Source organism: Sebastes umbrosus, chromosome 7, assembly GCF_015220745.1.
Source record: "Sebastes umbrosus isolate fSebUmb1 chromosome 7, fSebUmb1.pri, whole genome shotgun sequence".
NCBI classification, from domain to species: domain Eukaryota; kingdom Metazoa; phylum Chordata; class Actinopteri; order Perciformes; family Sebastidae; genus Sebastes; species Sebastes umbrosus.
In genome coordinates this window covers 7,421,311-7,480,902 of record NC_051275.1, presented here as the reverse complement: position 1 = coordinate 7,480,902, position 59,592 = coordinate 7,421,311, and the positions used below count along the sequence as shown (strand labels likewise).

Below are 59,592 nucleotides of genomic sequence, written 5' to 3'. Positions count from 1 at the left end.
GCAGCGCAGCGCTCCTATGATCTATGAATAATAAACAGCACTAATGAAGGTCCGATCGTCTGGCTCTCCTCTCCTGAGCTGTTGTGACAGATCTGGAATAACACCAGACTGATTTCCAACACAAAGGGTGTTTGGAAAAGCAAAGCAGCTAATTGCCATCACTGATCTCGCTGACAGACCTTGACTCATGCAGTATACGTTCAGACTCTCTGCACTGCCAGTTTCTATCGTGAGGTCAGGTTGCATTAAGTCTCACCAAGTAATAAAAAAAGAAGAAAAACATGCAGCAGCTTGTAGGCGATGAGCTCATGCATGCAGTTTCTGGCCTGGCTGATGGCGTGCTTCTATCAGCCAGCAGCTATGGGCGCTCTGGGCTTTGAAACACCATAGTTGCATAAGAGAGCGAGAGAGAGAGAGAGAGTGAAATGATGATTTATATGGCATGTTGCAAACCAACATTTAAGTCGGATCGTAAACCGATGATGTGTCATTGCATAGCTATGCAGCGAGCGCCGTGAAAATGTTCGAAGAAAATAGATGGATCTGTTCACAGGGGAATTTCTTGGTCGTGCCTGTGGGAAACTGTTGCCAAAAAGGATTGTGCATGTGCTATCGCAAGCACAAAGCAATTCCATTTATGTGGTGACATTGTAGAAATGAGCACTGGGATGTGGGATGTGAATGAGGAGGAATTATTTTCCTTCCTATTGACACTAATGACTCTAAGAGTATTTTTAACTTTTATTTCTCCCTCTGTTTGTGTTTACATGGAAACTGAAGGGGGGATGACTGTAAATGATAGTGGCCCTCTGAGACTGAAGTGTGTGTGTGTGTGTGTGTGTGACCAGCCCAGTCGCACAGCGTGTGAAATAGTCACAAAATTGAATCTATTGATTTGTGTACATAGACATGAATTTCCCATTTTTTTCATGATAGTCAACACGAAATCAAACACACAAGTCAATTGAATTATTTGTCATGTAACTTCCGTAATCAAGTAACGTCACTTCCGGTGTTATTTTAACCCAAACCGCGATCTTTTCCTAAATAGTTTTGTTGACTAAACCTAACCAAGTCAATATTTCCTAAACCTAAGTAGTTTGTTGCCTAAGCCTAACCAAGTCGATCTTTTCCTAAACCTAAGTAGTTTATTGCCTAAGCCTATCCAAGTCGATCTTTTCCTAAACCTAACTAAGTATTTTTGTTGCCTAAGCCTAACCAAGTCGATCTATTCCTAAACCTAACTAAGTAGTTTTATTTTGAAAAGACTGGAGTGGAAATTGACACGTGTCATGTGTTGCTGGACATTTGTTGGAAAATGCACGAAAAATACATTGTTGAAAGTCGTGCTGAGAATCATGAAAAAAAAGGGAAATTCCTGTCCATGTACACCAGGGGTGCCCAATACGTCGATCGCGATCTACCGGTCGATCGCAAAGGTAGTGTGAGTAGATCGCATGGCATTAAAAAAAAAAAAAAAAAAAAAAAAAATTTTTTTTTTTTTTAAATAGACGTCAGCCAACAAATTGCAACACTGTTTCACCTGAACTCATCTGGAGTGGAGGATGAGATTTTGACACTACAAGCTGACATTCAGCTTAAGTCCAGGGCTCATGGACAGTTCTGGAACTTACTCACAGAGGAAAAGTACCTCAACATGAGGAAATGTGCTACCTCCTTGACTGCATTATTCAGCTCCACTTATTTATGCGAGTCAGCCTTTTCCCACATGAAGATTATTAAGTCCAAATACCGTTCCACCTTGACTGATGATCATTTGGAAGTGTGCTTGAGGCTGGCTATCAGCAGCTACTGTCCGGACTATGCATCCCTGGCTGATTCCATTCAGTGCAAGACATCAGAGTAAGGTAATGACAAAAAATGTACAGAGTTATATTGTACAATATGGGTTCATGCAGTTATGCAAGGTACACCAACATATATTGTACATATAAAGAATACTCAATATATTTATAAATAAATATATGTTTTGCATTTTTATAGTAGGTAGATCATTTTGACTTGGTCATTTTATAAGTAGCTCGCATGCTGAAAAAGTGTGTGCACTCCTGATGTACACGAATCAAATAGATTAAATTTCATCACTATTTCACAAACTACCGTGAGAGTGTTTTGGTGTGACAGTGTGTTAGCCTGTTAACAATGTCTAGCTGCCCCTGGTATATGCTTCTCTGTGGAGTTTTGAATGTCCTCATTCTGTGTCATACCTTCGAAATGGTTGCTTCCAGCTGGAGGTTTGAGTGGGTGTTAATGACATTCACACACACACACTTGCAGGGCACACAGTGTAAACACTCTCAGGGTTTCAATGTGTCGTCGAGAGAAGCTGGCGTCCATGAAGCGGATCCATGGCTACCGCGCTTTGCTTTGTAAAGTGTTGTGTTTGTTGATGGCAACGCAGTAGCAGGTTGGTCCTCATGGTGGTCATTTGAATTCTGAGCTGGCTCTCAACATAGCTCTTACGCTCTGAGGAGAAATGAGATCTTTTGATGTCAAGTGGAAATGAATAACATTTGCATGCACATGGTTTGGTGTTCCAATATACCCCAATTCCAAATATGAGCTTAATATTCACTCTCTTTTAGCTCTGTTTTTGATGCAGCTCTTTCTGTTATTTTCTTTCAATCTCTCTTTCTTCGTCTTCTTGTTGTCTCTTTAAGTTAACGAATTGAAGTCATAAAACCTTGAGATAAGCAAGTTTTTGCCAAAGTTAATGCATTGTCAACTAGCAAAGACTGCTTGCATATTTGCATTGACTTTATATTCAGTCATTGTTCTGTCTGAACACACCCTCTTACAGTGCCATGCCATTGGTCTTACCGCCTATTATTCCAAAACCCCAATAGTCCAAAAAAATTTACCTTTGGACCGAAAGCCCATTTGTCCGACAGACCGTTATCCCAAAATCAAATGCCCATTTTTCCCAAGTGGGCACGTCTGTAAAGGGTAGACTCGTGGGTACCCATAGAACCCATTTTCATTCACATATCTTAAGGTCAGAGGTCAAGGGACCCCTTTGAAAATGGCCATGCTAGTTTTTCCTCGCCATAATTTAGCGGAAGTTTGGAATGTTATTTAGCCTCCACACATGGTTGGTATCAATGGATTCCTTAGGTTTTCTTGTTCCATTATCTTCAATCAATTAATGGCTTTAAAAGGGATTGGCGTTAACGCGTTATTATAGCATTAACTTTGACAGCCCTAACATAAACTATATGTCTGGATGAAGGAATGCAAACCCTATAGTTGTTGATGTCTCCCTGAGTTATTCAACAGTTTCCATAAGTACCAGCTCTTCCAGCTCAGTAATACCAAATGAGGTCTGTCTCCTATCCAACTATATCTCAGGCTTCTTCTAATTATGGACGAAAAGACTTCGTCACTTATCCGAGGATACGTCCTCTATCTGTATGAGAATAGTTGAGCTCTGACATAAGATATCCACAGTATACATTTTCCAAGACTCCCTAACTCCAACCCGCCTAATACAACTTTTCTCTGATTAAATTATCAAAGAAGCCTCGTCAGCAGGAAGACTGATGCCCAAAAAAAAAAAGATGAGGTTGAAACATGGTCTTCTCTTTTCCAAGTAGCATCTCTCCACATGTTGTACACTATAATTTAAAAGCAGACGTCCAAATGCTACTTACGTCCATTGCTGATTTTATGAGTAGGTGGTATTCAGGATGGATCCATAGGGTGATTTAAATAACTGAAGGTTCAGAGCAGAAAAAAAGATGTTGTGGTGATACAGTGTGTATGTACCAACCACACTGTAAATCCTGCTGACACCAGGATTAGGCTCAGTTCTAATTTGTAATGAGGAGGCCAGATGTGTGTGTGTGTGGTTGGATGTCACGGTCAGAGCAGTGAACTAACAACGTAACACGGGAAAGGTCAGCAAGACACATTCCCAGACTGTTAAACAGCAAGAAAGGACGTTCAGGGAACTACAATCATTATGTCCGTCTCTCTTGGTGTGTCTCTGTTTCACACTCACACACTCTCTCACACACACGCACACACACACACACACACACACACACACACACGCGCACATGAATGCATGGTGAAAAGACAACACACTCCTGAGTTATTGGCTCTCCAGGGCCCTGATAAAACTCATTCTGAATGACCTCATTTGTACTGCTAGAAGATGGAACGGACAGGCACCGACTGTGTGTGTGTGTGTGTGTGTGTGTGAGAGTTTTCTCTTGCAACACTTGTGTTTTGGTTAATTAGAAATGACACAACTCATTGTCATGACACATGTTTTCTACCACTGATATGTTTGTCTCCTCTTCCACTCATGACTGTTTTTTCCGGTTCACCCCTCTCTGGTTAGTGTGGTTTCCATTTGTCAAAATGGCAATAGACATGTTTTTTTGCTTTAACTTATCATTATGAAGTGGCTATAGAATAATTACACCATCAGCATTTAGATTGGTTACTTATCAGCCTCGCTTTCACTATGCAATTGTGTCAGGCTCCATTTAAAGCACAAAGAAAGTGTGTCAACTATCGCGCAACCAAAACAGGAAGAGGATAGCGCTTTGGTTTTCGGTAGCCATCCCCAGGTACCAATCAATCAATTTAAGTTCTTTGCGGTCACTATCCCCAGAAGTGAAAATGGCTAAAGGCTGGCCCACACTAGAATATTTTCAAATATTAACAGATTTTGAAAATGTTAGAGAGCCCAAACATAACGACATGTTATGTTAAATTTAACAGTTTAGTTCCTATAGTGTGTGGAGAGCAACGATTTGGCAAAAGCAGCACATCACACACTAACAGATTCCATTCATGAACGACAAGAGTCCCAACTAAAAAAACGGAAATATCGCAAAATCTCTCGCGATCAAACGTGACTTTAGTGTAAACAAACATGGCGGACGACGGGCAGGAAGAGTTGGCGGTGAGTTTTGCACTATTTTGTACTGAAAATTCACGAAGGATGGATGGATGATGTCATGGAGACACGTTCACACGTTTTGCATTAGCTCATGCATTAGCCGTGGCCGCCATGACGCCGGTGGTTGTCCTTCCGCTTCAGCTTAGTTCTCAATTGGCTATCGTTCTTTCCCACGTGACTGCGTCATCGGCTGTCCTCGGGGTTCCCCACACACAACAGGATATCCCATCGTAAATATTGAACAAGATTAATATTTACAATATGAAATCAGTGCGGCCAGGATGGACTTCCGAGCCATTTGTACTGTGAAAACGTGACTTGATGTTGTGACCATGGGACATGAACGATCAGCTGATTGTAAATTGACAGTGAAACATAATGCATGGGACGTGAACAGCGGTCTCCTGGATGAAAGCCCCATCCACCCGCCCTGTGTGTTTCTTTCGCCCTTTAAACTACGTCACCACGCTGCCGGCACACTTTTCCTTTGCGTTAACTATTGCTATGGATGGGTTTGTAATGTAGTTAATGGAAAGCCCAGTGCATCGCAAACCGGTGCTAAAGGGTGCCTTGTGCGACGATATCGAACACGGCACGACAGCTGTGACAAAGAGTTGGTATTTCATGCTATCTGCTGAAATGGGTATCGTTTTCACACTTAAATTTCACAAATGACATGGGATGGTAATAGCTACTAATGATTTACAGTCAGTCCTTATACCCACAGTACATTTCACAACAGCCCTTTATGATAATTGTCTGATCTGTCACAGCTATGGTTAAGGTTTGGCTAATTTTAGGCAACTAAAACTGTTTTGTTGAGATTACAGAAAGGTTAAAAGAAACCAAAAAAAAAACATGAACCAGGCTCATTTCTCATCATCTGGCAAGATGCTGCATTGGCCAATCAAATGCATGCAAGTACACATTAATGGTTCGTGGAACACAAACGCCAAACTTCTACTGTTAACCTTGCGATTCTCATGACGAAAGAGTTGTAAAATCCTGTCTGTGGCATCTGTTAAGCCTTTAAACACATAAATCTGTTACTCCAACTCCAGCGCAGCCCCCTGGTTTTGCTTTAACTCAGGGCTGTTTTCAGTCTGTATCCCCACTTAAACCAGGAGCAGGGTAATAGAGCCCAGCTGGGTAAAACAGGTTTAGCCATGTTACTTTGTTTATCTCAAATATCTGTTTGTGACAAAATATCAAGTTCAGCCATTTTCAAAATGCTACTACTGTACCAGCCCATTGTGGTAATAGCTATGTAATTTACAATACAGTATGTCCTCATACCTAAAGTACACAGTACAGCAGCAGGACAGCATGCAAACTGTGATTACACACTTTGTACCCCCCTCCATCCACCCTGATGTCCTCTGTAAGAATATTTAACAATAACCCTGTGTTCAAACATTAGCATTGCATGTAGTGGCTAAATGAGACTACAAAACATCATCATCCTGATTTATCCGCCTTTACAGTCTTGTTGTGTATACTCGCGTTTAAGAGACTGTGGTGTAATTATTCTATAGCCTAACGTTAGCTTTTTACTTTTACGATTGATGTCTGAACAAAACGCGTACGTATCATAAACCTTTGTTTGCCACAGATCTTATTTTCTGCAGTAATCCAAAACCCCATTGGCTTTTTGTTGAGGGAACCCGGGGTGATGCTAACTTCCTTGTTGGCTTACTAAATTATGTCATCCCTGCAGCCCAGCTCCCTCTATTGCTCCCAGCAAGGTGCTGCCAGTCAAATGACCAACCGCTGTGCAATGTTTGGCTATTACTGGAATTTGATCTCCTTGTCTTATTTCATCACCCACATCCCCCAACACGTTGTCATCCCAACTCGTCAAATACTGCCGCTTTGTCACACCCCTTGGCGTTACTTTAGTTTTAGGCAACAAAACCACTTAGTTAGGTTTAGGAAAAAACTACATGGTTGGGCTTAAAACTACTACATTTGTAAAGTGAAAATAAAACTGAACGTTGTGAACACGAGACACGAATGAACAGCTGATTGTAACGTGAAAGTAAATGTGTTGTCATTTTAATGACAACACATATATCAAACAAAAATCAAAACCTGTAACCCAACCCAAAAGTTCACGTACCTGCACTCGCACACTCATACACACACCCGCAAACATTTACACCTGGGGAGGAGTGATACAAATAACTAAGAGAATTATCTAAACGGCATGTCAAGGACAAAACATACATATCGTTACAGTAAACAGTATCATCCACGTGATAGTTAAATGCAAGCCGTCCATAATGGGAATATTCAACAACAGAACAGAGAAAAGGAAAAACAAAACAATGAATATACGAATAGAAATATTGTCAAACTGAGTCCAAATAATGAGAAAGGGGCCCCAAGATTCTTCCCATTTATGTTGACATTTTAAAATATTGGCTCGCAATTTCTCCATGTGGATAACTGAGACCAGTTCATGCAACCAGTTTCTGAAGCACGGTGGAGTTGGTGTCTTCCAGTCTTTGAGAATCATTTTTTTTTGCTAATACCATGCCCATCAATACAGCTGTTTGAATAAGTAAAGGGAGAGTTGAGGAGTCCGCTGAGGATCCAAAAAGAGCCAAATCTCTGTCAGGAGAGAGAGTCCTTTGGTAAACCGCAGAAAAAAAGAAAAAAATTCTTGACCAAAACTGATAAATGAATGGACAGTCCCAAAATAGATGCAGCAATGTACCATCATTTGATTTACATTTAGCACAAATAGGAGACACAGGGGGGGGGGTAAAATTTAGACTTTACACTTTAGAATAATGAAAATGGTGAATCACTAACCTATGTCTGCTATTTATTGAACAACTATGAATACGGGAGAGTGCAGTCTTCCATAGTTTATCAGGCAACACAGCATTGATTTCCATTTCCCAAGCCTTCTTTATACAGTTAGCAGATTCAGAATCTTTAGAGAAATAATTCACAATTTTGGAGATAAGCTTCTTACTCTCTGGTGGAAGAGAAAGCAATTCTAAAAAAGCGTGTCTCTCGCAAGCCTTGTGTTTGTTGGACCCACTCAACTCCCCTCCCGCCCGCCCTTAGTGTGTCTTTTCATACGTCACCACACTCCCAGCGCTCTTTCCCTGAGTGTTTACTGTTCCTGCAATGGGTTTACATTGTAGTTAATGGCAAGCCCGGTGCATCTCATACCAGCACTAAAGGGTACTTCATGCCGACAGCCGTGACAAAGCATCGGTATTTGACGCCCTTGGAATGAGAATGGGCTGTCTTACCGCTATGTTAACGGTACACGCCTCTAACAACTTACATTTAAAAAAAAAAAAAACAGGACTGTTTTTGCACCTGGAAACATTGATCTCTATAAGTGGATGATTATTATAACTGAACTTTTGTTGTTGTGCATCATTTCCCAAGCAAATTACCATCTAATTGACATTTGTATATTTCTTACATCAATACAGAGTAATGAAACGGACCGCTTTGCTGTTTACTGGCTCGCCGTCAATCATTCTGCCTTTTCCCTCACCAATGGTGAGGCGTTGCACTTTTTGGCCGGCTCTGCAGCACGAGTGTGCATGCAGAATGGTCGTTTTTCATTCAGAGAAAATTACTTTATTTTTTTCCGTTATGATATCAATGTGCACGCAGCGCCGGCCACAGGTATCCAGCCGGAGAGCAGATGGTCCACGAAAGTAAAGTAAAAAAACAAAACAACAAGGCAAAAGTGAGCATGGCTCACATACCCCCGCTCACTGCTTGACCCCTGCTAAAGTAGGGCCAAAGGCTTTGCCCTTTCGGAAAAATGTCAACAATTTCAGGCACCCTGGATTACGTTGTCGCGGGGGTAAAAAAATTCAACTAACGTTAATCTAATGTAGTTTTAAAATGTTTTTCCATATGTTGGCATGTATGAAAAGACCCAAAATGAACACTGTAAGCGGACTACTTGATTACTATAGGTGAATAATTTAAACAGCGTTTGTATAGGAATGATTCTGTCCCAAGCTTTTTGATCCATATACGCGGTTGATCACTGTATTGTGTTTTTTTAACAAAATTACACTGAGCAGCCCAAGAGGAGCAAAGCAATTACAGGTCTGAATTTGAATAGTTTCCACTCCTAAAGTTGGGCTGACCCATTTTGGATGTGCAGTGTTTTTTAGCAACTTTGTATAATGAATTGATGCGAGGCCAAAAAGCACTAAGACAGTGCCAAATGGCCCCACAAAATAATTTCTACAACATAACATAGATTCTGACCTTTTTCACATTTATATGTTTCCACTTATATAACTCCCCCCCACCCCCTTCCTCTCCTCTTTCCCATTACATTAAGATATAAATCAGAGAGCAGCAGCAGCCTGCAGAGGACGAAGGGTCAGTGAAGGGTTGATCCAGAAGTATTCCAACCTTCGGTGTTTGCAGATCCCACCATGAGTCACTGGATTACATGACTCCTCACAGAGATATACAAAGTGATGTGACGCAACGTTACTTATCGTCTTGTCTGAGCGAGTGTGGGATTCAGCTGGATTTACAAGCTCATGAAAACACATACAAAGTTTTACGTTCAAGCCTGACACAACATTTAGATGAACTGTAAGAGTCTGAATAAATATATTTTGTGATGCCGTGTGCTGCAGAGGAATTGTGGCGTGGTTGTACATGTGTATCTATATGTTAGTTTAAGATGCTACCATGGCAACTGTCATGAAATATATATTAAAATAGATATACTGCAGAAAACAAGTGTTACACATCAGTTACTTGCAGGTGTGTACCTCACATGTTCAGCCTCTCAACTGGGGAAGATATATTCTGTTTGAGTGAAATGAAGGTAATAAGCAGGTAGTGGACAGCGGAGGGGCGTTTCTGAGAGACACTGTGTTTTACAGCTTGAGACTCAGGAGTTTATGTGAGGATGTAAATAAAATGTACAGATAGAGAGAGAGATAAAGAGCAGCAGCAGCTAAACATCAGACTGTTCAGAGATGAGGTGATCTGTGTTCCTTAGTGGCTCTACACATGGGCGGAGAATAATTTGATTAAATACAAGTGAATGTGTAATACATAATACATATAATCAACAAAGATAATGAGAGGTCTTCAAGACACGGCCTCAGGATCAGGTAATAAAGCTGTGGTTTTATTGCTATTATTATACTTGGGCTATGCATGTTCTATAGTAGGCCTATAATAGTCCAATAATATGCCAACTAGAACATTATAGGGTTAAGGTGGTGTGTTTAGTGTTAATAGTTAAAGGGGTTTCCTAGGTAATTTGTAGCTCCACATAGTTTTTATGTTCATACGGCTTATGAGGGTCGGCGCAAAAACACCGGCGCTGTGTCGTTTTGAATCACCATTGTCAATCTCCCAGATAACCTGATATGAGAGTAAAAGAGTACCGGCAGATTGTGAGTGCTGTACGGTGCCGTACCGTGAGTACCGGTCCACTTTGAGCACTGCTTATTATGTCAGCTGATATTGTGTTTTATGGGTGCATAATCCCAAACAACATTTTCAAATAAATTTACCTCCATAACAAGCCTGGAGCTTCTGGGGCTCCCGGACTTCTGTAAATAAGAGATAGTAAGCATATGAAAAGTCTTGATTGAGCTTTCACCGAGCTTCAGTTAAAGTTGAGTTAATGTGTTAAAGAGATTAGTGGCGTTAAAACAAATTTGTGTTGACGCATTATTATCGCATTAACTTTGACAGCCCTAATTTTCAGTCAATAAAAGACAAACGTGAGTTTCCACTTTACTGTTTCAGAAGCCATTTAATTCTGAAAAAAAAAAATATTTTGGATTGTATTGGCATTATAAAAACCCTGAATAGTGGCATGAAAATGTCACATGCTGAAATCTACATTTTAGTCCATAACACATACTTTTTGGACACGTGTTGTTTTTCATATGAGAGCTTTTTTTCACGTGTATGTTTTAGTTTCACCTGTTTTCATTACATGAAGCTATTCATTATTCTCTTTTCATATTCCCATATTATGAGGACCAATGTCCTCAGCTCTGTTCTAAAACATCGGCCTCGGTTCTTACTGCAGCATGAGTGGCGCTGCAGTGTTTGACGTCATTTGAAATCAGCAGCTTTGACAAATCTCCTCCTGTGTTTTCAGAAGTGCACACAGATTACATGTTTCTCTGCTGCTGGCCGCACCTAATGATGTTGTCTTTGCAAACTTTAGCTCTGAGGAAAAATGGCTCGGCGTGATGGATGTTCTCTAACAACCCTTCTAATTGCTCTTTTTCATGCGTCAAGTGTGTGTGGTTGATTGTGTTCGGCTCCAGGGTCTGGACGAGGAAAGGGTGACGTAATGCTGAATCAGGGCCTCGCTGATCTGGTAACGGGGGTTTTGATACAGCAGAGCAACGTACGTGTGTGTACGTGTGTGTGTGTGTGTGAGTGTGCAGATAGCAGAGAAAGAACAATTGATGGATATGACTGAGATGTATTTTGGCTCAGTGTGCGTGAATGACATCATCTTACATTTACACATTCACACACACTTGTTTAAGAATTAGTCATCGTTTATCAGTAAAGTTGTTCACCGGGTCCTGGGAAAACGTTAAAGGCATTCTCACACTGTGTGTAATGTGTGTTTGTGTGTGTGTTCCTATTATTCTTACATTAGTCAGTAACTATATGTTAGCAGCTATATATATATATATATATATATATATATATATATATACGTAGATGCCGCATTGGCCTTTTGAATGTACGTCAACGTCGACGCCATATTGGACAGGGCAAGACTGGCCTGTAAACACACACAAGTGAACGGGGGAGCTGCCGTTTTACCAGATAAAAAGCACTGTAACGTTTACATTTCCTAACCGATTTCAGTGAGTCATTTTTATATTCAAGTATTTATAATCTACATGGAGTGAAAACGGTCCAGTAACGTTACATTACTGCTTCTGGTTCATGGATCACCGGTCAGTCTGTCTGCTGATATGGTATTAAAAGACGTCGTACTCATTACACATTTTTTTCCTTTAGGAATTTTTCCCATCATCAACATTACAGTTTAAGATACATCTTTACAAAACGTTTACTTCTGTAAGTCATCAGATAAGAGCTAGCTAGTGTTTGTTATTGTTAGCTAATCTTCGACCAAGGCAAATGTTAGCTTATCTTTATGTCTAACACAATGTGTTTAAAACTTGAAATTTACAATAAAGCTGATGTCATGTCTTGGGTTTTGGAACAGTAATGTTAACTCTCAGCAAAATGAATTATTTTCCACCACGTAAGTAATTCAGTTCATGTAACGTTAAGCTTAGTTAACATTGATAGACACTCTTTTGAGCGTCTAGCAGTGATTAGTCTAGTTAGATTTTAAGTAACTGGAGACAAAAGTTTATTTTCTACTCCTCGTAGATCAGAAATCCTTGAATATAAAAATGATTCATTGAAAGCGGTTGAGAAATGTAAAAGTTATAGTGCTTTTAATCCAGAAAAGTGGCAGCTCCCCCGTTCTTTGTATGTGTTTACAGGCCAGTCCTGACCTCCCCAATATGGCAGCGACGCTGAAGTTGTCTATGCGGTATCTATGTACAGTATATACGTTTATGATAGCAGCTATGTGAGAAAAACTTTTTTGGTTTTCCCATGTAAGGCTGTCACATACTAGCAAAAAATGTTGGCAGTGACAATCCAAAGAAATACTGCTAAAATATCCAACCTGAGTGTGTGTTTTAGCGTCGCTCCTTGTTTATCCACATGCACTTTACTTCCCGAAGTCCATCCAGTTCTTGAGGTCACATCCTCACAGCGGTCTCCAGTATCCTCTGTACTGTTGACATTAGGGGCCTGTCCACTTCCACACCTATCTAATCCTGATGCCGTCCCACAGAGGACACCCAGTCCACATTCATTCACTGTGTGTCTCCCTCAGTCTGCTCACTGTCTCACTGATATCGCTCTCCTCTCTGCAGAGTGCATCAGCCGGCCGGTGTGAGCAGTCTGGGTTGAAAGGTTAGCTTTCATGATTTAGACTCGATTCCACTAAATGAAAGTCAGCTGCACTTTATCCATTCATACTTTAAACGTTGCACACTGGTTCCTCCATATGCTCGTGCTTTACATGATTAACTACAGAGGATAATCTTGGTATATCTTTCTTCTGTTGCTATGAAAATAGCAGCTGTCTTCAGAATTCTTGGCCTGTGGTGTTGCCGCTTGCAGCTTTCTCAAGAACCGCTCATACAAACAACTTCAACACTCAACACTGCGCTTCCTTTGGTCTTGAGCAATACACCTGCCATGACATAGTTGCGTCACACACCCAAATCGCAGCAATTCACATTAGAAACACATGTGAAATACACTCTGGTTCACGGGGAAAAACACCATTAGGCAAAGTAGGTAACTGCCTGGGGCCCCAACTTAAAAAGGGCCCCTAACAGCTATACATTTATTATGATGTTTAGATATGAAAAATGTTAAATTACGTTACTATTCTAACTCACTGTACCCCAAAATGACTTACCAAATGCCCACAAAGCACTTTTGAATCAGAGTTCAGAATTATGCAACTTAACTGTATACTACTTACTATGTACTTCTACTTCAGAGGAAAACATTGTAGTACTACATTTACCTGACAGAGAAATGTTACTGGTTAGTTGCAAATTTGGATTTCACTCACAAAATATGAAAATTAAAATAAGATGCCTTATTCTTCATTAAACTATCCAGCATCATATTGTAATTGAAAGCTCCAGCTTGAACAGTACATTTAAGTATATTGTGCTGATAATACCTCTCTTTCACACTTCACTTGAAGTAAAAATATGAATGCAGGACTTTTACTGTGCGGTATTAATAGTTTTACTATAAATAGTTAATTTTACTTCAGAAAAAAAGTTTGGCGTTGAACTGCAACATTCTTGACTTGCAAAATGATGTTTTAAATTGACAAAACATCATATGTGTGATTAAAATGTCTCTCACCGTTGACCGCATATACTCATGTTTCTAGTTATTGAAAATAAAGCTCATCAGGAGCATAGGAAAATTATTAATTATTATATTATTATTATTTATTTATTTACCTCACTTATTATTGCAAGTGTTGGTATTATTATTGTTATTGATATTATTATCATGACCTCATCATCATCATCTTTATTATTATTCATATTATTAATATATATGTGTATGTTTATATACTGTATTATATATATATATATATATAACTCATTTTTTTTTGTTTTGTTTTGTTCCCCCTATGCTCTACACATAAAAGGAAGGATATCTGTATGTGTGTGTGTAGATACTGTATGTGTGCATGTGTACAGTATATGTGTTTAAGAGTAGATATATGTCATATTTGACCATCTAGCCTCATTCAATGCCAAACACACACCCATTATCCACACACACACACACACACACACACACGCACGCACGCACACACACACACACACACACACACACACACACACATTCTTCAACCTGCTTTTATCCCCTTGTGTTGTTTTTGTTTTGTTTTGTTTTGTTTTAGTACTTTGTTATTTGTCTTTTTCTCTGTATAATATATTTTGGTCTTTTTTATATATGTCCCTGCACATGTCTTCACTTGTTTTGTAATCACTTTATAACACAATAAAAAAAATAATAAAAAGGAGAACAGGAAAGTGTATGTGTTCGTGTGTACAGTATGTGTTGGATGTGTTGGAGGGCAGCAGACAGCGTGGGTTGTAATTATGTGAAGCTAGTGATCTCAGGAGGTTTTCCTGAGTTTGCAGAATGTGGACCCCTTTTCTGTCCATCTCTCCCCCCTCACCTCTTCACACCATCACTCCCCCCTTGTCTTCCCCATTACATTTTGTACACTAGTAATACTCAAAGTCTGGCTCAGGGACCACTTGCAATCTGATAAGAAAAAAACCCCAAGGTCCTTGGAAGCATTTGTAGCATAAAACATGTTATTGCTGGCTTCAGTTATACATTTACAGTATGATCCATACAGTGGAGATGGAAAAACTACATAGCTCATGTTCAGCAATTTCAACAAACATTTCGTATTAAGATAATAAATGAACAGCATGCTGATTAATGTTTGCAGACATTAGCAGAGAGCAGAGACTTCTTTGTCCTTCTGAAGGCAACGATGAACGATGATGATGTGAAAGTAAACACAGAAAGTGATCCCGCGTGACCGTTTGATATTCCTCTTGCTGTCTTTAACCCTCCCAAAAATGTATATTAGACACACCTTCTCATCCCCTGCTCTCTGCCTGGATCAGTTCAAATCTCAAGTGTCATCACTCCACCTCCTCCCTTCGTCTGCGCTACGTCAACCATCCTCCTCCTTTCCCGAAGTTTACCAGAGACTCTCACAGTACATCACTCGTCTTTCTTCACATTATCCTCCTCCATCTACCTATTCACCTGTCATTTAATTATGGAACCTTTATTTATCCATGGGAAGAGTCAGTTGACCTGTCGCTAAGCCCTGCACCCTTATGTTTTTCATTCTTGCACATATGCAGTTTACAATGACGGTGGCAGATTCATTGCGAGGATGAGGAAGACAACCACGGACTTTGTTGGCTCCAATGACAACCGTCGCTATGACATTTTAGCAGCTGTAGCTGCTTAGCCTGATCTCACAAACATATGTGAAATGGCCACGACCTCTTAAGTTAAAAGCGTATTACGTGGTGGTGGTGGTACGTAATGTGTTAAAATGACGTGCTGGCACCACGGAATCCATGCCATTTGAAAGTTAATAGGATCCTTTGTTGTGGTGGACACACAAATAAAAAAAAAACTAACAATGTACACGATACACATGATGGTTATGCCGAAAAAAACTGAGGCTGAAGCTGCATGTTCCAAGCTAAAATTCTGATTTTTTGCAATTTTTTGCAGATTTAGCCCAGTATTTTAACTAAAAACGTTTCGTTTGAACATAATCCTGGCATGGTTTGAAAGTTTACTTAAAAAAAAATGTACTTTAACTAGCAACACAGTTATATTTATGCTTTAATGCACTTTTCCAAGGGATTTAAGGAGGAGGAGTGACCAAAGAGTTTGGTAAATGTTAATGCAAGTTTGGCTAGAGATGACTTGAAAACCAAATAAAGAGCACTCTAAAGTCTGATATAATACTTTGGCTATTTGTCTAACCTAACCTGTAATCCCACATAATAATATGGTTAGCTAATGACAGGTCCTTTGCGTTTGGACACAATGCCAGTAAGATAGTTAGCCAGGCGTGCTAACGTTTGCAGCTTACGTCAGATAAACACTTAAACTTGTGCTGATGTGTTTTTTTATTTTCGGAAAGGTGATTAAAAGAAGATACTTCTCTTCAGACTCTTTAGATACCAAAAGAGACACTCTCACCACAACCCCGTGCACACTGATTTGTGAATTTGGAGAAAATTACGGTTTCGAACAATTTCTGTTCGAGAGCGGGGTTTAGCGAATGAGCACTCTCGCAGCAGTGTCCCTTTAAAATCTAAATTTATTGAGACTTATTAATGATATTATCTTCCTCTTTATGGGTGGCCTTATTGACACTGAGTCTACTTTGTCAAAACACTTGTGGAACTTGATAAGATTCAGTGTAAACATGACACAATAATAGCAAATGTGTACTAATTGCACTCAATGGATTTCTTTCTCTTTCGCTCTCCCTCTCTCAGCTCCATGTGCAGTTCATTAAAGTCATTCTTTGAAGTGTCAATGACATCATGACTTGGCTGCCATCCCCATTGCCCTGTTTAGGCCTGACAGGTTCCCATGGAAACTCTGATGTCATGCGGGGGGGTCGAGGCGAGGCGAGTTGCAGAGGATGATTTTTTTTTTAGGCCTGTTTTCGGGTGAAATGTGATGTCTGTTAACACACGGACTGGTGGGAACAGCACTGTGTGTCAGACTGGGATCAAAGCCAGCAGGTAGCCTGTCTGTCAGTCTGGAGACTCATAGAACGGGCTGTCTGGCACGATCTGATATGTGTTATTGTGTCTCACTGTTGGTTTCCAGGCAGAGATGTCAGAGCCAAGCTGTCCTGAATTGTGAATGTGAGTTTAAGACTGATGTAAAGAGCTGGATTCCTCGAGACTCGTGGGTACCCATAGAACCCATTTTCATTCATATATCTAGAGGTCAGAGGTCAAGGAACCCCTTTTGAAAATGGCCATGCCAGCTTTTCCTCACCAAAATTTAGCCTAAGTTTGGAGCGTTATTCAGCCACCTTCTTGACAAGTTGGTATGACATGGTTGGTACCAATGGATTCCTTAGGTTTTTCTAGTTTCATATGATGCCAGTATCTTCGCTCTAGCTTACTGAGCTCACTACAACCTTGAAGTTGCGTTAATGCGTTAAAGAAATTAGTGGCATTAAAACAAATTTGCATTAATGCGTTATTATCGTGTTAACTTTGACAGCCCTAAAATAAATAGATAATAGCCTACGACTTTATGTGATCTCTCCCACGCTGCAACCGACACAACCATGTAATGTGGAGAAGAGTTATAAAGTACAATAAAATTGAAATACTCAAGTAGTACCTAAAACATATTTAAGTACAATCCTTGAGTAATTGAGCATTCAGAAATTCCATCAAAACTTTGAAATCATCTGTAATGTATAAAGCATGATCAAGTTCGCTAGTCTGATCAACTGAATGGACAGGCCATGTCTAAGAATGAAACTACTTAAAGCTGAGATAGGCGAGATTGGAGCAAATATGATTTTAAAAAGTTATTTTTATAAAACGGTAACTATATCCTGATAGGAGTGCATGAAACAGGTAACCTGAAAAAAATCATGTGCCTCTGTGTCCTCCGGTGCTCCTGACGGCATCTGCAAGATTTCACAGACCGGAGGAAAACAAGCAGTCAGAGCTGATCTGCTATCCAACTGCTGTCTATGAGAGCCGGCTGTCAATCACTCGTGAACTCCGACCAAACGGTCAAACTAGGCAGCGATGATCAAATATGAATCAATATTCTGTTACTGTAATGCCTATTTCTCGTCTCAAAGGTTTTCAGAATCATCTTGTAGTGTACTGTTTAGCTGTAAAATGAGAAAGATTGTGACCCGACATGTTGAGATCAGGTTGAGATGGCTTGAAGGAACGCCAAGTACCGCTCACATGACTGGAGCACAGCCAATAGGAACGCTCTCTCTCTCTCTGAAATGACCTGTGATTGGTCAAAGTCTCTCGTCACAGGCTAGATTTTTTAAAGCCTGCATGAAAACAGAGCCCTGAGGAGGTGCAGAAGTTTAGTTTTCTTGCAGAACACTTGAATTACAATATGCTGAAAGGTTATTATGGAATTTTTGCCCAATGACGCCAAAAATATACTGCCTACTACCACTTTAATGTGTGTTGATTATTAGTAGCAGTATTGTTTCAGGTTAACATGAAGCCTGACTCATTTTCATGTTTGGATCAGTTTGGCAGTTTGCTCTCAAACAGTTCTGCTTTCTCCAGGCAATGTTTGCATCTGCGTGTGTGTGTGTGTGTGTGTGTGTGTGTGTGTGTGCGTGTTTATGGGAGTTTGAGGGAGCGTGGACATGTTTGTGTTCTGTTTAAAGTGGCGGTGACGTACACTGTTCTCTGTGGGCGAACTCATGGCCCTCTTGTTAATGTTTACAGTCTGTAACCGGCAGTCAGAATGTGTGTGTGTTTGTGTGTGTGTGTGTGTGTGTGTGTGTGTGTGTGTGTGCGTGCGTGCGTGCGTGCGTGCGTGCGTGTGTGCGTGCGTGTGTGTGTGTGTGTGTGTGTGTGTGTGTGTGTGTGTGTGTGTGTGTGTGTGTGTGTGTGTGTGTGTGCGTGCGTGCGTGCGTGCGTGCGTGCGTGTGTGTGTGTGTGTGTGTGTGTGTGCATGCGTGCGTGCGTGCGTGCGTGCGTGTGTGTGGCTGTGTGAATTAGATGGATTTTGGTGATATGAGGATATCGCTGACGCAGAAAGGGTATTGTAAGTGTTTGAATATGTGTGTGTGTTTTATGTGTGTACCCTAACCCCCTTTAAGAGATTCTGTATAAGGGGGATGTGGATAATGACGTAGGGGAAATTAGAGAGGATCGAGGCAGAATGTGGTTGAGTTTGGCTTCTTTAGCTGTACAGTTTCCCTATGATATACCTATAATTAACAACTTAATTATAAACAACTAATTCCCCCATTGACCCTCTATCAAACACTATTCACTTAAATACAGTGCTGAACCCTGCTTTCATGTTGCCAGCTGTGAACTGATGCCAAAAGATGTGTTGAAATAAAACCATTGGTGACACTGAAGAAACAGAGTCCAGAAGAGACAGAGGGAATAGTTCGTCCTTCTGGCTAAAAAAACTGATTTGAATAAGATTTACATCTGGCATTTCCATGCTTCCTGACAGGATGTAAATTTTAAAATCTAATATGACACCCAAAGCAGCCAGTTCAGTTCAATGACAACTCAAAATGTACCAAATGTACACACTACTGTTGACACAAGAATATGGATGTTTTTTTAAATACAAGACAATAGTTCTTTAACTTGATCAGAGGATAGTTTGTGTTCATGTTGAATCATAAATAGATTTATTACACGGCTGTGTTGAATACTCGATTCTGATTGGTTAATCACAACGTACTGCGGTCTGTAATTTCTCTATGACAGACTGTTGCTATGTATAGCAGACCGTTGCTATGGGCAGCTCTGATGTTGGACTCTGATGGACCGTTTTTGTGTCAAAATATTGATTTCTTCAGTAAGTAGCCGTGTAATAAGGGAGATAATGTACAGCTAGCGGGTCAATGACTGGCTTGCTGTACATTATCCCTTACGTATATTCTATAATACCATTTCCTGTGAATACAAATAGGTGCATTGGGTTTGTTTTGTCTTCATATGTTGACATTTTCTGAACTGCATCGTGCTGTCATCATGTTTCCTGTAAAAGCCACAGAGAGAACAGTGTGAGAACCTTCATTACATCAGAATGTGTCATCCATCCAACCCGTGTTCGCCCGTTCTTGTTTTGACTTGTTGTGCAACATTTCGTGCACCTGAATGCATCAGGGATCCGTGTTTGGACTGATTAGATCTGAGTTCAGTTTTGTTTCACTCTTGTAATCAGATGTAATCAGAGCAGATGAAATGTCTCTCATGACGAGTGTGGCATGATTTTTAGATCACACCTCCAAACACTGTCCAGAAAGCCTGCACACTGAAGGCTTATAGACATTCTGTGGCACAAACTTTCAAATACTACAATTACAAATGTCCTAAGGCTGGTTTTGGTCTTTAAATATTTTGTGTCTTGACTCTTTGTATGCTAATAAACACATGAATCATGACTAAACTTTCTAAAAATCACAAAGGTTACAGCTTTCAATAACAAACGCTGTAGCTACTTGATGCCAGTTTGTTTTGGAAAGTAACACGCTTCATATTTTCAAAATGCATAAGTACGTTCACCACAGAGCTTATTTTCTGCAATAATCCAAAACCCAATGGAAAAATCCCATTGGGTTTTTGTCGAGGGAACCCAGGACGATGCTAACTCCCTGGTTGGCCTACAAAAATACATCATCCCTGCAGCACTCTATAGGCGTGTAGGTTTATTCCTCTCATTCTGCCTATTATTGACAAAAACCTTGACGATGAATGTTTTGCAATATTTGGGAAATGTTGTCATAATCTGCCGCCTCTGTTCCACATTTCTGATTCACAGAACAAAACTTGTAAACTATAATCGTTTGTTTACCACAGAGTTTATTTTCTACAATAATCCAAAACCCAATGGAAAAATCACATTGGCTGTTTGTTGTGGGAACCCAGGGAAATTCTAACTTCCGGGTTGGCCTACAAAAATACGTCATCCCTGCACTACTCTATGGTGGGTTCATGGACTTTTTTTCTCACTGTAAACAGCTGCCTACTGCTGCTGAAACGAGGTTTGTGAGAGCGGTGAAACTGAACTTAAAAGGTAAAGTTGAAGGCCGCAAAACCAAAACAAAGAGCTGAAAGATGTAAAACGCTCTGTTTAAGCTGAGGGCATTTGCAGAGTTGGGTGATAGTTCTTTGTGGCTTTGTTGCTACAAGCAGCCTCTTTCATGTTTCACATTTATTCCATTGTTAATATACAATATATTGATTAGTGCAGCTTTAAACTTAAAGCTGATTAGGGAGTTTTATCATTTTTACTTTCCCATGAAAGCAAGACAAGAGTCAATAAAACTGAGCCAGTACTAGAGCACAGTACTTTTTAAGGCATGGCAGAGCATCCTTTCTTTACTTGTGTATTCACATTTCCCCTGCTGGTTTTGGGATTGGGATTTTCTGCTCACAGTCTGCTTAGAGTTTTCCCCAGATCTGTTAGGATGTTATATAAAGGCACAAGTGAGGAAACAACAATTGGCTTTCTTTACGTTTTGCAGATATTTGGCTCTTGACAACTGTGATATATCTTTGTCCAAAAGTGTGAACCCTAGATGTCTTCCAGCCTGTACTATACGTGACCTAATCCACACTTAATCACCCAACACAGAGGAAGAAGTGTGTTTGCAAATGTCTGTGCAATATCAACAAAAAGTATTACTGGTTGAAGACCAGATGAGAAGACAAAGTATGTGACCTCTCCTCCTCAATAATCGCACTGGACGTTTACAACGTCGGCCCTGCACAGAGGGAGCCAGCGTCACAGAAGTAAAACATATCCAGTCATTATGAAAACAATGAAAACTGAAAAAGGATTGTGGGAGGCCGTTCAGGGAAAGAGCAAGAGACCTATTGTTGTGATGACAGCTGGTTTTTCATTTCATACCACTCTGATTCATGCGGGTCATACCACGTTACCTGCTGACTCATTGTTACTGGAAAGCAGTGGTTCATAAAACTGGGGGCTACGGGGACTTTCAGGGTGCCTTAAGCAAAATAAAGATTAGTTTAATTTCACTGTAATCAAGCTTAAAACTAGAGTTGGTAGTGCTGTTTGTTGTCTGGTTGTGTTGTGTTGTTTCCGTACGTGTTTTACTTAGTTTACGTACTTATTTTAAACCCAACCATGACGTTTTTCCTAACCTTAACTAAGTGGTTTTCTTGCCTAAACCTAACTACATACAAATGACACGCAAAAACACTCAAATGTGTACTCATGACACTCAGAATGTCCATGTAATGCCGTGGTATTTATACGCCTTATACGCCGAGTTGATTCACACATGACTCTCCTGGTACGGCTATATTTCTACATGGAGAATCACCCAGTACAGGTGTTCTCATTGGCATGTCTTGATGTTTTTGCCGGTAAATGACTGCACTAATATATTCAAATGAAATTTAATTACAGGTCATAAATTCTACCTGTCAACCAAAGCCAACTGCTGCTGCACTGGAGCAAAAGATCCCTATTGTAGCATCTGTGCAGTTGTGACTGTGATTGACGCTATTGATATAAAAAAATAATAATTTTGGAGGCAACAGGAAGTTGGCTTCGTAAAGTTGCTGCTACACAGAAACATGCCTGTGAAAGGTTGAAAACAGCTTTTCAAAAAGCTCAACTTTCAAGGATGGAAAACAGCGTCAACAAAGGAAACTTTAACTTAAAGTTGACATAATAAGATACAACAGCAATGTCTGTTTTTAAAAACCTCAGACTGCTGATGAAACTTATACCCGTGACCTCTGACCGCTACAGTGGTTTGTTGCCGCCTGTGTCTTGTACTGCCCCCAGCAGACTCACATAAAAACCCTGAGGGGGTGTTGAGTATGTGTAAGTGTGTGTGTGTGTGTGTGTGTGTGTGCGTGTGTGTGTGTGTGTGTGTGTGTGTGTGTGCGTGTGCGTGTGCGTGTGTGTGTGTGTGTGAGAGATAGTGCGAGACCAAGCGGTGGGGGGACAATCTTCTGGTAAATCACCTCACCGAGCCCCCTCCTCATCTCCCAACGCTCTCACACACACTCCTTAACACACACACACACACACACACACACACACACTTGACAGTAAGCAGGAGGGTGGAATGTCGAAGTATTTGCATGAGTCTGTCTGTTGCACACACACACACACACACACACACACACACACACAGACACACACACAATTGCTATCTAGTGTTGAATGTTTGCTCTGTTGGGGTCCAGTTACAAGGGGGAGGGTTGTGGTCCTCAGCAGCCAGCTCGTCTGTCTGTGTGTCCGTCTCGTCCTGCCATCAAGCACACAACTACAATAGAATAGAATAGAAGATAATAGAAAAAATGTAAAGAGTACATCTATAGGAGAAACAGTGGAAGGTAAACCTGAAACGTCCTCTAGAAGCCTTTACACTCTAGTTGTGGTCTAATAGTAGTAGTAGTATCAAACTGATATATATTAACATACAGCCTATGTGGAAATTGCATTATAATGGTTTTCTGTATGAAAAGTGTGTCTACCTGTTTGCCACATTATGGTCACTAACAGGAGCTATTCAACACTGCATTGCTTGTGTACAAAATCAGATTTCACCTCTTGACCAGTCCTTATCTTAACAAAATACCATTAGAGCGAGGGGATGGAGAGATAATGATACAGAGTGAAAGAGCTACAGATAGAGACCAGAGAGAGAGACGGAGGGATCGGGGGAAGGAAGGAAAAAGGTTAAGTGTGTTTGGATTGGTGATGTGAAACAAGCTGATGTGGAGATTGAGACATGAATTATCTCTATTGACACTACAAACTGAATCAGATTATGATTATGTCGTCCTGTCCATGATTCTGGGTGTTATGTTTTTCTGTTAGGGCTGTCGAAGTTAACACGATAATAACGTGATTAATGCAAACTAGATATAACGTCACTAATTTCTTTAACGCATTAACGCAACTTGAGATATTTAAGGTTGTAGCAGGCTCAGTTTTAAAGCTAGAGTGAAGATACTTGTATCATATGAAACTAAAAAACCTAAATCCATTGGTACCAACCATGTCATACTAGCTTGTCGCAAAGGAGGCTAAATAACGCTCCAAACTTAAGCAAAATTTTGGCGAGGAAAAACTGGCATGGCCATTTTCAAAGGGGTCCCTCGACCTCTGACCTCAAGATATGTGAATGAAAATGGGTTCTATGGGTACCCACGAGTCTCCCCTTTACAGACATGCCCACTTTATGATAATCACATCCAGTTTGGGGCAAGTCATAGTCAAGTCAGCACACTGACACACTGACAGCTGTTGTTGCCTGTTGGTCTGCAGTTTGCCATGTTATGATTTGAGCATATTTTTCATGCTAAATGCAGTACCTGTGAGGTTTTCTGGACAATATTTATAATTGTTTTGTATTGTTAATTGATTTCCAATAATAAATATATGCATGCATTTGCATAAAGCAGCATATTTGCCCACTCCCATGTTGATAAGAGTATTAAATATTTGACAAATCTCCCTTTAAGGTACATTTTGAACAGATACAAAATGTGCGATTAATCGCGATTAACTATGGACAATCATGCGATTAATCGATTGACAGTCCTAATTTCTTTCCAAATAAAAGTAGGGAAAAGAATGGAAGAGAGAGAAAAAGAAGAAGAAGGTACTGAGCAGGGGAAGACTTACATACCTATGATAGAAAGGAGAGGAGGAGGAAGAGGTGCAGTGAGAAAGTATGAGAGAGAAGGAGTCCTCCTTCCAATAGTTTACACAGTGCAAGGATATAAAAGCGACCCGGCCCGCCTCCTTCCCCTCCCCTCACATTTACTACTCTTTCCATGTTGTTTCTTTACTCCACCACCACCACTGCCCTCCTCCTTTATCCCTCCCTTTCTCCTCCCTCCTCCAGGCCAGAAGAGAGGAGTGATCAACCTGAGAGCTAAAACAAACCAGAGAGCCGGCAGCACAGAGCAGAGCAGAGCTCACACACTCACTCATACAGCTGTTCAGCACTGAGGAAACTACAAGTGAGCTGAACCGGAGAGCGAAGCTGAGGTAGGTTTGTTGCAGCTGTGAGTGAAGATTACCTCGCTGCTGTGTTTTATGGCAGTTATGAACCATAGATGTGTGCTTTTTTCTGTCATTCTGACTCTTTGAAAAGAGATTCTCTTGTTCAGTTCAATGCAGTCAGAGCAAGTTTGTGATGTTTTTCCATTTTGTAGATTCTGAATGAAATCATTTAACACAATTTGATTATTACTATCTTGCATATTTTGTAAGGTAGCTGCATTTTTTGCACAGGACATCATATTTACCTCAGTTGGTGGGAAGAGTTTGACAGCTGTTCACAAGCTAAAGGTCAAGTCTCGTCTCTTTTGTGCTTTTAGAGAGAGTGAGTCATCTGTACCTGAAAAGCAGAGCTTATTGAAGCAGAAGCAGCCCGGGACGTCCCAGGACACAGCTGAAGGAGTGGGGATAAATCAAACCAGACCTTTGCCCCCCCCCCCCCAACCCTGACTGAAGCTATTCTCCAGTGGTCTATCTCACTCTCAGACGTTAGCTCACAGACTGGGTCACCAGTGGCTATAGCTCTTCGGATGGAAGCCCCAACAACCCTGGCTGAGATGGGAGACTTGTGTCACCCCCGGTCTTCCTCTCCAGAGGGGGAGACAGTGTGTGCAGCTTTAGCCCGTTATGAGAACACTCTCCGGGATGCCATCAGGGAGATCCACTCGGATGTCAGCGTTTTTAAGCTGGGCATGGAGCGTCGTCTGGAGGAGACAGCCAACCTGAGCGGGCCTCTGGGACGAGCTGTGGCTCAGCTCCAGCAGGAGAACCGGCAGCTCAGGAGTCAGCTGGAGGCTCTCACCCTACAGGTGGAGCTCCTCAGCGGGATGACGTGTGACAGGAGCACCTTGCTTAACAACAGCCACAACCACAGTCACAATCACAAGAATCACCTCAGTGACATTCAGGAGAACCATCAGGAGATAAAAGAGGTGATCTACGGGAAGGGTCAGGCTCACACTCAGAGCCAGGCTCTCCTCCACATCCAGCCCTGCAGCCTGGGGAGCCAAGCCCAGACCTACAGCGGCCTCAGCAGTCAGTCCAGTCCTGCGTCCCCACCTGCCACCTTCTCATCCTCCCCCAGCTCCAGCAGTCCTCCTGTTGGCTCCAGAGTTTCCTCCATGGTGACGGGTCCAGTGTCAAGCGGCAGCCCCTCCACTGCCCGCTTCTCCAGCCGAGCCACATTCGCCGTGTCCAGCAAGACTAACGTGAGTACTGCATGTTTGTAGAGGAGATGTGGTGGATGCTTTCATCCAAAGTCCTTTACAACAGTGTTTCCCAACCTTTTTTACCTGATACCCTGATATGAATTGAAACAGCTAAAAGTAATTAATAAATGAAAAAGTTAGCTGAAAGTAACAGATACTTGGTTGAAGCTGGATGTTTCAACCAGTTATCTGACTTCTGCCTACCTATTTCAACTGTTTATCCATTTAGCAGTTTCAGCCATTTATCCGTTACTTATAGCTAACTAGCCTACGTACTTCAACTATTTATCCGTTACTTTTATGCCTGGTTCAGACTACACGATATCAGCCTGATTATAGCCCGACACGGCCGTCGTAGGGGATCGGGATCGATAAATGAGTGTCGTGTGCAAAAATCAATCCTCTTATCTCGTGTAGTGTGTCACAGTACACGACAACCAACGCCACGTCTGGGACGCCCCACGACACCCTGAGGAAAAGTCTAGCCTGTCAGAATTTTTCGTCTTGACACGCCTAGTGTGATATCTCCAACGACGTGTTCCTTTGCGTTGACCAATCAGGTGCTCTCTCCGCGCGCAGTCGCAGTCAGGTCACCTGGTAAAAAAACAAACATGGCGAAAAGGAGGAGGGATGCCGAGTTTGCTGCTGTCAGGTGGGACAACGAAACTGACTGAAATATCGACAGCCCATACCGTCCTCTCTGTGCCGCCCAGGAGCGCATCCACAACCATTTTTTCTTTCTTTTCGCAACACTAGACCGTCAGCATCACACACAACGCTTCTGTCGCCATGATTGACAGTTGCTTCAACCGCCTCCCCGATGACATCTGAACTCGCGCATGATCATAGAGTACGACGTGCCATGATTGATCGTGGTCATCCGACCAAGACACTGCAAGAGTTTATGGCGCTGTGATCATTAGATCTGACATGGTGACCATCGTCAAAGACAAAAATATTGTGTAATCTGATCCCGTCATTAGCTAATATTTCAACCATTTATCCGTTATTTTTAGATCATCATTTCAACTGTCTCTACATTTTACTATTTGAACTATGTATCCATTACTTTTAGCTGTTTAGACTTCTCTTCTCATTGCTCACTAGTTTTCACACACTCAACACGTAATGTTCAGGTGTAGGCCTAATAGTCTGACTCAATTTGAGTATATAATAATAATTTCTCTTATTCAAATGAGTTCAGCTACATCTTTTCATGTATCCCCTGGCAACTTGGTTGAAAATCATTGCTTTAAGAACTGCCTAAATCTCAAGTCTTAAGGACGCTCATCCATGACAATTTGTAGTTTGTGTCCTCCTGGGCTGCTGCACACAGATGCTCTTGACATATTTGTACTGAGCCAGCTTTTCACACTCCAGTAGCAGATACTTTGTAACATGGATGGAAATGTAATATACAATAGCAGGAGAGGTAGTCCAGTAATTGTGATGTAGGTTTTTAGGTTGGGAAAGGGCCACTGTGGTAAAGAGGCAGACTGTATGTTTGACTGAAGCCATGTTGCGTTGTGGCTGTGTGGATGTGTCATACGAGGCACTGGCTGTGTCACTGCGGTTGCACAATAGCCCTCCACCAGGATGCTTAAGGATTTATGAAGCACAGTAACATGAGTCGAGAAGGCTCCTGGGAGGTGAGGTTAGTGTGGTCGTGTGGTTTTCAGACCTGAGTCCGGTATTTGAAATCGGCATTGTGAAATGTAGGCTATGGTTAGTCATTATTGTTGTTGTCCTGCGCAAACCTTTTCGGTCAAGTATGGGGAATTCTAGTTTTAGCTTCACCACAACAATTACATGGTTCTGGTTTAAGAAAATCCAACTTGTGAAACTCCTTCTAAACTTTACTGAATAAATAAGAAAAACTGAGCCTGTCTTCTCAGTTCCTGGAAAGCTGACATTTGAATTGATACCAAGGGTGTGTCAAAATCGGTTTTATGTTGTGTCTGTGTCTGGGTTACATCATAGTTCATCATCATAGTTAATCACTGCATCGATGGTGACCAGACGGCCCGTGTCTGTGTTTTAGTGCTCAGCGGTTTCTGATTTATTATCAGGAATAAATGTTTACTGTCACCTTGGGATGCTGCTCATGGAAGTTGGATGTCCTGTGGAGTTGGACTTGTAACTCTTCTTGGAGTGCTTTACAGTAAGTGTTGCATAGTTGAATTGGTTTCCTCCCTTGGCTTGTCTTGCTTCTGATGAAACTAAAAAGTGAATCTCCTGGCTTCTCTCCACCCTTCGGTTGCTGCATCACTCAGACAGTTGATGAGGAGTGTGCAGTGTTCATGGCATTCTCCTGATCAGAAATGCATGGGGTTTTCAGAGCAAAAAGGAAATTCTGTCCTGTCTGTCTAAATATTTAGAAAAAGTATATGCGAGCTAATGACAATATAGATTTTCTTCTTTTTTGTCTTCCCGTCCTTGAGGTGATTGAATATACATGAGTATGTGTTCTGTGTTGTAACACAAACCCTTCAGGAATTGTGATCTTGCAATGGTAAGAATGTTAGTAGCAACAAAGTTTAAACATGCTTGCACTGTTTTCCAGAAACCTCATAAAGTACTCTTGCAGCACAATCCAATTTTCCGTTGTCCATCTGTGTGTTCAGTGTGTTCAAAACAGGAGTATTTAAAGCAACAGTAGGCAAGATTGGAGCAAATGTTATTTTAAAAAAAGTAATGTCTATAAAACGGTCGCTATATCCTGACAGTAGTGCATGAGACAGGTAATCTGAAAAAAAAATCATGTGCCTCTGGTGTCCTCCGGTGCTCCTAATGGCATCTGCAAGATTTCACAGACCGGAGGAAAACAACCAATCAGAGCCAAGCTGGAGCCCTGTCGTCTCTTAGCAGCTGTCAATCACTCGCAAACTCCGATCAAACGGTCAAACTAGGCAGCGCTGATCAAATATGAATTAATATTCTGTTACTGTAATGCCTATTTCTCACCTCAAATGTTTTCAGAAACATCTTTTAGTGTACTGTTTTGCTGTAAAATGAGAAAGTTTGTGATCCGGCCACCATGTTGAGATCAGTTGAGGAAATACCAAGCACCACCCACCGGCCGTTTTCAATCCATCGTTTCTGTGGTTGGTGCAGTTTACTGCACAACAACTCCTTGTCATTTCTGCTTTGGAGCTTGGCGCTGCTAGACATGCCGTGCTTTCTGCCCCCTAGTTGCGCGCATCTCTGTGATGACGTTGCACAGAAACCCGTCTATACCGAGTGTGTGTTTTGGAACAGTTTTGAAGATACTGAGGTCCTGATTTTCCAAAAATAGAACGGATTGCAACAACAGACAACTCCATATACTATATCCAGGCGTTCAGTGTTACGATGCAGCATCTATTCAGCATCAAAAGTCTTGCAAGGTGCGGTTCATGCCCACATAGTCAAACAGATACAGATGAGACTCACAAAAATAGTTAAAAACCACAAGCATGCACATGCACACGTTATGCAATTAACTGCTCGTCCTGTATCTGTAATTGCCAAACTATGTGGTGGATACAACAGAGGAATTTTATCTTCTGTGAAATCATGTGGTCAGAGCGAAACAACACAAGGGCACCTTTGTTTCCGTGTGTCTCTGCTGTGGGAGATCCCCCGCTGTCAGCCAAACACACCGCTGCAGAAACACACAGATCAGATCAAACATGAGGAAACACTGTGAAATTATGAACGAGCTCACAAAGGTTCACTGTGTGTTTTCTGCTTCTCTGCTCACATCGTGGTAATTAGCTTCATGGGATTTTTTTTTTTTTGGTCCACTTAGTCAGATTTCGACATACTGCTGTTTGAATCATAATTGCATCTCGCTCTTCCTGCCACATCCTCACCTGTCTGTCAGAGATAGACAGGAGGAAGGCACCGTACATAACATACACAGTTGACTGTTCTAACAGGCCTGATTGACATGATACACCAACAGTTAATGGCTCGAATCCAAGCTGAAGCTGTCTGTGCCAGAGAGATGTGTGTATAGGTGTGTCTGTCTTCCAGCCTGCTCTCCAGCTGTTACTGTGCACCTTCACTGTGACGTGTCCAGCTGCAACAAGAGGACACACACACTTTTGCACACACAGACACACAGACCTCCAAAACACACCTGCAGCACGTCAGCATGATCTCGTTGATATGGAAAGCACACCTGCGGCACGTATCTGTATGAAATGTGAATGCTTATTTTCGTTTTTGATCTCGCCAACTCGTCTGCCTTTACAGCCTCGTTGTGTATACTGGTGTCGTTCGTTTATAGCCTAACGTTAGCTTTTTACTTCTGGCGATTACATTCACACTTCAAAAATGATAAAAGTGGTGTTCATTAGTGGAGATTATCTTGCTGAACAAAACGTGTAAGCATCCTAAACTTTTGTTTCAGAGTTTATTTTCTGCAATAATCCAAAACCCAATGGAAAATCCCATTGGCTTTTTGTCGAGGGAACCCAGGGCGATGCTAACTTCCTGGTTGGCCTACAAAAATACATCATCCGTGCAGCACTCTATAGGTGTGTAGGTTTATTCCTCTCATTCTGCCTTTATTGACTAAAACCTTGACGATGAATGTTTTGCAATATTTGGGAAATGTTGTCATAATTTGCCGCCTCTGTTCCACATTTCTGATTCAGTACATCAGCATTCGCATAAAAATACTTGAATGGAAACCCAGCTGTGTGTGTAACAGTGTGTGTTTCCCATCTGGAAGGTTTTTGAGGTCTGTAAAGAGGCAGCTGTGTGGCTCTTTTCTATCCTCTAATGGTTCTGGGCAATAGGAATTAGTCAAGATTAGGATTAGGACAAAGACCTAAGCCTCCACAACAATGTCTTCTCTTCCTCCTCTGCTTTTCCCCCATCATACACACACACACACACACACACACACACACACTGTTGCCATTTACAGTGCCAAAGCAGCCGTCTCAATGGGTCATTGTGTGGGTTCTTGAGCTTCATTGGGAATACACTGAGTGTGGAAGGATTACAGAATCGACCCTCCTCTCTTCCTCCTCTCTGACTCATTCCTCTCCTCCTCTCCATCTCTCACCCGCACCCTTATCTCACCTCAAAAAATTGTTAAACCAGAGGCTGACACTTTTTTTTTTTAATTAAAGCAACTTAATATAAACTTAACTCAAGGTCCACTTAATAACTTTTCCAGGACTTTCAACAACATCTCACTTCAACTTATCATCACAGGACCTAAGTATACATCAGACCGGCAATAATTATTTTCTTCGGTTTTTTATCCCCCAAAAGGGGGCGTGGCCTTGACTTTTTTGCGAAGTGCCCGTATGTGCCGGTCTGAGGTATGGAACTTCAATCATGTGATAACAGGTGGTCATATATGGGTGGAGATAGTAACACATGTGGTTGAAAGCTCCGGTTTCTTTCATTTAAGTTCAGTTTACTCATCATGGTTAGTACCACTCATCCTGTGAAAACAGTTGCAAAATGTCTTATTTGGCTTTGGAGGAGCTTTGTCAAGTCTGAGAAAATAACCCCGATGATGTCATAGTGATGTCATCAGGGTTATCTCAGCTTGGGCTCGCAGACTACAAATTTAAATAAGAAGCCTGCCGTACAAACTGAGACGTGGAGTTTGTAAGATGTGGGCATTTACCAATGCCCAACTCGATGGCATTATGGGAAATGTAGGATCCAGTGTATCTGGAGCTTGACACATATGAGGGACATAGAGTCAGGATATCTTGACCTCTGCTTATTCAGTTTTATTTGAATCCGTCTCTCGTGAGTCCTTTAATCTTATGAAATTGGAATGACAAAATAAGTGCAACTTTAAGATTTTTTTTGTGTGAAATTATAAGCTAACTTTAAAGCAGCATTTAGACCATCACAGGAAACTAAGTAAGGGATCATGTACAGCCGGTCATTGTTGTGAAAGAATCCCCGACAGGGCGATGCGGCACACGGAGCGGTCTCTTACGCCCTGAAGGGGATTCTTTCACAAAAAATGACCCGCTGGCTGTACATTATCCCGCTTATTACATGGCTACTTACTGAAGAAAACAATATTGTGATACAAAAACGGTCCGCCAGAGTCCGACATCAGAGCTGCGCCCATAACAACGGTCTGTTATACATAGCAACGGTAATACAGAAATTACAGAACGCCGTGATTGACCAATCAGAATCGAGTATTGAACACAGCCGTGTAATAAAACACATTAACATTTATATAGACTAACCCCCTCACAATATCAGAGGTTTACTGGATCAAACGAAACATTTTGACATACATCAATAAAAAATTAACATTATTACTGTAACATTTCTTCATCTTTATCATTCTCTTTCTGTCTCTAGCACAGTAACACATACACTTTCATTTTCCTTCTTACCTACAAATACCTTGTCAAACCACACCTGCACCACTCAAGACTCCACGACTGTAGCATAATACACAGTACATTCCTTCTGCACCTTGTGTGTGTTCATTAGCAGATGAACAGATCAGATTAGCACAGTCAGGTCAGAGGTTATCTACTGCTCTCTATAGATGCACAGAGACTGGGTGCGCTTGATTTATGGCTCAATACAGCACTTGCATCACATGTTATGTAAGAGATAAATTCTTGAGATTGAAAAGTTGAGTTTGGGCAGTTGTGGATGTGTTTCTTCTAATGGGCTCAAAGGACAGGCTCTATAGGTGTCACGTGAGTTTCCACTTAAAGGTGTTACATGCAGCTATTTAACATCAGTAAATCATTACCGTGCACATTTTGAGGTTTTCCTACTGTCGTCAATGTGGTAGAAACTGAGCAGACGGTTTTGTTTGTGGTGGCTGAAACAAAAAAAAATCTCTTTCAACATATTCTTGCAGGAAGCAACAGGATTTATGGGAAATGTGGTTTTAATTTTGAGAAACATCTGTCAGACAGAAGCTACCCATGCACCCTTGTCTCATTGTTAAAGCAATTATACCAAAATATGAAAAGTAATTTGACAGTGATGATATGTTGACCTTCAAAATTGGAATCATGTCTATTTGTCTGAGTAGTTAACATTTAAGCTGCTATTTGGTGGTCTGATTTAATCCTACAGAGGGACCAGTAAACTATATATAGTTTTATATATGAATGTTGATATGTGTGTGTGTGTGTGTGTGTGTGTGTGTGTGTGTGTGTGTGTGTGTGTGTGTGTGTGTGCGTGCGTGCGTGCGTGCGTGCGTGCGTGCGTGTGTGTGTGTGAGTTGGTATAAATTCCATCAGGTTACTCTTTCCCCGACACGCCCTCATCCCCCCGGGGCACCCATTAGCCCCATCTCCCACTAACATTACACAACTTCACCTTGTTTCTATCGTTTTCTGCACGCGCACACACGCACACACACACACACACACACACACAAGCAGCAGACCACCACAGCTTTCAGCCTGCAGTGTTTTAGTTTAGTCACTGGGGAAGGAGCTGAGAAAGAGTGAGGCCCAGCTCGGCACAGCTACCATCAGCATCACAAACGCTAATTTACCAGCCAACTCTAGCGCTAGCTTGGTTAGCTTGCTGCATCCGTAATTCATGTTAACTGTTGTATTAATTGGGATGGTAATTTTGGCTAACAAAAAACAGGCTTAAAACTAAATTTGCTTGCTGGAAAAAAATTAAATGCGACTCCTTAGAGTGTCTTTTAGTAGAACCGAACGCTAAATAACACTGTGTTAGCGATGCCGTGGTAGCGAAGCGACCTGAAACTCAAAGCGACCACACCCTTAATTATGCATAACTTTAATTCTTAATATAATTTTAACCTCCCCACACCCCTCACAGGTATCATGAATGGGGAAATCATTTTTTTGTACCAGGCTGTGAACCAGCTGTAAAGTTGGGCATTTTAACATGGGGGTCTATTGGGATTGACTCACTTTTGGAACCAGCTTCAAGTGGCCATTCGAGGAACTGCAGTTTTTGGCACTTCTTATTGGCTTCATATTTCAGCCCCGGAGGTTGCCGCTTGGAGAAAACAACAGCAGCCTGAGCTGACCAATAACAGTTCTTGCAGCCCCCCATGTGATACATCCGTAGCCACCTTAGCTCCAACATGTAGTTACATTTTTAAGGAGATGCACATCAGCTCTAATATAACCTTGGAGCACATAGGTATAGGTATAACACCTGAACACAAGAGCACAAATTTAGGTAATAAGTAATACAGAACTAGCTGCAGTTCGCCAACCATTATATTTCTTTATTGTTCATGTGAGGTTAATCCTTTTTTAGCAGCCGACTTGATGCTGAACTTTCTCACATGCACCGTAATAGTTCTGACTAAAAAAAAAAATTAGGTAATGAAAGAAATCCAGATCACAAGCTTTCAGCCAAACTCTTTTGGATATCTTAACAAGAACAGACAGACCAAAAATGGGAGCACACATAACCTCTGTTAAATCGACAGTAGAGGCAGCAACTATAATTTCATTTACTTCAACAAAGACAGATGTTTTTATCCTCCCTGTACAAGAACGCTTTGATTTGGGATAAAATGTATCCTCCTCACCACACACTCCTCATAAAGTTTCAGCCTGGCCAGTGATCCTCAGAGACCAAATTTTAGTCAGAGACGGTACGTCAAGTAATTGAATTAGCAGAAATTAGGATTCTTCTCCAAGAAATAACCCCCTATATAAAATTCACTAGTGCTAGTAAAATCCACAATACCAGAAATATAGCACATAAGGAAGAGGTTGGCATGAATGTACTGCTGCGCACCTACATGAATATGATTGGATGTTCCTAGTCAGCTGATAACCACGCCGCTCATGAATGAAACATCTGATGTCAGTCAGCTAATTCAAGCGCAACTTCAATGTTCTGCCTGAACTAACGCTTCGCTCCAGTACCATTAGGAATGTGCTGTAAGTAAGACTGCGTATGCACACATTGATGGTATTACACAATAAGGTGCTAATGCAGAAATATTATGCCATGTCATGTAGCGTATGTTTTAGTGCTTTATTATAGCTTGTTTTATAGTTTGAATGGAAATAAGTAATTTAACCCTTCGAGACCCACAATAGATCCATTTTTCTCTTTTTTTAGAGGGGTACAGGGGGTGTTTAGGGGGAGATAGCAGGTCAACAGTAGATGTCACATAGAAGTGGTGTACAACATCTGATAGCTGGGAACCTGGAGATTAATTTGAGCTCAGCACTGTGTGTCAAGTAGTTCTAGTCATAAATCAGAAATAAACTTAAATTAATTAATATATTTATTTATTTATTAAAAGAAATTGTGGACGTGTATAAGGGCTAAGGACAGTATGATAGAAGTATATGATGGCCATCCCTATACTCCCTATTCTAAACCTAAGTTGTTTTGGGGTTGATACCAGTTGTTACACAGATTTGGTGCTAAATGTAACTATTTTTTCACCACTGGAGAATTGATAAAAAATTATGAATAATCCCTCCAAAATACCACATTAAGACACCAAGACCTTGAGGAACACCATAGAAAAAAAGTCATGCTGTGATTTGGGATCAAAAACTTTAGACATTTTGACATTTCTCCAAGAATTATATTTTTCAGCAATTAGATGATGAGCACTTCTGTTGTGGAAACTGCTCAGAAACCCCCTTATTGTCAATCTACCTAGGAAAGCCAACCATCCGCTGAATGCCCTAGGTCTCTAGTTTGTGGCTGTAAAGTTTCACAAGGTTGTGATTATCCTAGAGGTCACCACAGGCCATTTTATACAGTGATGTCCAAGTTTCAATAAATGGTCTCACTATAATGAAATGCCTACTATGGGAACTAACATCATCACACATGAATACAATTGAGCTCATTGGATAAACTAGAGTCTCAGCTTTACTGTGATACCCAGTTTATGTAATTCCAAGACTGTTCAGGGACTCCAGTATGCAGAAATATTCAAATACATCATTTTTAGAATAAGCGAAAATAACACATTTATACATATACATTAAAAAAACTGCATGTTTTTTCCCAAAAACTGCATGTGATCATCACTGCAGTGTAGAGAGTGTTGTTGTTTATCGCCATGACAAAGACATTTGACATTTACACGCTGTCTGTGGAGACTCCCCAGACTGAGCCAGCTCTCTGATAGTGGTGACGTGCAACTTCTGATCTCTGTGTGTACACAGCTCCTAGCAGCACCCGTCCAGCTATCTATCCATCCATCCATGTACTCCTCCCTGCCTCTGTGGCCCCTTCCTCACCCTTTTACCCCTCCCCCAGTCTCCCCTTCAGAGCTCGGCTGCATTTTAAGGCTGGATTCCTGGCACCGACCCCCCCCCCCCCCCCCCCCCCCGCCTCCCCCCACTCCCTATATAGCTATTAATACAGCCATGAGCAAGACAGAAAACAGAGCTTCAAACACTCAATGTTTACTATAATGGCAAATATATGAACAGGCCTTTGAATCATAACTCTAATCTAAAAACGTGTCATATGTTTCACCATTTCATAATCAGCTCTACACTACTGTTGCTCTCTCTGGTCTGTTATTAATTTGCATGAGTGGTTTGGCAATGCAAACTATTTATCAAGGCCACTTTGAATGCTGGTTTGGCAACATTTATTCTGATGAAGACATGCTTTAAAATAGAGTTGGACTGATACAGAAGAAAGAAACTGAAAACAGGGCACAGCTGAAGAGAAAGCAAGTGTGTGCGTGTGTGTGTGTGTGTGTGTGTGTGTGTGTGTGTGTGTGTGTGTATGTGTGTGTGTGTATGTGTGTGTGCGCGCGTACACATGCTGGGGGTTTAACAGAGGTATGTGGCCACTCCCTGGCTACCCCTGGCTCTCTTAATGACTTCCAGACAATAGGCCGTGTTCCCGTCATCATCTCTGTGGAAACAGGTTAATAACTGACTGACTGGCCGGTGGGAGAGCTCGCCCCCTCGCTGCCCTCTGGAACCAGTAAGCCTTACTGGAAGTCAACTTCATAAGTAGATTTTAAGGTTGCCTCTTTGTCTACGTCAGTTCAATCCGCCATGGGAATACTTCACAATGTCATTTAGCTGTACTCACATCCAGTGTTTTTGGAATAATGCCCAGAAGGCACTTTAGGGAAAATTAGTTTTAAAGGTTAGGTGACACCGTGCAGGGGTCATTTGTGAGAGAGCAGGGGTTCCTGGAGTTTTCAGGTTTTGTCAGACATTAAGTCTCCCACCACGGGAGGGTAGCCCAGATATAACTGCTACTTTGGGTATTTGGGGGCTCAGGAGAAGTAGGAACATGACCCAGAGTTAATTTATCTGCCTGTCAATCACTGTGAGGATGAAATTCAAAATGTAAGCTCTCCAGGGGGTTAGATGATGACGTAGACGTTTCCAGAACAAGATGAAACTAATAGGAGCCCTGCAGGGAAGTAGAGATATTGAAGCAGCTACAATAACAGCATACAGTGAGTGAAAATATCTAAAGGGGCTCTATGTAAGGATCAGAAATTGCTTGTTAACAGTGACACCTGTGGCCGTTTAGTCAACGATAGTCAGCGTCCTGTTGCTCATGCTCGGTCGAAACAATGAGGTGACAGATACAAGACTGAACGTGATTGACAGGCACCATGTTGATTAATGTTAGCAACATTAGTTAGTTAAAACCACTATATATTTCACATGCTTGGCAGTAATGTTGGCTTACCTGTCCAATAGGAATTTTGCCAGCTCGGGGTCCGTTTTGATACCCAAAACCAATCAGAGGCCCTTGATTCTAGTTTTTCTCCGATGTCGGTCACATTCCTGTTTTGCAAGACGGGCTTCACTAGATATAACTTTGTTTTTTGGTGCTTCTGTGGAGTTTATGTTGGAGTATGAGTTGTGGTGGGGGCTGGTCGTTTGTTGCAGTTAACGGACTCCATGAACGTTAACTATCGTTGCACACTGTCGCAAGCGCGCATGACGTCACATCTGTTGGATTTTTCGGGAAAAATGTCCCACATTCTTCACATTAAAGCAGCCTAATAACAGTATAGAAAATGGTTAATATTTATATAAAACACAGCTGGAAAATTCAACACTACAACATGGTATGTTGAAATGTTTGAATGAAGATATGAAGAAAAAAGAACAAATAGTGGCCTTATCGGAGTGTGCAAAATAAAGGCACTGCAAATAGAAAAAAAGGAAAAATATGTATGATATGACTATGACTATATGCAGTATGGCATATGTGAAGAAAGCCAGCAGACTAAAGTAAACTATTCATCTTATTAAATAAATACATGCAACCTGAAGATTTCCAGAATGAATTATGTAATTTTGTACTTTAGCAAGTTGTGGATTCTGGATGAAAAGAGACTACAGCTCACCTCCTCTCCTTTCCTCTGTAGGAGGAGTGTGAATCTAAGCTGTCAGTGTGGTGAGATCTGCTGCTTCTCCATCTTATGTGTGTGTTTATGTGTGTTGTTGCAGGCCAGGCCAGCCTCACGGCCAAGTATAAACATGATACAGGCCATGACGTGGGCAGACTGGGTAGTTTGTGTGATGGAGATAGTTATAATTTTAATGCCTGCTCCAACTGTTGGCTAACTTTGAAGTGATTCTCTTATGAGTCATCAGATCACAATGATTACTATGTTCTCAAACTTTGTTTAGTGTGTTAGCATGCTAACATTAGCTAATTAGTAGGGCTGTCAATCGATTAAAGTATTAAATCGCAAATTAATCACACATTTTTTATCTGTTCAAAATGTACCTTAAAGGAAGATTTGTCAAGCATTTAATACTCTTATCAACATGGGAGTTGGCAAATCTGCTTGCTTTATGCAAATGTATGTATATATTTATTACTGTAAATCAATTAACAACACAAAAAAACAAACTGCAAACTGGCAAACTGCAGCCCAACAGGCAACAACAGCTGTCAGTGTGTCAGTGTGCTGACTTGACTATGACTTGACCCAAACTGCATGTGATTATCATAAAGTGGGCATACACACACAAACACACACCTACACACGCCACCTGTCCAGTGTAGTCAGCTTCTCTTTAGAGACGGGAGTGAAGGAAGAGGTGATACAGACTGTCTGTGTTCTCTGACCTCTCACCAGCCAGAGATCAGCATGTCAGACTCCCCTCGGCTTCGTCCGTCCCTCCTCTGCCTCAATGCCAGGAACAGAGGAGGAGAGGAGGATGGAGGAAGGGAGGTGGACAGGGAAGACAGGGGAGTCACTCTCTATTGTTGCCATATGTTGGAGCTAGACGTCACAGACGAGGGAGTACAAGAGTGAAAAATGATGTTTCCCTCACAGCTAGCAGGATCTATTTCTCATAAATAACTTGGCCTGGAGGAGACTGAAACTTACTGTTCTTCTTCCATTATTGTTACAAATCTTTAACAGTGACAGAGGGTGGGAGCAGTTGAGCAAGTTTTATATATATTATTATACACACAGTATATTATAATATAGTTCAACAAATGCACTTTCAGATTGCTGTTTGTGTCCCATGTTAAAGCAAGTCAACGTTGAGCTATTTTATCGTGGTTTTGTTACGTAACTTACGGACTATATGTAATTTTCTATAGTGGACTTCTGAAACATCATCAGTTCAAAAATTTGAAGTTGCAGTTTATCTGCAATTCTTCTAAATTTAGGAAAAGTCATGAAGTATTAAGGTGATGAAACAATGATGAGCATGCTTAACCTCTTAAAAACGTGTGTACATTTCCGCTTAAAACGCCTAAAATAACTACCCAAAATGCTTCAGGACTTGCTCCTCAACTGTAAGGCTTAGTATATGCATATTTGGTCTCTTTTGAAAGGTAAGAAGCTAAGGAACATGAATACATTGTAAGTTAACTAAACTATTTTACCATGAAGATTCCAATGGAGATGCAATAAAGGAAAAAATAAGATTTTCATCCTTGTCTAGTATGAAATCTTAATTTCAAAGGCAATATCACCATTAAAACCAAGATCACACTGACAATGATGCAACTGAATGTATTATACTCTTTGACTACAACTGTAACTATAAATGTAATGAAAATACACTAAAATACAACATTTATGATACAATTTATAAAGATATACTGAACTCCATGTTTTGGTCATGTTTATTGTTTACATATTGACTGTTTACTGGGAGTTTTACTTAAAAAATTTAAAAATCTAAAAACCATATTTCCATATAACCATTTTACAAATAACATAAATATCCCCAAAACATTGAAACATTAATAGACACAATGAATACTGATCAATATTCCTATATATGGGGTTATGTTGTTTTCAAAACTGACATTTTGGGCCATAGGGTAGAGCTAAGATCATGTGTCCAAAATAGAAAAATAGAAAGTCATCATCCTCTTAGATGCATGAATTTGTTCAGTAATTGTTCCATTGTCCAGTGAAGTAAGAACTGTATTCCTCACATAAACAGAGAGGGCAACAGGTTGTTAGAGACCTCAAAAACATCACAAAATCATGAATACACTCTTGGTTTTAAGATGCAGTTTGCAGGGAAGCATACGTGAAATCATGTCCGTAACCTACATTCAGCGGTACCGTGTTTATGAAGAGAACTTTTCTCTATACAGTGGCTCTCACCTGCAATTAGGTTTTTATATTCTCTCAGTTCAAAGGATGTGCGCGTTCCACTCTCAACCCAAAGTGGTATTCCATGCGATTTTTCTAGCAGAGAAATTGCAGGCTGTGTGAATGTATTTGAAGAACAGGTGGTTTGAATGTATCTTTCTTCCTCTGAGAAGATTCCTTTGTAGACTCCTGGGAGGAAATTACAGAGCAGGAGTCCTCTGTCGCTAACTGTTTTCTCTGATAGCTGAGGAGAACCCAGCTGATATCTTTACAGTAGCTGTGCGTACACGGGAGCAAGAAGCTTCTTGCTCCATATGTTACATCTGCACTTATACTGCTGCTGGGTTCTGTGCTTTTAGTACTGTTCTACTGTATAGTAAAAAGCCAAGTCATTGGCTGTCAGTCAGTTATTATAGTTGACAGGGATGGCAGTTTACAAGCTTTGTAAAAATGAATAATGTGCAGCATACTGTAAGCCTGTCCTGTTACTTCACTCATTCAGTCATGTTATTGCTATCAGCACAAACGCTTCACTGTGGGATCATGCGTGTCTTGATACCAATCTTTGTGTCAGTGCATTTTGTTTTGCAAATTAAAATGAGTACTAAATTTAGGAACCCGTAATGGTGAGTGTGTCTTTGTTTGACACAATGAGTTTCCTCCTAAACAGTGCCCGTGTCAACTCCACACAACAAAAACCTACCCAGACAGAGAATGTCTGGCCAGTTTGGGACCGAAATTTCCTCAGCGACATGGCCGTCTGGAATGTAGCTAAGTGGTGAGTGAGAGCAGTGTGAAAATGGCAGACGCTGCTTTATTTCATGTACGTAACATAACGACGGCTTGTATATCCTTGTATGTCCCCAGTCTTCCTATTTCCCTTTTTGAATAACGAATACAGACTACCACCACTTGCTGGTAGGGAGAGTTATTTCCTCTCACGCAGGCGCAGAACGTACCTGCTAACTGTCCGTCGGCTGTAGTCTCTGCGGTGTGTTCAAGTGCAACTTGTCGGCCAACACAAAGGCGACGTGAGGCAACTCAACAGTCGGCCTTCATCGCAGCTAGTTCCTTGATGTCGGGTTGGTGTGTCTGGGCCTTAAGGAGCTAACATTAACTCCACAACACATGCTAGCCCCATCCCGTGACCAACATTTAACATATGGGCAATCTCAAGCCATATATTGTCCTTTATTTGGTTGTTGAGGTAGTCGTTGCGGTGTTTGTCATGCAATATTGGGTGTTGAGAAGACAAATTGATAAAATGTTTTGGCAGCGAGCTAATTATGACCAAAGATGCTGATCCGTCTCTGGTCAAACATATATTTCCGCAGGCAGAAATCAGCTGAGGTCCGTCAAGCATTCATAAGAACCCACAAAATCAGTATTGATAAATTTCCTTTGCAAATTTTTCAGATGAAAGTCCGTGCTTGGTGTGAAACGGCTTTCAGATGAGAGGATCGATACCACTCTCAGGGGCGTGCGAACACCCTTCATTTAAAGCTGAGAGTTGCCGCTTTAACCTCATAGTCGGTGTTTCGTTTCAAATGCAATGTGCTGCATTACAAAACCGTCACTGTTCTGATACTTTCTGAGTGTGTTTCCCAGCAGACTACAGTGTACCCTCGTCAAATTGTCCCCCTCCAGCAGTCGAGTCGTCCCGTCCTGTCCACACCTCACCCCCCCAACCCTACAATGCCTTTATTAAAGTGTCATTGATGAAGAAGCCCCTGACAGCTAAACAATATCCTCCGCTCCTGGCGCTCACCCAGCTGCACCCTCATACCTCCTCCTGTTTGAATAGACGGGTTTCCCAGGATATGTTGTCCCGAAGCAAACAGACAATATTGTGGCATCTGCAAATATTCTGGTATACATTTTGTTAGCATTACATGTCCAAACTTCCATTGAGTTAAAGGGATAGTTTGGGTGATTTGAAGTGGGGTTGTATGAGGTACTTATCCATGGTTGGTGTATTATGTACAGTTGATTATAGTCATCCGCATCCATTAGTCCCATAGAGCAGGCGCAGTAGCGTTTTCCTAACTCCACCTCCCAGCTCTCGCTCCAGCCTCGGTCTGGGACTCATTCACATGAACGGAGGAAGGGAAATAACTAACAGCCAACTGGAGTTGGCTATTGGTGTATTTTACAACTTTGAGGACCTAATGATTAAAATAAGTTCAAGTGTTCATACTGGGAAGTTGATTTACATCCCAAAAAAATTATCCGCTGATTTATGGACGTCACTTTCCCAATGTAAATCTATGGGAAAAAGTATTTTTGGGAAGTTGTACCGCCATTTGGCCGCTATGAAAATTTGCTTCACAGGCCGGTGCTCTTCCTGGGGGCTTGTCTCATGTGCACACCGAGGGCTTTGCCAAATTTCCTGCTCTGCTTCACTCATTTCTTCCATACATTTTATAGCTCCCCACTCACAATGCTATGACGCACTCTCGAGGAGTAAGGGATTTGTTGTTCCCTGAAGAAAGAAAAGAGAGCTTTTGTGTGCTTACACTCCTGTCACTCCATTATGAGACTTATGAGAGATTGTGCCACATTCACGAGTTGTTCTTCTGCCATGGAGTGCATTAAGAGGGTGACAGCTGCTAATGGCAGCCCAGACTAAACAACTGGTCAATCAACTTATGTCTGTTTTACTTTATAGAAGTCAGGGACAAATTAGGATGAAGCCAAATGTAAACACACCTCCTGTATGTCCATCCAGCCATCCCCTACACAGCTCAGCTTGGTCTATTTTAGTGTCATCTTTGCATGATGGTTTCTACTTTTAGCCACTTAGCAGCAAACACTCAAATACACACGTGTCTGCCAATAAAGAGAAACGTGACTTGTAGTGTAACCTACTGACTGATATGGGTTTGTGAAGCTGCCACCAGCTAGAGGTTGAGGTGATGATATCTTCAAATTTGATTGGATGGATTTGAGTTTTTGGGATTGTCATTTTTACTACTGATCACATTTTTGGTTGCCCTGTCCAGCAAGCATTTCTGTAGAAGTTTCCAGAACCACTGTCATAAGCACAGTCCACAAAATGATAACAAGATCTACAGCCATGCTAGCGGCTCTCTGCTGTACGACTAAGACACAGATCTAAATGCTAATGTCAACATGCTAACATGCTCACAACAACTATGATAACATGGTAAGGTTTGGCAACTAATGTTCACCACCGTCACCGTCTTAGCCTATAGCGTTGGCATGCTAGCATTTGCTAATTATTACTAAACAAAAAGTACAACTAAGGGGAATGGTTACGATATTAGTTAAATTGGAATTTTGACCTGATGATGCCACTAAATAAAACGTTAAAAGTTGTAACTATTTATCCTGTGGGGAACACGGGTGTCTCAATCCAATCTCATTGCAATTTGTCCAATATTTGTCAAGATATCTCACTCTGGACCATCAACTGTAGGCTATATCAAGATGGACGACATGACAGCTCCCCAAAAGTGAAGCCAAAACATCTCAATCGCCCCCTGGTGGCTGGCTGTAGTATAGGTCATAAATCTTAAGTCTGTGTAATAGAACTGCTGTCAATTTGATCATAAATGTAGTTAGAGAGATATTATGGTTAGTTGTTGTGTCTTTCTAGCCAAACAGCTACCGTGGTGCTAACGTAGCAGCTAGGTAGCTGCTCGCTAACAAGCTGCTGCCAAGCTTTTTATCTCAGCTACTCTAAGGCTGCACTTTGTGTAACTTGTAAAACTCGAAACTCAGTCACATTTGTCCAGTTGTGTAAGAGTGCAGGCACAACACTGTCTTTAAGACAAACGGATGCAGATAGCAGTTACTATGGACATTGAGTAACTATAGAGCAGCTGTACAGTCTATTTACACAGGGTTTCAATGCTGGTGAAGACTTATATATCCACAATGTATAAATATTTGCAGTGTAGCAGCTGCTAGCAGCAATATTGACCTCTGGTAGAACATTGCACTTGAGAACTTCCCGGCTACGATATAACACCAGAGATTGCAGATGGTCTGTATCGGTCCTGTGCTTATTGAGTAGGGAGACATTTTTTATTTCTCCATTCAAATGGTTTTGAAATCACATATTTAGCACATAATCAAACAGGAAGAAAGTGGATAAAAGGATAAAGCATAGATAAAGAAATACAACTCTTGAACTTTTGTCAAGGCCAGGAAACAGATTTTAATGCAGGGCTTTTTCTGATCGATTGGAGACACTGTCTTGCTGACATCCATATTTTCATAAAAGGCATACTTGCCAACGTTGAGACCTCAAAATAGGGAGGATTTCAAAACTAATGCAGAGGGTCTGTGGGGTTTGAAATTTGAGTTTCAGAGACTTTGTTTCCTGTATTCTGGTGACTTTTAAAGAATGAAAATAACAAAATAATAAGTACACTACAATAGCATTTTTTTGTTAAACAGGCCCACTTTTAATTTTACATTTAATTCTCAGGAGAGAAAACCTCTATAATTCATCCCTCTGGTGTGAACTTGTGGGAATCTCTGGTAGCCTAAAAACTAATCGACTATTCATCAGTTTTCATTCATTCAATCATTTCTTGCCCCTGCTTGAGTTTTTCTTTCTCTTAGTACTCTTCAATTCTCCCTCCATCTCTCAATGAAGGCCCTTTTAGACACAAAGTGACAATGTCACCACTGCGCTCTTAAACACGTTATTCCCAATGGCTTGTGCCGCACCCTGATGGCTTTGCTGTGATGTTGTGATGCTTGGCAAGCACAGTTCAAACTGTGTTGCGGTGTCGTGAAGAGCTCTACTCCGCGGGGCAAAGACATTTGGTGTAGCTTTATTGTCATCCGGGTGGAAAAAGTAGGGCTTATACACCCTGTACAGTGCCAGAAACAGGTTGAGATAACAAAATGGAAAAAAACACAACATTGAACATTTGTCATAAATCAGGAGAAATGTGGGAGGATTGTGACCCCGTGGGAGGAAACCGGGAGAGGGTGATGAAAAACGGGAGTCTCCCAGGAGGTTTGGCAAGTATGATAAAAGGTGAATCAGTCCATCAAGTGCAGAGTAAATCCAACAGATATCAGTTGATGTTTGTGTGCATACTCATGAGGTTCTTGTGCCAAAGTGTTTGTGTGCTTGTTTAACCGCACAAATGTGATGGGTGCAGCAGTCCTCAGGTCCCTGGTCAGTACTGTGCCATGTTAAGTGTTGAGATGTTCTGCCAGCAAAAAAGACCTCGAGATATCAGAGAGTTTACAGGAACCTCAGCAGCTCCGCTATCATGTTTCCCCCTCTGACCCACCGTGGATGTCTGATGATCGGAGTACTTAAGCCGAGAAAGCTCCCCTCCCCATGGCCAGACATTCTGCAATTTGTCTCCCACCTCCTGCTGGATAGCCAGCTGCTTCCACCTCACTATACCCCGACCCTCTGCCTCTTTTCCCATCATGCAATATACAACTGCTCCCCTCTGCCTTCTTCACCTTTTCATATATAATGTCCTCACTTTTTCCCTTATTCCCTTCCAGGAGTGTCACCCCCTACTCTTTATGAAATGACAACCCCCCGTACGCACTCTCTTCTTGCCTTGTTTTAACACACACACACACACACACACACACACACAACTAGCATTCCTATATGGTGAGCTCAGCCAAACACACACACATTTACACACCCCCAGCCATTTCCTCAAGTGAGCACACACAGTATGCTATCTCACAGCAAGAACAGCATGTTGTTCTTTATATGTGTGCGTACATGTAGACAGGAGGGGATAGAGTAGCGGTTTTAGGTTTCTGCCTTGTTAGAGACCTTATCTACTGTATTTGCTGGCAAAAAAAAGAGTTCCTTTCTTCAATTCTTAACAGGTTGATTCAAGCAAACTGCTGTAGACAACCTGTAGTGGTATCTAGCCATGCAGTTTAGGTTTTAGTTGTAGAGGTTTTGAGGCATCTGTCTCTGACATTTTGTGCCTCCAACCAAAAGGAATGGAGGTAAATAGAAATTGAATTTAATCTGTAAGATCTGTAAGTAAAGCTTGTCGCGAAGGAGGCTAAATAACGCTCCAAACTTGCATTCAATTTTGTCGAGGAAAAGCTGGCATGGCCATTTTCAAAGGGGTCCCTTGACCTCTGACCTCAAGATACGTGAATGAAAATGGGTTCTACGGGTACCCACGAGTCTCCCCTTTACAGACATGCCCACTTTATGATAATCACATCCAGTTTGGGCCAAGTCGTAGTCAAGTCAGCACACTGACACACTGACAGCTGTTGTTGCCTGTTGGGCTGCAGTTTGCCATGTTATGATTTGAGCATATTGTTTTATGCTAAATGCAGTACCTGTGAGGGTTTCTGGACAATATCTGTCATTGTTTTGTGTTGTTAATTGATTTCCAATAATAAATATATACATACATTTGCATAAAGCAGCATATTTGCCCACTCCCATGTTGATAAGAGTATTAAATACTTGACATATCTCCCTTTAAGGTACATTTTGAACAGATAAAAAATGTGCAATTAATTTGCGATTAATCGCGATTAACTATGGACAATCATATATTATCAATGGATATAATGACTATAATGTATAAAGTATAATGTGAAAAGGGTCGCTTGTAGTGATGAGCCCTCAGAGAATTATTATCAGACGCTGCCGCTCTACGAAGCATTTTAGCTTATTGTTTTGGTTTCAGGGCCCACAGCTCTCATCAGTGTTGTTTCCAGCAGCACCAGGCAGCTGGTTTCAGGGAATAAGCTCTGATAAACCCAGCACCAAACAGCAGACACTGTTAGCGACTAGCTGGTAGGCAAGGTGGAATATTTAGCAGCTAAGGAGCCAGATATTTCCCTCAGGAGGCCAAAATAGAGCTAAAAGAAGATGAATATTGGACTCAGGACACAAACACGACTCCTGTTAATGTTGCTGGATGTGTGAATAAGGAACTGTTGGCTAACACATTCTACATATCGACTTTATAAGTTGGTAAAGTGTCAACGTTACACCATGTTTCCGCTGCCCCTAAGTGGCCAAAAAAATCCGTTAAACCAGGCTTTTAGAAAATGTTACATGCTAGTGCTAACGTCCTGCGGACTGAACAGTGTTAAAAAGACTCAAGAACTTGTTGCAAAAATGCATTTGTTTGAAAAGGTCCTAAATTACTACTTTTCCTCACTTTCAAGTGATGTTAAATAACTGTGAGTGGTTCAGGTTACGGTCCCGTCCTCTATCCGTTCACATAGTGGCTTCTGACAGCAGAGACAAGCTGACCAGATGCCATGGCTCTGCTTCCAAACATGCTGACGTTATCTAAACACAGAGCTGATGCATCGGATGCGCCAGTGGTGAAATAATGTTCAAACGGTCAAACACAGCGCAGAAATCAATCTATTTAATTCCACTGTGACAGCCAAGTTTGAAACACAACCAGCTGTTCGGAGGTATTTGTTGCCAAAGGATCTTGCCTGAGGATCTCCAACACGGTGCGGTGCGTCTCTTGAAAGCCTCTTTCAGGGTCTGTTTAACCAGCACAGATACAATGTGACATGTGGTTTGATGCTGACCTTGAGAAAACGTGCACAGCTATCAGTGCTGCACTATTGACCCGAGTGGTGTTGTTCTGTGCCAAAGGGGCCGACTATCAACACACTATCTGTCTGACAGGGCCACACGGAAAGTGACAGCTTGACCCACAACCTAAGTGGGTCAGCAGCACCATGTGGCTAAGAGTTTGAGATAGAAGTATCTGTTCAGGATGGTGATTCGCTGTTTCCATGTAACTGATTGTGTTTGGAGAGAGGAAAAAAAGAGCCACCGCTGCAGGTCTGCGCTGGAAGGTCTGCGGGAAATAGACGGAGTCACATTGAAATGTGAACTCAAGATACTGATGATGTTTGACATGAAAACTTGATCGCAATCTTTAGCTGTGAGGCTGCCAGATCTCCGGTCAGATTTTTGCAGCTCTCCCATCACTGAGTGTGTCGTTTAAAACAAAGACTTCTCAAGTCTTATCACAGGAGGGGCGGCAGACACACAGAACAGAACACCCCGCTGCCTCTCAGTCCTACAACAACCAGCTCATTTGTCCACACACCGGCCCACTTTGAAGTGCGTCGAGTCGTGCCGTGCCTTGCCGAGTTGTTGGTTTGTTCTGTTTTGTCTGAAGTCGGGTCAAAAAAGCCCACATGTTGAAGAAAAGTCCAAAAACCTGAAAAGAGGTCCAACAGTGACTCAATGAGCATCTGGATTTCTTTTTTTGATCAAACCAGATGAACATGATGCCCTGACTCTTTGTCTGCGATCCAAACACAACATATTGATTTATAAATGGCTCCAAACTGAACTCAAACAGGGGCAACAAGTACAATTGTGGTAAAAAAAAAAAAAATACTGTGGGCAATCAATCAATACAACTGATCTATACCACAATGATTCATTCACCTGATGCTTGAATTGCTGGCTTTCAAAACACATTTTCCAGCTTGTACTCTATTTTGGTAGTAAAAAAACTCCACCTATGCCCTCGTACTGGTCGCCAGTGAAGGTCAAATATGACTTCATGCACCTTTACAAACGATGAAGGGTGTTAGTGTTGTTGTTCACTGGGATTCTATGTGTTTCAGAGTATTGAACGAGAGGAGCCGATTGAGGTGGACCCCGCCCCAACACATGCTGGACTGGAGAATGGACACTCTGCTGCTACAGGTAACCACCTCACAACTGTTGCTTACAGTCATAGTAGCAAACAGTTGTATAATGTCTTGTGTGGCTCTAAGGGAGCTTTGTCAAGTCTGAGAAAACAACCCTGATGATGTCATCAGGAATTATGGTTAGGTAAGGTTTGAGCTTGACTCATAATAGGGACTATTTTAGCTTCTGCTCCATCCATGTTGACCATTACTTTTATAACATGTCTATTGTGAGTCCCCCATCTTTATGGTTATAAAGTAGAGCATGGATTTAATGAGCGGAAGTATTTTGCTGGTGGTAAATTTGACCTCCTGGAGAGATTTTACAGAGTTAGGGTTTGGTCTTGGAGTAGTGATCGTGCTCGCCATTGTCATGTAGTTAAAAAGGCGCCCATGGAAACCAGTCCTGACTTCAGCAGTAGCTCGATTGGGGCGATAAAATAATATATCCAGGATCCAGCAGCAAAAGTGAGCTGCAGTCAATGAGCACCAGTGTGCTCTCTTCAGACGCCATGCTGGACTCTGAGTCTGCAGAGCCCTGAAGCTCCGCCCCCAACTGCTGCACAGAGCACTGTGTGTTTGTTTATGCAAAGTTTGTCACCCGAATTGCACCAAATTCAAAAAAGCACTACCTTGGATCCCCAGCAATACACCCGCCAAGTGTGAAGTAGATCGGATGTGCGGTTGTTGAGATATGCGAAGGACACACAGACAGACAGATAGAGATTCCTCACTTCATAGTTAGATTAAGGCTGGCCCACACTAAAAGATGTTTCAAATCTTAACAGATTTTGAAAATGTGAGAGACATGTTCTGTTAAAATTAACAGTTTTGTTCCTTTGTACCTCACACCACAGGAATATTTGGACCCCTTTTACATTACACGTAGTTGTTTGAGCCAATGTTTGTATAAAACATAGTGATTAGTGCAGCTTTTAGAACTTTCATCAATGTGATTATTTTACTTCTTTTTATCCAACCAGAACATTCAGAATTGATGCACGGAAATATCTCTCCACCCACTGACTTCCCACACGAGCACACAGCCCCTGTCGCCATGAGGATGCCCCACCTCCCCATCACCGCGACAACCAAGACAGCAGAAATGAAGGGCCCCGACTCTCCCAGCAGCCCCGTTGGTTCTCGTTCCTCTCCGGTCTCTGAAGCCTCACCTACCGGCCAATCAGCTGCTAGCACCGACCAGACCCAACCAATAGAGGAGTCTCCAATTCAACCAGGTGATTGATGTTCTCAACTCTATCTCAACTTGTCAAGACATCTTTTTTTTCTTATATCTAAAATGTTTAGTTATTATAATACCGTATTCATTGTATATGGTGAAAGTGAGAAAATACTGTTTACCTTAGCTTTCAGGTAATAAATAAGGATTTGGTATTGAATCTTAAAGTGGAAGTGAAACAGGTCAACCAAGTTAAGCTGGTTTACTAAATGGATTTCCATTTTTTATGACATTTGTCATGTTTATTATATAATTGTTCATCAGGGTGGAAATCTATTTAGTAAACCAGCTTAACTTGGTTGACTGCTTCACCTCCACTTTAATTTCACCAACGTCCAACTTCAGACCTGCAATCAAGTGGTTTTCAATACATAAGTCATTTTCCAGATTAATTTGCTAGATTTTTCATTCATAGTTATTTGTATTTCTGTAAAACATGACCTCAAATGTAACATTTACAAAGTCCATTTATTTTATGTGTAAAAAAAATCATCAGTCAAATCAAAGTTGCTTTCTCCTTTGTTTTTCCCAACATGAATGCATCATAATATACTGACAACTTCCTGTTTCCTCTTTCTGTTGCTGTTAGTATCTTCTACATGGACCCCCACACCTATCAGAGCTCTGGGATCTCCCCGCCTTCAAGGTGAGCCATGCTTTCAGACGCGCGTGCTATCCTGTTTGAGACTACAATATCATGGATGTGATTTACTGACTGTTTGTCTTTTGCAGAGAAAGCAAATTCAGCCCCTGCTAAGTCTGTGACCTACTCAGGGCTACCGCAGCATGACAGGTGAGTGAAAGGTGACTCATGAAGGACGTCTTTTAGGATAGGTCAAATGTGTTTTGCTTTGTCTGACCCTTCTGTGCTCCCATCCTGCAGAGATGGCGACGTAAGCAGCGACAGGTCCTTCGGGCCGGCGGGAGAGAGGAGGCGGGAGCTGGTGAGGTCGCAGACTCTGCCGCGTAACATCGGTGCTCAGGCTCGTCGATCTATCTTCGAAAGACTGGACTCTGAAGCCAGTAACAGGTGAGTGCGATTTAATGCTGCATTCAAGTCACATGGGAATTATGGTAGACAGCTTCCTAAGCAAGGAAACTCTCTCATGTATCCTTGCCCTGCTTCTGCTTATGTACAGTCGCCCCAAACCGGTAGACTCTAAACCCAAACTGAAGCGGTCTCAGAGTTTCGGGGTGTCCAGCGCCAGCAGCATCAAACAGATCCTTCTCGAGTGGTGCCGCTCCAAGACCATAGGCTACCAGGTAAAACACCAAATACAAACTTTGCATACACAATTCCAAGCTGGCAATGTTGTCTGTGTTCAGCCTATTTAGCAGAGGTGGGGGACTCGAGTCACAAATTTGAAGACTTGAGACTTGCTTGACTAACATTGCTAAAAGACTTGACTTGACTTTGACTTGGTATTCATGACTTAACTTGGCTTGAGAGAGATGAATCGAAAGGACTTGACTTATTATTTATTAAATATTTGCATTTTTCTAGATATTGACAAGTTACATTTTGTTTTTGAACATTATTGAATGAAAATGGGTTCTATGGGTACCCACGAGTCTCCCCTTTACAGACATGCCCACTTTATGAAAATTACATGCAGTTTGGGGCAAGTCATAGTCAAGTCAGCACACTGACACACAGACAGCTGTTGTTGCCGGTTGGGCTGCAGTTTGCCATGTTATGATTTTAGCATATTTTTTATGCTAAATGCAGTACCTGTGAGGGTTTCTGGACAATATGTGTCATTGTTTTGTGTTGTTAATTGATTTACAATAATAAATATATACATACATTTGCATAAAGCAGCATATTTTCCCACTCCCATGTTTATAAGAGTATTAGATACTTGCCAAATCTCCCTTCAAGGTACATTTTGAACAGATAAAAAAATGTGCGATTAATCGCAATCAAATATTTTAATCAACTGACAGCCCAAGTTTAAGTTTATGTAACAAATGTTTTTATAAAATGTGAGCTAAAATTCAAGCATTTCCATGCTGTTTTATAAATCACTTTTAATTTTAAAAATAATTTGAATGTAGAAAAACATTAATTCTATAATTGGGGCGGTCAGCAATTATGACTTGACTTGTCTTGCTAGACATATAGCAGGGACTCGACTTGACCTGATCCTCACCACAGTAACTTGGGACTTGCTTGAGACTCGAAGGTGCTCGTGACTTGCACATGTGTGACTTACTCCCACTTCTACTATTTAGAGACATATTTTCTGATATTTGTCCACATATTATGTTATAGGTTGCTATTAGGCTCCACACAGGTTGAAAGCTTTATAAGGACTATGCCTGTTTAGCTCATTTGCTACAAATTGCACAAATATTACGTTACTGCTGACATTTTCCAAAGCTGATCATAATTGATGACATATCTTTTTCCTACCTCCCAGATGGTCACTGACATCATTTCATTTCACTATAGCATGCAAATCAGCTGGCAAAGACTTGCTTGAGATAGGTCATCCAGTGTGTCTGCTTATATGATCGTCAAAATAATGTGACCTTTGCACAGCAATGTAGTGGAAACTGACGCTGTGTCCATGTCCCGTGGGGAAGTTTGAACGTCTGATCTTTAAAGTCGGCAGCAGATCAGCGGCAGCAATGTAATAAAGTCACGTTATCCTTTCCAAGATTTTTTATCAGCCGGTAGTCTTTTGGGTTTGACTTTCTGGCATCATAGCTTGGGAATGTAATGCTGTTCCTCAGACATGAGTCACGGATAACAGAACTTCCTACCGGCACATGAACACACCACGTCAGCAAACTTTTGATATCCATCCAGGCTTTCAACTACAGTATCATGACATAATAATAATGCAACTTTGACAAAAATAGACAGCCAGAGGTTTAAAGGGCTGTGTCTAGAAGGTAACCTGCAATCTGCAAAATCTGATCTGAGATCTGCAAAAACTTGCAAAAACGAAAAGCAAATAAGCATGTTTCCCATAATGTCGAGCTATTCCTTTAACCGGGACAGGGCACATTATTATATTTTATAGCCAAGGTAGAAAAAAACATTCAGAAAGATTTAAGATAGCCAGCATTATTGAAATGTTTACACGATTTGTCATAAATGGGCTCAACATATAAAATCTCAGCATGGTCCTTCAGTATGAGATGAGATATGAATGTAATCTGTTTTCAATGAGCCCAACTCCTGTCTGTTTTTCATGTAGCGTTAACCTGTCGGCACAAAGTGCACTGCTAATATGCTAACTAGCAACCTCTCGACCGTAGAGGTGGAGGTGAATGGAAGTGAGGGTCCCTGTGAATATAGGGGTGCGTGTGTGTGTGTGTGTGTGTGTTTCGGGTGTTTCGGGTTGAGGTAGTTTGAGTCATGGTTGAGAACACCGACACATTGCTGCACTCTGGTACCCTTTTCCTCACGGCAGCCTGTGCCAGCCGCTCCATGTGGCTTTGGTTATAGTCAAGCCAGGCAAAGCCAAGACTCTTATTAACTGGGAGCTAACACACACACACACACACACACACACACACACAAGAGAAAGATGTTCATCCGATGACTCCACATGTTGCATTTCATTCAAAGCAAACTCCAGACTAATAAAGGGCAGCTTTGAAATGACATGATTTTAAAAGCATGTAACAGAGCGAAAGCAGGAAAGGAGAGGGAAGGAATGGAGACGTGTTTTATCCATCAGAGTTATGGGCTAGACAGTGAATGGGGGAGATGACTTTATGAAGCTACAACAAGCTGCCAGTCAGATTTACAAGTCATGTTCTTTTACCTCCTTCAGTCTTCCAGCTCTTACTGCTTTCTTCCATGCACACGAAGGTCTGAGATGACACTCACTGCCACATCATCACCAAACCTTCTCTGTTTCTCTGTAGAACATCGACATCCAGAACTTCTCGTCCAGCTGGAGCGACGGGATGGCTTTCTGCGCTTTGGTCCACTCCTTCTTCCCCACCGAGTTTGACTACATCTCTCTGTCGCCCGCCAACCGCAAACACAACTTTGAACTGGCCTTTGGGACTGCAGAGTGAGTGGTGGCAATATCAGAATATCCCTTTGTGTTTCTGATGTGATGGATATGATGCAGTTTAATTAACGACATATTCGTTGTAGAATTGATCATGCTTATTAAGGGTTAGCATGAAGAGCTAACATTAACCAGAGCTAACATGAACACAGTGATGTTTCAGAGGCTTTCCCAACCTGACAAGAATAAAAGTCTGCTTATCAATAGTTTTTTTAGACTAAAAACTGATATAACCATACACTGTAAAAAAAAAAAAAACTGTTGTTTTGACGATAAAATCTGGCAGCAGTGGTTGCCAGAATTTCACCGTAATAAATAGGGTATAACTTTTTCTACTATTACGGGAAAAGGATATTAATACTGATGACTTTATAATGGTTTTTTTTACAAGTTTGATTCCATATTTTACCGTATAATAAAAACATTTTACCATAGAAAGAAATGCTGTTTTGCCATATATTAACATGGAAATACCATAGAAATTCATTCAATTCGTCTTATTGCTTAACAGAATTGTATTGGCATAAATCTGCCATTCTGGGAAAAACCTGGCAATATAGTTTTAGCCGGGACGGGGTTAGCCTAGCTTGACTGAAAACCAGACAACTCTGAACTCCAAAATTTCCGAACTCCTACTAGAAAAAGTACAACGGACTCAAAGTCGGAGTTCCTACTACTTGAGAACTCGGGGGAAATCCATCTACCCCGACTTCACGAACAAGCAGTTGCCTTGTCCACTTACATTGTAAATGGTAAACCATCAACTAAAAGGCAACATAAAGTATATTTGCCTGTATTTTATTACAATAATACATACTTTCATATAGTAAATGATGTCAAAATATGTAGCCAGTGTTATTAGGTAGGTGATTACAGTAAACAATCTCTCTATCAGCACAAACATTATTCGGGAAAATGTTGAAAATGACAATAAAATGTGAAAACATTAGGAAAATACAACATTACTGACTTACCTACTGATGTCACTTGACGGGTTACACAGTTAACACAGTTAACAATAACGTACATTTATGTCTCTCGTTTTCATTAAAAAGGCTATCTTTTTACAGTAATTAATTCCAAGGGCACAAGGTTTTGTACGCGTGCCGAAGAAATATCAGTTTGTCACAGTCAGCCGTGTTTTTTGTTTACGTTTGGCGTCGTGCACCCGGAACGCTTGGAGGTCGAAAGTTGGAAATTGGGAAAATCCGACCTCCGACTTTGACTGGAACGCAGCGTACTGCAAACAAACGACTTTTCAAGCAATTTCACTGTCACAGACAAATTTCCAATGTCGGAATAAAATCACGAGAGTTTTGCTAGAGTTGCGGCGCGCTCCCGTGATCTCAATCGTTTGATGTTAGGTGATCATAAACCATTTGATTGTTTAAAATACAATTTGTGGTTTTAGAGTGGCCAGACAGGTTGGTGAGCACAGGTTTTAGTGTAGGACAGACACCATGCTACCAAACCTGGTAGCCTCGCTGTGACAACAAGACTCTGGGAAACAGCACATAACTCCCTCTAATTTCCCTGAGCAGGCTAACAGTTTCCCCCTGCTTCCATTCGTTTAAGCTAAGCTAAGCCCATATGCTTTAGCTCCGTATTTAGCAAGCAGACATGAGGTATCAGTCTTCTCATCTAACTCTCAGAAAGAAACCAAATAAGCACATTTCCCAAAATCCTGAACTATTCCTTTAAAGCCACAATAGAAATTGAACTGCCATGCAACTAAACTCGCTGGTCTCATTATGCAACAGCAGAACCATTTATATGTTAGTGGAGAGTCAGTTGTGGTTTCTGAATTTTGCTGAATCAGCCTTAAAGTACAGTATTTGTTGGCCTTAACTGCATCAACAATGCAAGTCTTAACTTTATTGTGGCTGAATGTCTCTTATTCTGTTTTCTGTGTTGCTTTTGTTTTATAGCCCTCTGCAAAGTTATTATTACATATGCCAGAACACACATTTTATGTGGTGATAATCCTGTTTATTTCACCAGGCTTTTTTTCCTTTTACATGCTTGGTGAAAGATGTCCTGACTCCATGGTGTCTCAGAGAATGGCTTATTGTTTCTTCACATACAGTATGCATACTATAGATAGGACATTACACAGGCCTACAGCAGGGCCATGCACATACTATACGTCAGGGCTTAAAGAATGTGTTATTCTATGACTGGTAACGCCGCTGCAGAATTAAGCTGATTTGACTGAAAAACAATATACACTTGGTCACAGAATCAATCCTTCATATACAGGAGCAGCTTTACATTTGACCTCTTAAAGAGATCATAGAGTAGACTTATAGGACAATAACTGTAGATGAATGACTACGTGCATATTCTTTAGCACCTCAAAACATGTTTGTTAGGATGTAAAGGAGAAGTCTGTGTTTTCATCAGGACTATCCAAGACACAATATTAGATACAGAATATGGCTTAGACCAGGAGTTCTTAATCTTTTATCATTTAAGGCCCAGTAACACTTTACAATACTGTACACAACAATGTGAGTAGTTACCAGGGAACAAATGAGGAACTAACTGCTAGTGAACTGTTAGTTAATAACTCCCAATCAAATATTATTGAATAGCTAATTATTAGTAAATGATTAGTTAATTGAGAGACGAGTGAGAACAAATACAACTTGATAATCGGTGAAACATTAATAAATATTTCTCTATTAATTCCTAATGGAGGACTATATAGTAGATAATGATAAGTTACTAGAGAACAGACTGGGATATCTTATGTTAATGAGTCATTAAGTAATGATTAGTTCATGAATTTAATGAACAGATCATACTGACCACTTTGACCACTTCATCCATAATTAACTCTGAATCAGCTGAGTGGCACAAAACTAGTGCCGACTCATTAATTACAATCATTTAGACATTTAAGATCGAACATCCAACCTTCCGATTGGTGGGCTACCCGCTCTACCTGAGCCACAACCGCCCCGATTCACTGACTAATGGTTTACTAGCAATTAGTTCCTCATTTGTTTCCCAGTAACTACTCACATTTGTGTGTCCCTTATTGTAAAGTGTTACCTGAGGCCCACTTCTGATTGTTAAAAAAATTCTGAGGACCAAAAAAACCCACAACATAACAAAAACAGGAGAAAAAAAAATAAGCTGTGAGGATCTGCTGCTTTTGTCTGTTCTGTATCACTGTAAACTGATTATCTTTGCATTTTGGACAGCTGATTTTAATACCTTGGGCTTTGGGTAATTGTGATTGTCCCACCATTTCCTGACATTTTGCAGACCAATCAATAAAACAAAGAAACCTTCATTTGGTTTCAGTCTGACAGAGTTTTTCACAATGCCACATCCTGTTTTAGTTGAGTGATAGTTGAGATATATTCTTGCAGCTTAAGGCCTTCCCTTCTGACTTGTGTTTCTCCATCTGTGTCTCCAGAGTGAAGGCGGGCTGCGACCGGCTCATCGAGGTGGAGGACATGATGATCATGGGTCGTAAACCAGACCCCATGTGTGTCTTCACCTACGTCCAGTCCCTCTACAACCACCTGCGCAAGTTTGAGTGAAGCTCAAACACAGAGGATTTTTATTTTTCAACCTCTTCTTCCTCCTTTGTACCTAACTTTTGAGCTGATCAGAGATCCAGAGCTGGCATGGGAGCATTTTGAAAGGAATACACTGCTCCCTGGTGGTAGATTAGTGAACATTGCTCCACATGCTGCAGGAGAAGTGTTCACAGCTCAGTTCACAGATGCACAGTGGAGGACATTTTGACTCGTGGGGATAATGCTGTGTGTGTATGTGTGTGTGTGTGTCCTGTGATGTTAGCTGTAATGAAGAAGATGAATTTACACACAAATGTCAGGGTTGCTAGATGTTTTTTCTGTGTGTGTGTGTGTGTGTGTGTAGTTGAGATATATTGGCTGAAGAGTGCAACTATTGCTGTGTTGTATAAATCTGTATGGAGAGGTGGAGTCCCGCCCCTTCCGGTGGACCCCATGGGACCTTATTTTGGAAAAAATATGTACGGTAGTCAATTTTTTGATCCCATTTGAATTGCGCCATAAATCACACATATGATGTTTGTACATTTAAAAGATATTTTTGCAAGTCAAGAAAGATCATGTATTATTATGTATAAAAAATTATGTATTTTCCCAGTCTTATACTTAGTTTTACTAACTTGCAAAATTATGTTTTAAATTGACAAACATCGTATGTGTGATTCATGGCATAACTCAAACAGGATCAAAAAAAATATTTGTCTCTCATCGTTGACTACCTTTCATATTTTTAGCCGAAATAAGGTCCCATGGTGGTCCACCGGAAGGGGCGGGACTTCGCCTCTCTATTATCACCACACGTGTTTGGAAGTGAGTGTCCATATATTTAACCTTTAATATTGCACCAAAGGAGAGGATGTATGTTTCACACATGTGTAGCTCAACTGTAGGCAACTGTTTGTGATGAAGCAGAGCTCACGGTGGGGCAGAATATCTGCAGAGAGGTTTGCTGAATGACATTTACATCCACATATGCTGTGATATTAGGTTCTTGAGATGCTGTTGAGAGATATGGAAAATGAAATCAATAAACTGTACTGTTTGACACCTAAATGTGGACATTGTGTTCCTCAGTGGTAATCAAAGAGACAAGTTTCTGCATTGTAATACTGGAAAAAATGTAAAACATTTGGAGGTAAACCTGGTTGCTTTTGGTCTCCATTTCACACCTGTTTAGTGTTGCTGTTTGACAACTTTTGGATCCAACAGTTCTTATACAGTAAAAGTAGAAGAAGGCCGATCACTCCATCATGCAAATTATTGAAGTTCAAGTGTCACCATCTCACATCACTGAGCTGTTTTGACTCCAGTAGATTAAATTTGACTTACTTTGAATTTTTTTGTGGAATAATTCCATGGCCAGTATATCTAAACATAGTAGACTACAAATGTTCGGAGAGTCTGACAGACAGAGTTATAAAAAAAAATGCATAATAGTCTATTTTTAATATTTAGTTGTTTTTTTAAATA

At 41.1% G+C, this 59,592-nt stretch overlaps 1 protein-coding gene across 2 annotated transcripts; it reads left to right on the top strand.

Moving 5' to 3' along the window:
* Positions 1–24,718: 24,718 nt before the first annotated feature.
* smtnl (smoothelin, like) lies at positions 24,719–59,175 on the top strand. 2 transcript variants are annotated; one of them, XM_037776423.1, is made up of 10 exons: positions 24,719–24,865; positions 25,198–26,085; positions 49,229–49,310; positions 50,278–50,532; positions 51,124–51,180; positions 51,267–51,327; positions 51,418–51,564; positions 51,674–51,797; positions 54,420–54,571; positions 57,999–59,175. In XM_037776423.1, the coding sequence occupies exons 2-10, from the start codon at positions 25,408–25,410 to the stop codon at positions 58,123–58,125; spliced, it is 1,683 nt and encodes a 560-aa protein (XP_037632351.1). In that variant the 5' UTR covers positions 24,719–24,865; positions 25,198–25,407; the 3' UTR covers positions 58,126–59,175. The 2 variants fall into 2 exon arrangements, with proteins under 2 accessions (XP_037632351.1, XP_037632352.1); XM_037776424.1 differs by having other exon boundaries at positions 24,754–24,865; positions 25,112–26,085.
* Positions 59,176–59,592: the final 417 nt, after the last annotated feature.

Coding starts and splice junctions, on each gene's coding strand:
- smtnl (XM_037776423.1), top strand. CDS start 25,408: ATGGAAGCCCCAACAACCCTGGCTGAGATGGGAGACTTGTGTCACCCC. Junction 51,181..51,266: donor GGGATCTCCCCGCCTTCAAG/GTGAGCCATGCT, acceptor TGTCTTTTGCAG/AGAAAGCAAATTCAGCCCCT. Junction 51,328..51,417: donor GGGCTACCGCAGCATGACAG/GTGAGTGAAAGG, acceptor CCCATCCTGCAG/AGATGGCGACGTAAGCAGCG.